General features: G+C 36.7%; 3 protein-coding genes and 2 pseudogenes across 3 annotated transcripts; 1 reads left to right on the forward strand and 4 right to left on the reverse strand.

Annotated features, from left to right (window-relative positions):
- Window positions 1-10,361: 10,361 nt before the first annotated feature.
- On the reverse strand, window positions 10,362-10,991 carry LOC120182647 (very-long-chain 3-oxoacyl-CoA reductase 1-like). The gene has a single exon (XM_039187563.1). It carries the CDS (start codon window positions 10,989-10,991, stop codon window positions 10,362-10,364), a length of 630 nt encoding a protein of 209 aa, XP_039043494.1.
- Window positions 10,992-19,028: 8,037 nt separating this feature from the next.
- On the reverse strand, window positions 19,029-21,537 carry LOC120182626 (protein NOI4-like). The gene is made up of 4 exons (XM_039187549.1): window positions 21,533-21,537; window positions 19,470-19,499; window positions 19,182-19,373; window positions 19,029-19,087 (listed from the first exon to the last, which is right to left on the reverse strand). The coding sequence occupies exons 2-4, from the start codon at window positions 19,476-19,478 to the stop codon at window positions 19,064-19,066; spliced, it is 225 nt and encodes a 74-aa protein (XP_039043480.1). The 5' UTR covers window positions 19,479-19,499; window positions 21,533-21,537; the 3' UTR covers window positions 19,029-19,063.
- Window positions 20,213-21,503, forward strand: LOC120182625 (annotated as a pseudogene).
- A 16,888-nt stretch (window positions 21,538-38,425) lies between the features above and the next one.
- Window positions 38,426-41,341, reverse strand: LOC120182648 (annotated as a pseudogene).
- An 806-nt stretch (window positions 41,342-42,147) lies between these two features.
- On the reverse strand, window positions 42,148-46,208 carry LOC120182631 (protein WVD2-like 4). The gene is made up of 9 exons (XM_039187555.1): window positions 45,803-46,208; window positions 44,905-45,429; window positions 44,206-44,817; window positions 43,972-44,030; window positions 43,824-43,886; window positions 43,468-43,567; window positions 43,308-43,379; window positions 42,907-43,017; window positions 42,148-42,543 (listed from the first exon to the last, which is right to left on the reverse strand). The coding sequence occupies exons 1-9, from the start codon at window positions 45,869-45,871 to the stop codon at window positions 42,286-42,288; spliced, it is 1,869 nt and encodes a 622-aa protein (XP_039043486.1). The 5' UTR covers window positions 45,872-46,208; the 3' UTR covers window positions 42,148-42,285.
- Between the last annotated feature and the right edge of the window lie 25,881 nt (window positions 46,209-72,089).

Here is a 72,089-nt window from a genome sequence, read left to right on the forward strand (position 1 = left end):
GATTATATTTTCGAAGTAAATAGTTGTACTGACCGTTTTTTAATGATTTCAGCCCTTAAAGATTTTTCATCTAAAGGCTCTATACCCGAGCTCTGAACCCTATTTAAGTGGGGGTGAAAGCGACGCCTTCGTGTGAATTTATTTTCCGTATGGGCCTAGCAAGTAACCTTCGGGATTCATATACCTTATGCCTTCGTGTGAATTTATTCTCCGTATGGGCATAAGGGGAATGTTTCCTCTCGAGTTTAACTTAGTCCACAAGCCTGTGATGGGTTTAGGACTAAGGGTCTGGCAAGCCCAAGGGGGCACCAGCAAGGAGAACTCGGGTACCATTTTTTAGCACCTAAACCGGGAGACCATGGAGAATTAGAGCCCACCCCAAAATCTCATTCCAAACCCTAGGCTGCTTTGTTTCCTGCTTTACTTTATGTTCAAAGCATGCGAACTAGAAATTTATGCGGTTAGGACTTGTTCAAAATCAACTTGCGGGATAGAGATCATGTTCGGGTAGGAATAATAAGCATGTGAGGTAGATATCATGTGGGGTAGGACTTTCATTTTTATGATCTTTTTTTATTATTTTTTTCACCTCACTAACTCTTTTCATCTTTATTTTATTTTATTTTATTTTCATCACTTGCATCATAAAAGAGGTCATTGATCCACTAAAACGTGTTTGTTAAAACTCGAATAATCTGAATCCATGGACAAAGGTGTTGTAATACAAGAGATTAAAAACCCCGAGGTACGACTATGGTCCGAGAAGACTCAGAAGGAAAATGGAGATAGTCTTCAAGGAAGCTATGTGTCAGAGCTTGTTAGCTACGCCTCTATCAGTTTAAAACAGAATAATGTGCAAGAACTTCGAGACATATGAGATAGTTGGAAGAATGATCGGAAACAGAAGTTCAATCAACGTATGGTGACATTGCACTTTTGCTTCATGTTAAGACCAATGAGCCCTTAATCAGAGTCTTGGTTCAATTTTGGAACCTGGGATACAGTTGCTTCACTTTTAACCAGGAGGACATGGTACCTACCATCGAGGAGTATACTACACTATTGCACTGTGAAAGCATTAAACTGGAGCGAGCCTACATCAAACACATCAAGAGTCAGCCTTTCAAGAACGGACTGGTAAGATTGCAGGAGTTGATGAAAATGGGTGACTGACCGACTCCGAAACAAAGGTAACGGGCAAGACTATAGACCTTTTTTCACTAGGTCTGTATGGCTTGATCATCTTTCCGAAGGTTTTAGGATGCATTGACGCAGCCGTGGTGGAACTGTTTGACTTCCGAAACGAGTCAACCCATCACTGACCATCTCAGCCGAGACCTTTTGGTCTCTCAACCATTGTCGAAGAGCTGGCGGAGGTAGATTCATTGGATGTGTTCAGTTCCTTCAAGTCTGGATTCACATCCACTTCTAGAAGACTAATGGGGTTGCCTACTGTAGATTTAACACTACGTATTCACCTTTGAGAGAGTTCATCACCATGACAGGATATGAAGGCGCTTCAAAGAGAAATGGATGAAAGTCTTCACTCATCTACAGGACCGGGATATTACCTGGAGAGCCCCCTGGTTGTTCCTCAGTGATGTTCTTTTCAAGTGTGGGAATTCTGACACTATGACCCTATTTGGACTTTGAGGTGCAGTTGGGTATGCTCCGTTGTTGGCACTTAGACAGTATGGGGCACATCAGTTTGTCCCAGCAACATATGGATTATCTATATCAGAGTTTATGTATCACGGTGACAGTTATAAGAAGATGATCAAAGAAGCAGTCGAGTCATGGAAGAAAGTATCTCGGATGGATGTCTAGAAGATTTAGTCCGAACATACCTTTTATTGTTTTTATGTCTCTTACAAGATAAAACATTTTTGTCTGAATAAGGATTATTTATGATAATGGACACTTTTCTGGATCAATGCCTCGAACATTTCATGCATTCTTGTATTTTGCATTTTTGCCTTTTTGCATTTTCATCTACATTTTAAGCATTTTCACAAACATGAAATTAAGTCGTGAAGGGCTCGATGAAGTGAATTTAACCACATGGAAGCAAGATTGTAACAGTAGGAGCCTGATCTGATTGTAGGACAAAGCTTGCCAGGATGATCTTAAGAAAGAATCCCCATATCCTAAGGGCCACGATGTTGAAGCTGCTAGCTGTTACCACATAAGAAGCCCCAAACATTCCTCTGAAACCTGTAAGGCGCTTGCCGAAGAAGGGGGAAAGGCATATACCATTTACACTTAGAGGATTGTTTTGTTTGAACACGTCTTTGATCTTTCGCTTAATCTGTTAAATGATTGAATTTATGCTACTTTCTAAGGTAGAGCAATTGAACAAATTTTAATCTTTAGTTCTTCGAATATTAAATGAATTAAGGATTCTTTTAATTCTTCAAGAATTATTGACATTACCTTTATCATGATACAAATTCTTGAACTTTTACCTTTATCTTTTGATACACCCATACCTTTCTTTGAGTCAATAAGATCACACAACTGTCTTTTTAGACTCAAATTAACCTTTTTACCATTAAAACCCAAGGCATTGAGTTGTTCATTTGAACATAAGCATTCTTCTAAGATACAATTTGGGGCATCTCGCCGGGAGCCTGAACATTGAGACATGATGGGAGCAAGGAGCAGAAAAAACAATTCATTCGAAATAATTCTATCATGCATTAATTGCATTGTTTTCATGTGAATAGAATTAATCCTGAAAATCTATCCCCCTGGGGATACCTCTTCTGTGAAGACTTACATGTATGAAATGATGAACGACTTTCTTTCTTTATCCCTTCACAACAGGAGAAAATATATATCCCTTGCATCCCCTTTTGAGCCTATAGTATTTTTTTTCTTCTGATTCAACCCTAACCAAGGATCACCCTCCACACTAGGGGGCAAGGTGGAGAAAATCTGCTCACATGAGTGAAGACATTGATTCAGATGAGATACCGAAAGGTGAACCAAATGCCAAGTGTGATGATTCAATCAGAACAAAAAGGGAAAAAAGAAAAAAGAAAAGAAGGAAAAAAGGAAAAAACAAGAACAAAAAAGAAAGAACAAAAATAAAAAAAAAGGGACAAAAAGCACATGCAAAATTCCCTAAAGACAAATGGTGCATCAAGCTTCAATGAGATTGATCAAGCATAATCATTCCCGAATCACTGAATCCCTTCACTCAAAGATCATAGAGCATCAAGAGAAAGAGACATTTTGAGCAAGACAAGATTGATGGCATCAGAATGAATTGATCCTTGGTTCAATACCCTGAAACACTTATTTGGGCCTATTTATCATTTTCTTTCATAACCACGAACCCTGGCCTACATTACGTGCCTTAAAAGTCCCTTCTAATCATACATGGATTTCTAAACAGAAGAGACTATCTTCAGATTTCATCCCGCCCATCAGGATTAATCTTTGTTTGCAAAAAAACAATGTAATTAATGTATGGTAGAGAAAAATAACAAAGGGGGGTTCAAGACATAAATCCTGAATAACGTCTTGAAACCAAAGGAGGATTCGAGTTGAAAACCTGAAAAGGCGGCTCGAATATAAAAATTGTGCAACTGAGGCGATCACACAAATTCATCGATAAGGCATCACACAATCCGAGTGTGACCATAAAAGCTGGGAGTCGGAAAACACTTCCAGTAGATGAGCATGTAAGCTACCCCATCAAACCTTTGAGCATCAAATGTCAAATCATTTAGCATCAAATGAACAAAAATGCCAAACCTTTGACCAAACACAATAACCTGAGACTTTTTATCCTTTCTTTGCTTGACCATTTCCCAGAAATAGCTTTGATCTGGGCGCATGTCAAATAGCTATAATTTATTGAAGGATTGACATTGTAATTAATTCTTTGATATCCGATGAACTCTAGTTTTATGATTCATCTCAATTGTAAAACCATAAAAGTGACAATATTTTCAAAACTTTGGATTAAACATTTTTCAAAACTCTTTATTGATATTTTTAAAAACTTTGAAAATAAATGAGAAAGAAAAACATTTTTTTTTCAAACAAGACAGTCTCTCTAGAGTGGATCTTGGTAAATGACATGTGACTCTTAGACACAAAACTCATGCTCAGAATCAATGCTGAAGCAAGAAATGAGGAACATTTGGGGCATCTTTGAAGATTCAACATCAAATATTGGGGCATTTTTGGATATTGGGGCATCTTTGGGGATTCAACATCCTAATGCAAATTATCAGACCTTTTTCAGGAGATAAAACATAACCAATTCATGTTACATGCATCTTATGCATACATTTTATAACATCATATTTGTCATTTTTTCCCACATACACAATTTTTGCAGCTTTTAGAGTCAAGTTTCGACTTCAAGACGAAGGATACTCGATTCAAAAGCACCTTTACAAATTGATATCGGTTGCTTAGCTCAGCAGCAAGAAGCTACACTTCAACCAACTTGACAGATAGAAAGATCGACATTCATTTTCAGATTCGACATTTCCAATATAAATTCTGTCTCGCTTGAGACAGTCTCATTTAATGCAGATGGTTATCTCACTTGAGATTGCTTTTTTAAAACAGACTTTGTCTCACTTGGGACTGTTTTACTCGAAAGAAGATTTATTTCACTCATGATTGTTTTTCTTAAAACAAGATTTGTCTCGCTTGAGACCGTTTTCACTAGAAGAGTTTTGTCTCTCCTGAGACAGTTTCCCTTGAAACAAATTTTGTCTCCCTTGAGACAGTTTCTCTTGAAACATAAACATTGAAAACATTTCCCTTGAAATAAATTTTCGTCTCTCTTGAGATAATTTCCCTTGAAACAAAATTTTGTCTCTCTTGAGACAGTTTCCCTTGAAATAAATTTTGTCTCTCTTGAGACATTTTCCCTTGAAATAAATTTTGTCTCTCTTGAGACAGTTTCCCTTGAAACAAAATATTTAAATATGTTTTCTTTGAAACAAATTTCGTCCCCCTTGAGACAGTTTCTTTTGGAACTAAGTTTTGTCTCTCTCTTGAGACAGTTTCTGTTGAAACAAATTTTGTCTCCCTTGAGACAGTTATTCTTGAAACACAAAATCTTCAAATTTATTTCCCTTAAGACATAATTTTGTTTCCCTTGAGACCGTTTCTCATGAAACAACAGATATCTTTGAGATCGTTTCCCTTGAAACAAATTCTATCTCTTTCAAGACAACTTCTTTTGAAGCATCATCTGAACCGTTACACTCAGCTCAGGCACATACTTGAGATGGTCGAGAAGCATTTCTCAAATCAAAAATAGAATGTGCACATCAGATTTGAACATTTGAAGAATTCAAGATCAGGGATCAAAATTTGAAGATTCAAGAATCAAGATTCCAGACAGGCAACTGGAGATCGAGATTTCTCTCCAGAGCCCCAAGATAACATATGTTGCATATACATTTTAGGCACACCTAAGAGCATTGCATACATAGCATCACATATATGCATAACTTTTTCAGGTTTTAGCTAGAGTCAATTTCAACTTCGCGGCGAAGGATATTGAACTCAAAGCGACACAATTTGCTCGAGAGTGGATTTTAACTTCACGACGAAGGATATCTAGCTCGAAGCCAAACTTCACAATAAAGGGGTCTCCACGGTTTCAACTTCACGGCGAAGGGAATTGTGTCCACCCGCAACATAAAATACTTGGATTTCAACTTAACGACAAAAGGATATTCAAGTCAAGGTTCAACTTCACAACGAAGGGGCCATCCGCGATTTCAACTCCACGACGGAGGATATTGTGGCATTCAGACAACGCAAGCTCAACTTCACAGCGAAGGGGCGGCTGACTGTCGACAAGCAATTTCGGAGCCAATCTCAACTTCACAGCGAAGGATATTGGACTCGAGACAACACAAGTTCAACTTCACAGCGAAGGGATGACTGGTTGTCAACAAACAATTTCCCAATTCCATAGCCGATTTCAACTCCACGACGGAGGATATCGTGCTACCCGAGACAACACAAGTTCAACTTCACAACGAAGGGACGGCTGGTTGTCAACGAACAACTTTTCAGTTTCATCCGCGATTTCAACTCCACGACGGAGGATATCGTGCCACTCGAGACAACACAAGTTCAACTTCATAACGAAGGGACGGCTGGTTGTCAACAAACATTTTTCAAATTTCAGAGCAAATTTCAACTTCGTAGCGAAGGATATTGGACTCGAGACAACACAAGTTCAACTTCACAACGAAGGGACGGCTGATTGTCAACAAGATTTCGTTCAGAGTCAATTTCATCTTCACAGTGAAGGATATTAGACTCGAGACAGCACAAGCTCAACTTCACAACAAAGGGGCGACTGACTGTCAACAAACAATTTCCCAGTTCCAGAACCAATTTCAACTTCACAGCGGAGGATATTGGACTCGGAACAATATTTGGATTTCAACTTCATGGCGAAGGATATCCAATTCTTAGGCTCAACTTCACGACGAAGGGGCCCTATACGATTCCAATTTCACAAACAGATTGACCCAACTTCACGACGAATGAGTCATCTGTAACGCATCAACACCGAAGTCTTCAGGTCAAGTTTCACCTTCACGACGAAGTATCTTGATCCAGAAGACGATTCAAAGGCCACTCGCCAAAAGCTTTGAGTTCGATTCCAACTTCACGACGAATGATATAATGCTCAGAAGCTTCCAGATGAACTCGACTTCACGACGGAGGAGTCATCCGTAACTCAATTCGACAGGGAGTTATTGAAACATCAGAGTCAATTTTCAACTCCACCGAACGAAAAGTGTGTCTTTCAATCTTTGCCCTATCCCCGTTACACGACTATGGGCAAAGAGGGGCAGCTGTCAACACACCTTTTTCGTCCTACTAGGATTCAAACTCTCAAAAATAGGATAGAATTCTGCTAGGATTCAACTCCTAAAATAGGATAGAATTTTGCTATGTTTTAAACTCCTAAAGATAGGATCCACAAGCACTATAAATAGCCATTGTAACTCACGATTGACAGACACGATTTACACACAAAACACAGAGGAAAGCACGGAAAATACAAAGGCAAAGTTGTTGTAAACGATTCGAAAAGGAAATAAAAGGTAGCATCTTTTTTTACATTGGTTCGTTCATTTCTCGCATGTGCACGTTATTTTTCTTGAGATTTGGTTTGAATAACCCAAAACGTGGGTTGCGCCGATAACTAAAAAGGGGTGGGATTTCGAAGTTTCGAACCTAGATCCACCCCCGAGGCATGTTCATTTTTTTTAAATATTTAATTCTCCCCCCTAAATCATTTTTTCCTACTTTATTATTCTTGTTATATATGCATATTACTTTCTATTAATTTTATTATATATGTATATATGTTTTTTTATTAGTGTTATTATATATATATATATATATATATATATATATATATATTATATATTTCCTATTTTGCATGTATATATACGTATATTACTTTTGATTTTCTTTTTTTATTATTATTATTTTACTTATATATATATATGCTTTTACTTTTTTATATATTTTACTCATTTATTTATCTATTTTTATATTTATCCTATATTTTATGTTTTTATATTCTTTTACTTGTTTATTTATTTATTTGCATTATCATTTTATTTTATTTAGTTGTTTGTTGTGCATATATTAGTGTTATTGTTTTTTATTTTATATATTCTATTCATTTTATATTTACTTTATTTCTTACTTAATCTCCTTATTTTATTTGTTTTACTTTATTTATCATTTATTCATCTCTTCTAACCCATATTTTGACTTTTAAAGGGTATATTTGTAAATCCGTCAAAGGTAAGTAATTTTGGATCATTATTTTATCTTTTAATTTAACTTGTTATTTTTCTTAATTAAGACAACTGGAAATTACGTAGTACCGAAAGGGCGGTTCAAGGGTGCTAATCCTTCCTTGACCGTAACCGACTCCCGAGCCCGACATATTTCTGGTAAGACGCAGATCAGATAAGAAATAGGGTATCCGATTAACCCATTTATCTTTAAATAAATGATCGGTGGTGACTCCAATCCACATTTTTCAAGTCGAAGCCCAATTCCGGGGCCCAACCGAAAGACGGTTACGACACATGGTTTGGTTCTTTGCTTCAACCTGCCAGGAAATGATGGCTCTGAATACAATTGTTATGACCCTAGGAGATTAGAGAAGAAATTATACGAAGAATTGAGAGAATTAAGATTAAGAGAAAAGAAAAGATTCAAGAAGCTTAGAATTCATTCAATCAAAGCATGCCCTCTCCTCCTCTAGTACATGGTTTATATAATTACAGTGTACCCCTAGTTACCCTACAGCTGGCAGTCCCTGTTGTACTGAATATAACAACCTACACAGATAAGCAAGTTGTTTCCTATCCTTAGTGGGATGTAGAACGTGTCAGGTATATTCCCAATTCCAAATCCCTAACCCTCTCTCTGATTTCCCCAATTCTCTTGCTCTGATTCTTATCTCTTCTCCTTTGTGCATGACATAATACCCACCTCCCTCGATCTATATCTCAATTTGAGAGTATCGAATGATCCCTCAAGTGTATGTTTTCACGACACTAGTCATCTTTTTCTTTTTAGTAGCTCTCTTTCTGTTTTTTAAAATATATATTATTTAATACAAATATAAAAATAATAATAAGTATATATATTAAAATTATATTTTATATAAAACTATCATAATTTATAATTTTAATTATTATTTAATATGAAATTTATAGAGTGATTTCAAGATAAAAGTGAGTATTATTTTTCTTGGAGGTCTTGGTTCGAATAGTGTATACGTTGTCAATAATTAAATAAAAATCTTAACATATACAACATTCTAGTCACCCAATCATTAATATAAACATGATTTTAATATTTTTATTTTTAAACTAAATATATTACTTTTACAATTATTTCTATTTTTATCTCACATTCTACTTACAATGAAATCTAAATTAGGGGTGAATATTTATTTGAGTTGATTAGAGTAAAAAAATTTCAAGCTATTCAAGATGGTGAATTGACTTTTATGGCTCAAACTTGATTTGAAACTTTTTCGAGTCGAGTTTTTAAAATTAGAGTCGAGTAGAGTTATTTGTGTTTCTGTACAAATTTAATTGTAATAATGAATAGTATTATAGTACAAATTGATTATAATTTTTTGAGTTTCTCTAACCAAAATATATATATATATATATATATATATATATATATATATATATATATATATATATATATTCCAGATTATAATGTTATTTGATATATCAAATACAAACTAAAATTATAAAATATATTTATAATATTATATTTAAAAGGGAGTGTTACTATCCTTAGAAATCTTAGGTTCGAGCAGTTGCATCTGCATGTGTGCATTGTCAGTGGTTAAGAAAGATTATGAACAAATACACCTTACAATCACCCTAGACTATTAATATAATTTAAGAATAAAATATTGATGAGAGCATGAAAGAGTCAATGAATTGATGAAAAGAAAGAATTTGTAAACAATTGCAGTCAAAAGATCAAATTGAGTGAAATACAAAGTTAATAGAATAAATTAAAAATAGTATATTTTTAGTAAAAAAAAAGTAGGAATTGAAGTTACATAGGTATTTTATAGTGATATGAAATCATGTAGTTCAAATTTGGTAAAAAATGAACTTAAAATGAAGGATGAATTGAATAAGTAAAGAATCGTGCAAAATTGAGAGACTAAATTAGAAAAAAAATAGAAAACTTGTTATCAATAAGAGGAATTGAAAGTACATAGGTATTTTAAGATAGTTTAGGAGCACATGGTTAAAATTTGGTGAAAATGGACTTAAAATAAATGAGGAATTGAAGGAATAATGAAATTAAAGACTAAATCTTAATACTTATCAAAATACTCAATCAAAATTTTGATTTTTTGAGTGACTCAATTTTTTCGAAATTCAACTCAATTTGAACTCGAAAATAAACTCATTAGCTCAAATTGACTCGAATAATTTGAATAATTCAACTCGAGTAACTTAAAATTAAAAAAATCAAATTTTTTTAATAGAGTTAAGTTTGACTTACCCCTAATCTAAACATATAGAAAAATATTTGATAAATTTATGTAAATATATTTGTTTTAATATCATGTGTAGTATTTAATGTGTAGAATTTAAAATTTTAGATCCTAATATTTAGGATTTAATATTAAATTTTAAAACCTTAAAATTTCAAACATATATATCATCTTAATTTTAGTAGTTAATAATATTTTCATCTGCATCGTTTTTTCAATCTTAAGTAACACTTTATTCGAGCCATGCAAAACTGATGAATAAAACCCTAAAATTAGTGGAAGAGGGAGGAGAAACTTACGCTTTAGAAGCAGCATAAACGGTGTATAAAGGGTATGAAAGAAAGCCACCGTAAGAACCAGAGCCGATGTTGACGATTGCCCCTTTCTTTTTCTTCGCCATGACCGGAACCACCGCTTTAGTAATCCAAGTCGCCGCCTCCACATTCACCTTTATAATACTCTCCACCACCTCCGGCTCCACCTCGTGGAAAAACGTTGCACCTTCGTAGGCCACGCCGGCGTTGTTGACAAGCACGCCGATGTCTAGCCCTTCAATAACACCCTCCATCGTCTTCGACATCTCTTCGCCGCTGGTTTTGGAAAAGTCAACGACAACTTTTCTGGTTTTGACTTGTGTGCCGAATCTTTCACGTATGGCGTCGGCTGTGGCTTGGAGTTTCAAAGGGTTTCGGCCCACCAAGAGTAGGTTAAGACCGTGGGACGCCAGTTGAAACACCAGGGCTTTCCCGATCCCATCGGTGCAGCCGGTGACAATAGCCCATGAACCGTAGTGATCTTTGAGGTTCTTTGGTGGCCTCAAGAACATGACCCACACCCATTTGATGAAACCAGTAACTACTTTACAAAGGGAGATGAAACCTAGAAAACTAACGAAGAAGATCACCGTGAAATCCAGCGTTGCCATTTGAATCTGGAACCACCAAGTGATTATTGCGGTCCCTGTTTTCCAAAATATATTAGGATACTTGTTTAAACATTAATCTCGATCTGTTCACTCTCAATAGGGATATTATATTTCTTTTAGAATAATTACATATTCAGTCACTCGATTATCATTTTAATTTATTTTTAGTTTTCTAGTTATATTTTTCTAAAACATTATTAACGCTATTTTTTTTACTTCATTTTGATCTGTCGTTAAAAAAATTAATTGAACTATTGACATGTCATTTTTATTAATTTTTTCAGCGATGAAGTGGTACCATGTTATGATAACACGTTAGCGTGAGATTTAATTTTTTAACAATTGATGATTAAAATAAAACTAAAATTAAATCGTAATGTTAGTGATAACTTAAAATATAATTTGATAACCAAAATGATAAATGAGAGACTAAATATATAGTTTACCCTTTTGTGCACTGGTTTGAAATGAATGAAATTGTGATTGGGTAATGGAATTTGACTAGTCAGAATTTAAGAATGGTCATGCAAATTTAAGATTTCTGACTAATCAGAATAAGACAAGGCTTTCATGTCATAAACCATGATGGGAATAAGTCAAATGGAATATTTTGTCTTAAACTAAATGCTACTTGGTCATCTATCATGCCATAAAATTGCAATAATCAGAATTCTAATATTTAATTAAAATATTAAAGGTAGATAAGGCTTTTAATAAATTTTAATTAAAAAATACTTTTAGATTTATAATATTTGTTAACAAAAAGTTAGATTTTCACTAATTAAAAAGATAAGATTAGGGGTGCTTATTGAGCGAGTCGATCGGGAGTTAAATAGTGTTCGACTCGTGCTTGTTAAAAAAAATTGTTGCTCGAATCGGTTCGTTCTCGTTAAGCTCATTAAAATTTTGCTCGACTCGTGCTCGTTAAGAAAACTCGTTAAGCTCGTTACTCGTTTCGTTGCTCGTTAAGCTCACCAAAATTTTTATCTTATTTTTTAACTATAGCAAAAAACTGCTAATACTCAGGGCCGTGGCTAGACTATAAGGGGCCATGTGCAAATTCTTATAAAGGGGCCCTTATTTTTCTAGGCCCTATTCTAATGGCTATGTTATCTGTTTGGTTGCTTGCACATTCTTATCAGGGAAAACTAAAGGCCGTAGATCAACATCTTTATCTGAAACCGAGCGCCCCAATGCTAACATCAAAATGTCTTGATCGAATACCCATCAGTAGGCGCACTCTGAACCTCATGCAATTTGCCTTCCAACACAACACACAAGTTCACTTTAAAACCCACGTGCGTCCTACTTAATTCCTCCAAAGTATTATAATACCCACTTGGCTGAAAAGTATTAGCATGCGCATGGACCCCATGACGCAATGTAATGGAATCAAACATGAGGCTGAAAACTATCCCTGAACATATACAAAGAGATTTTGGGGCCCTATTTTTATGCAACAACTTATTAGTGGCTGAGAGGCCCTGTGCGGTCGCGTACTTTGCGCCCCCTCAGCCACGCCCCTGCTAATACTATATAGAACATAATATAATCGTAAATTGATAAATATAACCAAAAAGTTATCAAAAGAGTGTATGAAACAAATTCAAAGTCTAAACTCCAAAATAAAAATCCACAAATGCATTAAAATAATAATTATGGTTTAATTTTGGGTGTAATAAAATAATAATTATTAATTAATAAGAAAATTGATAGATTAGTAATTTATCATCTATTAGTAAATTAGTAATTTTTTAATGAAATAATTTTTTAAAGATAACTAGTAAAAGATTATAAAAAAAAATAACAAGCTGCTCGCGAACTTATCGAGTCGAGTTAGACTTTGCTTGACTTAGCTCGTTAAGGTCTCGAGTCGAGCTTGAGTTCGAATCGAGTCAATTCGAGTCAAACTTTTACCGAATTTTGACCAAGTCGAGTTTTAGCTCCTCGCAAACTACTTAACTCATTAAGCATCCCTAGATAAGATATATAAAGGAAATATAATCCCAACAAAAAATAACTCATAGAATGTAGAACCAACTGATTTAGAGGGTGGTTATCTATGATAGTTGATGTTATATATTTGTATATATTTATTTATGTTTTACATCTTTTACATAAATCATATAGTTTATATAGTATATTATATAATAGATATTATATAATATTTAGATAGCATTTATGTACTATATTACATAATATCAATATATTATATTGTATTATATAGTATTTATATATAGTAGTATATTATATTCCCTTTGTCCTATGGAAAATGTCCTTTATAGACTTTTAAAAGTTAAATTTTTAAAGTTTTTACTATAATTATTTTAAATATTTTAAATAATTAAATTTTATAAAATATATATTTGAAAAATACTTCATTAGAGGTTTTAAAATATATTTTTACATATTTTTATCAATAATAAATTTAAATAATAATTACTCAAAATTTAAAAATTTGATAAAAATCAGTAATTGACATATTTTATGGGACATAGTGAATATATATTTATATTTATATTATATATATTATAGTATATTATGCTACATTATATAGTAATTATATATATTATGGTACAAGATTGGTTACTTTCGTTAAATTTTTGTAAATTTTTTTATTGAGTTCAAAAAATATAATATTTGATTACTTTTATTTTTATTTAATTAAAATGTGGTTGGTAAGAGTTTAGATTTCGTTAGTTTAATGACGTGTCATTTTAGAAAAAGGGTTTAACTTTTATTTTAATTCTTAAACTTTATATAAAACACTAGTTAGTGACCTTTTAATAAATCAAAGTAATTTAGAGGTAAAGTTATAATTTACCCATTTTTAATATACTTCTATTCTCACCAATCAGTTTCATCCGCGACTGCTTTGATGGCTAGTCTTGCTCCCAAAACCACAAATGGTGATTGATGAATTCCCGATACGGCCTGCCCAACCTGAGTGCAGTTACTTACTGAAAACTAGAGACTGTATATTTAAATCTAATTGCAAATAAATACACTCAGGAAGGAGCTGCACTCAGGTTGGCCAGGCCGTACTGGGAATTCATCAACCACCATCTGTGGTTTTGGGACCATGACCAGCCATCGAAGCAGTCGTGGCATTACCGGCGTTGTTTTCCTGGATGAAACTGAAGAGTGAGAAGAAAACTATATTAAAAATGGGTAAATTATAACTTTGTTCCTAAACTAATTTGAATTTATAAAAAGGTTACTAACTAATATTTTATACAAAGTTTAAGGGTTAAAATAAAAATTAAACTCTTTTCTTAATGTGGCACGCCATCAAACTAATGAAAGTTCACATCCTTGTGACCACATCTTAATTAAACAAAAACTAAAATGACCAATCCTATAATTTATCTTTTTATATATATAGTATATATAATATATTTAGTATATTATATAGTTATATATTTATATATATATATATATATATATATATATATATATATATATATATATATATATATATATATTAATGAGATTCCTGACGTGACAATACCAATTTATGCCATTAATATGATATGTCAATGTGTCTCACGTTCTACAAAGCACGAGACTCTATCCATATATAAAAACCGTAATCATGTTGGATAGCTTTATCAAAAAAAAAAAAACTTCCGACCCTTACCAAAATATGGCAAGATTTTCTACAATATTGTTTTATTCCAGAACTTATTTCTACATTTTTTCAAGAGCAAGATCAAAAAAGATGGATTATATGATTTTATTCCAACGTAGCTTAGAAAATCTAAAACACACCAAATGTCTTCGTTGCAAGCGAAAATGCCCATGTTTTCTCTTTATTATTTTTATATATTTTATTCTTTATTTTTCTCTTTCTTTGAGTTTTTTTTTTAATTTTGAATAAAAATATTTGTCATCCTTATGATTTTTATGCTTTTGTGACACGGTTGTATTGATACTCACACAAACACCCTCATCACTTTATTTTATGATTGGTTTATCGATTGTCACATTTAATCAGATCTCTTTATTAAATGTTTGTTTGTCTATATAATCAGAATTATATAACGAAGCAACCTATTAGATAGTTTGATTAGCTTACTATTCCTTGAATTTTTTATGAAGATTACTGAATTTTTTTATACTGATTGTCGTTCTTAAAGATAGAATTCATTTTTCTTCATATATTTGTGTTTAATATTTTTATTTTTATATTTTTATATTATTTTCTTCATTTTTTATGTTCGAGTGAGTTGTAATTTTTTTTGTTTTTATTAATAAAATTAAGCTGTTATTATTGAAAAAAATTCATAAAGTCTCTCTACTATCCTTAAATTCCCGATTTAACCCTTGGCAATCATTATATGAATATAATTTTTTTATTTTTTTATAATTTCATCAGTGGTTTAAATCATTGCTAGATCATTATATATATATATATATATATATATATTTGCTAAAATCGTTAAATTTAATTGTTTTTACCTTTGAGTACAAAATGAAGTTCTTGGGAACATACATACAACCTGACAAATGTTGCCACTTCCAGGAAAGACAGCTGATTCCCAAGGATGCTTTGATTAATTTAATATGTATTATAATCAATAAATTAACATCAGTTAAACCAGGATAGCTTGTCTCATTTGCTAAAATTAATAACTACTTTTATTTTATATTTTCCGATATTCAATGATTAATTTATTTATATTAAATATTATCAAAGTTTTTATTATGAGAATAGTTTATTTAACTTAATTTATTTCATTTGCAGTGAAAGATAATTTAAGGAAGTTAGCATCCTACCTCGTTATAGTTTTATACTAATTAATAGTTGATATGAAGGCGATTTTCCTGATATATCATCGGTGAATAGTGTATTTTTTGATCTAACATCGGTCTTATTATATTTCTCGATCTAACACCCTTAGCAGTAAAACGCGTCCCCTGTATCGCGCTATATGATGATTTGGCGCCACGTGGGGTATAGCGCGCCTCCTGCACCGCGCTATACGGTGATCTAGCATACACGTGGGTATAGCGCGACCCCTGCAGCACGCTATACGCCACGTAGGGGTATAGCGCGGGGCAGGTACCGCGACATACATTTACTCCTGACATAATTTTATATAACGCGGGACAGGTACCGTGACATACCTTTACACATAATTTTATATAGCGCGGGGCAGGTACCGCGTTTTGTATAACTTTCCTCGCTATAAATATCATTATCCGCCGGTTAAGTTTCTCACATCTCTCCTCTCAACTTATAAATTAATACAACAATTCCGTCAACGAATCAATAATTCTGGCAATCTTCTCATATTTTATTTAGAAGTTCGTGCGATTTTTCGTTATAATGTAATTTTGTTATAATTTTTTATTATATTTATTGTTTATTATGATTATTTGAAAAAAAATATTATACTAATTATTTTCAATTAATTTTTGTGTTTGTAAAATTAGAAAGCGGGAGCATACGTCGAAATAGTTTTGCGGTGCAGGTAATAATATTAAATTATATTATTTAATTTATTTACGTTGATGTGTAAAAATTTTATTGTGTTATATGTTCGTTCATATATAATTTATTAAATCAGGTTTGTTTCATTTATTTTTTTTGCAGATATAATAGTTCATCACGTTCTTGTTCTCCTATTGTACATCTTAAGGATGTAAGCTGGGAAAATAAAATGTTCAACATGTTTAAGTGCTCCGTCACTGAAGTAGATTCTGACATCCGGAGAGTGTACAATTTTTTCTTAAGGAAAATTTTATTGTGCAACGATGTGCCCTCGTACAATTTGGTGAGATGATCCCATATCTCCTTAGTTGTCTTCTTCTCCTCGATGCTTGACAATACTTCATATGCTAATGCTAGATGAAAGTTTGTCATAGCATTCCCGTCCATTTCGATCCATTTGTTTAAAAATAAATTTAATATTTTATTAATATTTTTAATTAGATATAAATAAAATATTATATTTTTAATTATTTATATGTTCTTTTTTTATAATTTTTCTAGGTTCTAATTTTAATTTCTTTTTCTTTTACCCTTAACAAGTTTTTAAAAGGTAAATACATTTTTTTTTGTAGTTATAAACCAGCTGGGATTTTTGGTGCAGTCGTAAGGCGCTTCTATATTGTCCCTTTGGACGTTGGTTTGAACCTGTTCAAGAGCAATTTCTTGTCCCATTATATTCTATCCAATCGGGTAATAACACGTTTTACCTTTTGATTGGATAGAAAAATATCTAATTAAATAAATAAAATCCTCCAATTATGTATTAATATGTGTCCTATATTGACATATTTTAGATCATGATTGAATGATTAATTTATTAAATTAAATTCAAATTAGAACCAAAATTAGATAATGTACAAATATTAGAGACTAAATTTATAATTATACTAATTTTTTCAATGGTATCTTCAGTATTTCGGTGAATTGTTAACGGTTAGTGGTCTAATTGATAACAATTAAATAGTTATATGATCTGATTGACAAAATTAAAAGATTGGTGATAAAAGTAAAATGACTAAATAATTAAGTGATTTAATATAATTTTTTGTTACACTACACTAGTGGCCACTAATCTATTTATTTTAATTAATTTTAATTCAAAAATTTATTTTTCCCCAACCAAAGGGTGAATTTAACGCACAATGGAGCAAGCGGAATGGAACCAAGGACCTCCTAAATGATGTAGCAAGCACTAAACTAGTGAGGTAAGATTATTTTTTAGAATAATTTGGATAACAAATAATATATATCTTGTATCTTAATATATAAACACTTTACTTACATTCATAATATTTTTATATATATCTTAAATTTTAAAAATATATTTTGATTTTGTCTTTAACTTATTCAATATTTTTTTTGTCTTAACTTATTAAATATTTTTATTTTTATTTTAATTGAATTAAAAATAAATTTAATGCTTTGATCGAATGATGACATGTTGATGAAACCTTTCACCAATAACACATTGCACCACCTGATTCGAGGGTTAAATTTATTTTAATTAGAACCAAATTGAAAGAATATATAAGTAACAAGGACAAATTGTATAATTACAAAATGTTTTAAGTGTCATGTCACCTATTTCGTTAAATATTAACAACAAGTGACTTGATTAAACCATTTAAATAATTAGATAATATGATTGATTAAATTGAAACATCGGTAGTCAAAGTAAAATCTGACAATAGTTAAATGATCGTCAATGTAGTTCACTCTTTCTATTTTCATATATTTTTAAAAGTAAAAAAAAAAACAACCCTAACGTTTGGCAACTATATCCTTCGGTTCTTATCTTATATATAGTACATTACCCTCTAACGCTTCTAAGATTATGCTTTTTTTAAAAAAAATCTTAATGTTTGATTAAATATTATTTTAGTCCTTATTTTTTAAAATATTTTAATATAAATATTTTATTTTAAGATTAATAAATTTTTATGATAAAAAATATTATTTAATAAACTATTAACACTTCAAACTAATTTTTTTTATGTTTACGAGTCAAAATAATTAATTAAATGTAAATTATATAAATAAATTAATATTATGGAAAAATAAATTTTGATTTTCAATCATAGCATGTTTATATTGTGTAATTTATATCATTTCTTCATATTTTAACTATTTTCGTATCATATTTTGTATGATTTATTATAATCATTTGATTTTAATTCTAAATTCAATTACTTAAAAAACCAGATCATTTTATTATGTATTAATATATGTTCAATACTTAGGCTAATTTTTCAAGACATAGGGCATCATCTAGTAAATATAGAAGTTTAAATTCCTCATCATAACATAGATAAATGACATTAAAAAAATGTGCAAAATTATAGCTATAATCACTTCCCTATAATAGGAAGATACATGTACTCTAATATTAGTACACAATGAGAAAGTGCATAGAAAATTTCCATGAAAAACATGGACACACTATAAGCACTAAAAAAACAATCAAAATTAGAAAAAAATGGCAACAAATAATGACACCATTAAGTGTAAAGTAGTATGAATTCAACTATGGCTTCCTCCCCCCAAGCAAGTAGACTGAATGTGATCTCCAGATTTTTCAAGCAAAACAAAACCATTTTCTCTGCATTTGGGATTGAAACAAAACAAGTTAGTAATGGAAGATGATCGAGTAAACCCCAAACGAATCATTGAATTCATGGAGAGCTTAAGCCAACCTTAATGGAATGTTTATGTTTTCTCTTCTCCTTGTTCTGTGATTTTAGACTTTCAGTGGCGACGACTGTAACCCTGCCGCCGCTTCTCTTCTCATCTCTTGCTATGTTAAAAATGGCAGTAAACCCTTCTGCTGAAGCCGGATCGTTTACATCCCATTCCCCGAATTTCGGCAGAGGCTGAGTCTTATAATGCTGCAAACATGGAACAAAGAAGATCAAAGAAATCAGCATACAACAGAAAAACCCAGAAAGAAAAGAAGATTCTAGGGAAGAGAATGAGAATCTTACGGACGCCATGATTGAAGAGTGAGTGGGGAGCTGTGAGGAAATGAAAAAGGATGAATTGATGGATGATGAAGATGGTGACGGGATTATTCAAAGGTGGGTGAATTTATATGATCTGACTCGATTTTGCACGCGGATCAAACTCGTCTGAGACACGGGATATTCTTATTTAATTCGACTCTGTTTCAAGGTGGTGGGTAATCATGAGTGGCAGACCCACCAGTTTTACGCGGTAGGAAATGGTGGGTCTATAAAAATATTTTATTATATTATTTATTTTATTATTATTATTATTAATATTTTTTTGTAGGTCCCAAATACTATCCTATCATTACGTCACTCACTCACTTAATACCCAACAAATATGTTTAACCCCCACGTATCACAACTATAGCACTACAACAACAACAACAATAAAACTCAATTTCCATATATATGGGATAGGGGAGGTAGGGTAGTAGGCTGCTCCCAACGCCAGGTTGAGAGTAGCTTCCGTGGAATGACCTCCGACAGTCAGAAAATTAAAAATATAGATAAAATGCAGTGCATATATAAAAAATACATAGCTAAACAATATTCATATGCAGTCATTAAAATCATATGTGCGTCTGTAACGGGAATTAATCCCTGCATATAGCACTACACCCCTCAAAATCTGACCATAATATCTGGCCATTACATACCAGTTCATTTCCTCTATATATTCAACAAACATGCTACTTTAAGGGGGAGGGGGAAAGCAAAGAAAAAAAAGGAATGCAGAAAAGGAATTGAAGGGAAGAGAGAGAGAGAGAGAGAGAGGTGCTATTGCCTCTCGGCCATGACACGAAATCCCCAGCATTTTGTTTATTTATTTAATATCCAGATTTTTCTTTAGCTTGATCCACCTTCTCCAGCGCCAAATCCAAACACTAATTTCCAACAATATTCTTCAAAATTAATTCATTTTTCCTGGTTGTGATCCGTGAGTATTTTTGAAGATGGAAATCGAGGAAAAGCAAGCATAGTTAATTGATCAATTCGTAAAGCAAGCATCGGCTCATAAAGGTTCAACTGTTGGCCCTATAATCGTTGAAGCGACATCGCATCCTTCACTTTTCGCCTTCTCTGAGATTCTTGCAGTGCCCGCTGTCGTTGAGCTTGAAGGAACTGACAACTCAATGCACCTTGAGGTGCTCCGATTGTTTGCTCATGGCACGTGGAGTGATTACAAGAGGAATAACGGTAGGCTTCCTCAACTGGTTCCGGATCAAGTCCTCGAGTTAAAGCAACTTACTGTCCTTACACTTGCGGAGACGAACAAGGTACTATCATATGACCATGCGAAAGGAGGAAAGTGTATTGCTTTCACTCAAACAAAGCGTGATGCTGATCGACTGACATATGCCATGTCAAGAAACTTTAAATGTGAGGCTTTGCATGGTGATATAACTCAGGCTCGGAGGGAAGCGACTCTCTCAGGATTCCGAAATGGGCATTTTAATATTTTAGTTGCTACTAATGTTGCTGCTCGTGGCCTTGATATACCTAGTGTTGACCTGGTAATACATTATCCAAACACATCTGAAACTTTTGTTCATCGAACTGGCCGAGTTGAATGTATAAGATGGGTAACTGAAAGTGTTGACACAAAGGAAATGGATGCCTCAGATAGGGAAGGAAATTATGTCTGTGTCGTTGGACACCTGAAAAGCTTTCAAGGCAAAGTGCAATTAAACGTCTTCAGTGTGAGGTACAGTTTAAATTTTCCATTTTCTTCAATGTTCTGATTGTGTTACCTCTGTCCATAATCTAATCATATTAATGTTTATGATTCCCTCTGATCCATATCACGTGACATTGTTTCTATTAACTCATTTATATGTGTTTGTTAAGTTAGCTCTCTCTAAATTCCCAATGAAGCAAGCAGTGGAGGCAAAACAAGGGTGAATGTTGTTGTTTTATGCCTCTTAGAACGTTTTAGTGCTTTTTAGTTGGTGTTTAATTATTTGATGGCTCTGGTTTGACACTGCAATGTGAAATTGATGCCAAAAGAGCCTATTGTCTGAGAATCTATCGTTGTTCACCTGGGTTTCCGTTTAATGTGTGCTAATGGTACCATTTATCTATTATTTTATTTAACACCATGTCTTCACTTCTACCATTTTCCATGTAATTGTTCAACCTTTAATTGTTATATATATGTCTATTTGACTTCTCTTCAATACACTACTGTAACAACTTTTAGGTATATTTTGAATCGATTAAAGGTAATTATTCGAATTGAATTTTTAAATTTGAATTTGAATTTTTATTTTTCGCAATTAAAGATAACCAACAAATTAATTGGTACCGAAAGGGCAGTTCAAGGTTGCTAATCCTTCCTTGACTGTAACCGACTCCCAAACCCAACTTTACTCTGGTGAAACGTGAATCAGGTAAGATGGTGTCCGATCTACCTAAATTTTGTTTTAAAATGATCGGTGGCGACTCCCAATTCATTTAATCCATGTCGAAGCCCAATTTCGGGTCCAACCGAAAGACAGTTCCGACAGCTTGGCGACTCTGCTGGGGACAAATAAGTGAGTCAGGCCGAAATTAATTTTCGGTTGTCTTTTTTAGCGAAAATTACAAGTTTAAATTTTTATTTATTTATTCGATTCTAATTATTTACCTATGATTATTTTTTTCCAAATAAATAGTTGTACTGACGTGTTTTAATGATTTCAGATTTTTCAAATTTTTACTTAAGGCTCTAAACCCGAACTCCGAACCTTATTTAAGTGGGGGTGAAAGCGACACATTCGTGTGAATTTATTCACCGCACAAACCTAGCAAGTAGCCTTCGGGATTCATATACCTTATGTCTTCGTGTGAATTTATTCACCGCATATACATAAGAGAGTGTGTCATCTCGAGTTTAACTTAGTCCACACAAGCTTGTAATAGGCTTAGGACTAAGGGTCTGGCAAGCCCAAGGGGGCACCAGCAAGGAGAACTCGAGTACCGTTTTTTAGAACCAAAACAGGAGACCATGGAGAATTAGAGCCCACCCAAAACCTCATTTCAAACCCTAGGCTACTTCGAGATTATTTCTTGCTTTATTTTATGTTCAAAGCATGCGAACTAGACAAATATGCGGTTAGGATTTGTTTGAAATTAGCATGCCGGATAGAGATCATGCACAGGTAGGAATTAAAACATGTGGGGTAGATATCATGTGGGGTATGACTTTTATCTTCATGATTGTTTTTTATTATTTTCATCTCACTAACTCTTTTCATTTTTTCTTTTCTTTTATTTTATTTTCATCACTTGCATCATTTAAAAGAGGTGTTGATCCACCAAAAACGTGTTTGTTAAACATTAATAATCCGCATTAATGGACAAAGGGGTTGTAATACAAGAGATGAAAATACAGAGGACAGTTTACAAGGCGACTTTGTGTCACATTCAATCCAGAAGACGTGGTGCCCACAATTGAAGAGTATATCACTCTGATGCATTATAAAGGACTCAGAATGAACCGGGTCTACATCAAGCACAATGAAAGTCTATCTTTGAAGAACTGACTGGCAAAGGTTGCAGGGGCAAGACGAGGAAAAGGTTATTGACCCGGATGCTCCTTTCGAAAACCACGGAACAAGATGGCAAAACCCTAACTGAGTTGAATGCCATTGCTGACAAATTTAAGAAGCAAGCTTCGGATAGTTTCTATCGATGGAGGGCTCCAATGGTGTTGTCGTTAGGGAACAGACTCAGCAGAGAGTGGAAGCCGGAGGTGCAGTCCTTCGAGACTTTTTTTGGGGCAAACAATTTGTCATTTGCACAGTTCATCCAGAGAAGCCAGAACGGTTCGACAGGTTATTCAACCGGTGACAGACAAAGGCAGAATACTAGTCAACATATCAGAAGCTGTCAGGATATTTTTGTCTCTTAAAAGATAAAACACTTTTTTCCCCAATAAGGAATATTCCTAATAACAGACACATTTTTGGATCAATGCCTCGAACATTGTATGCATCATGCATTCCTGCATATTTTGCATTACTTTTCTATTTTTTTATTACATTCACATATCTAATAAAATATGGGAACATTTCGATCATGTTCTTATGACCTACAAAAGAGCTTCACCAACAACTTTTTGACACCCACGTAATGTCACCATATCTGGTGGAACCCATGAAGCCCCCATACTCCAAGTGGTATGATGAGAGTGCCTATTGTGAATATCACGACAGTGTCCCGGGGCACACAAATGAGAACTGCTACGTATTCAAGAGGATCGTGCAGAAGGTACGTAACAAGAATTGGATCGACTTCAACAACTCGGGGGCATCCAAATAAGGAAAAAGATCATTTCATTTCTTCATTTGTTGTATCCTGTTTGAATTCATTTTTGAACTTTCTCATATTTTGGGTGTAACTTGTTTTTGAACTTTTCTTTTTGAACCTTTAAATAAATTTTTGTTACTTTAAAGACGACGAGCAATGAATCAAATTTGCAGACTTGAAATTCTTTGAATATCAACTGAATTAAAAACTCTGTAAATGATTAGATTTATAGATCTTTGACAAAGTAACACGATTAAAAGTGAGAAAACAAGGACTTTACCCTGAAAAGCTCGAACACCATACCTTTTGCAAGAACTGATATAGTCTTCTCCTCCCATCAGGGTATAAACAAGAGGCTTGGCAATTAGGTGTGTATAGGTGCGGACAACATGAGACATCTTTTGCATATGACATTATTATACTTTTTGTTTAAGACGTTCAGTGATGATAATGATCTTTACAGATGAAATAGTCGAGTAAGCGAATCTAGTTTAGGTCAGTTGCTTGAAAATTGAACTCTAAAGATGAGATTCCTTGACTTTCAAAAACTATAACAGGTTCTTCTTGATAATCTTAAGAAATTAAATCTGTAAAGCTGAGCTATTCCACTAAGGCAATTAGTTATAGAGGAAACTTGAAAGCCCTGGCCTTATGAATAGATTACGTTCAAACCATGACATTGCTCGAACACTTGGCAATTCGGTGTTTGTTGCACTGCTATTGTCCGGCTGAAGACTTTGTGATGATATGAACCCTTCAGTTAACTTGATAAAAATGATTATAATGTTAAGTTGTCTCTCTAAAGCAATAGGTTAAACGCCCCAGCTTTATGGATTCAGCTAACCAGATAACGACAAATTAAATCAAATTTATCTAAGCAAGAAATTTTCGGTAAAAATGGACTAAGGGAGTTAAGGAACATCTGTTATAGTCAATTTCACACGAGCACTCAAGAATTTCATTTTTAGACCGATATTTCTGCACTACCTTTGTTAGAGGAGCTTACAAAACTTGAACAAATGGAAGATTTTAGAGAACCGAAATAGAAGGTCTAGTAATTGATAATGCTAGTTGCGTCATTTTGTCCGCATCCAATTAAAATGCCAAGCCAAAGAAAAACATGTCGCAATAACAAAAAAAATGCTCTTTTCATGGATGAAACCTTAGGTCAACCTGAAGACAACTCATCAGTTTGAACATTTGTTAAAGATATATAACTCTGAAATCATTAAAAAGAGCTATTGATTCCTTTGTTATACTTTGAACTCATGTTTACAGTTTGATTCAATATTTTACAACATTTTTATCATTTTCCCTCCTAAAACAAGAAAAAGAAGAAAAACAGTTTCAAACAGGACAATCTCATATATGAAAGGCCTGTAAAGCCAAAACTTAAAAAGAGAATGGGGCACGATAGATTCCAATGACCAGATTGGCAGACAAAGCACGAGGCTCCATCCAAGATATAACACATAATTCATTCATGTTGCATGCATCTTAGACATACTTAGGTGCATCACATTCATCATTTTAGCATACAAGATTTTTTCAGCTTTTAGAGTCAAGTTTCGACTTCAAGACGAAGAATACTCGATTCGAAAGAACCTCTAAAGAGCAATAGTGGTTGTTTAACTCAGCAGTGAGAAGCTACACCTCAACTGACTTAACATATCTACAGATATCAGAATCGGTTTCAGATGGGTTCGAGAACCAATTCAGATCAAATCCAGTTTAGCTCAACTCAACAATGAGCAGCATTCATCTCCAGATTTGAATTTCAACTTCACGACGAAGGATATCCAACTCAAAGAATGAGTGTCTGTCAATAAACTTTCCAGTTTCAGATCCAATTTCAACTTCACGGTGAAGGATATTGGACTCGAAACGACACAATTTGCTCGAGAGTAGATTTCAACTTCACGACGAAGGATATCTAGCTCGAAGAAAAACTTCACAATAAAGGGGTCATCCACAGTTTCAACTTCACGACGAAGGGAATCGTGTCCACCCGCAACATACAATACTTGGATTTCAACTTCACGACGAAGGATATTCAAGTCAAGGCTCAACTTCACGATGAAAAGGCCATCCACGATTTCAACTCCATGATGGAGGATATCGTACCCACACATCCACGATTTCAACTCCACGACGAAGGATATCATTCCATTTGAGGCTCAACTTCACGACGAAAGGGCTTCCCAGTTTCATAGCCAAGTTCAACTTCACAGCGAAGGATATTGAACTCAAGACAACACAAGCTCAACTTCACAACGAAGGGGAGATTGATTGTCAACAAAAAACTTTTCAATTTCATTCAGAGTCAATTTCAACTTCACAGCGAAGGATATTAGACTCGAGACAGCACAATCTCAACTTCACAGCGAAGGGGCGGTTGGCTGTCAACAAACAATTTCCCAGTTTCAGAGCCAATTTCAATTTCACGACGAAGGATATTGGACTCAAAACAACACAAGCTTGGATTTCAACTTCACGACGAATGATATTCAAGTCAAGGCTCAACTTCACGACGAAGGGGCCACTTGCGGTTTCAACTTCACAGCGAAGGGAATCGTGCACACAAGCAACATCCGTCTTTAGATTGGATTTCAACTTCACGACGAAGGATATTCAACTCAAAGAAGGAGTATCTGTCAATAAACTTTCCAGTTTCAGAGTCAATTTCAACTTCACATAGAAGGATATTGGCCTCAAAACATCACAACTTACATTGGATTTCAACTTCACGACGAATGACATCCAACTCCAGGCTCAACTTTATGACGAAGGGGCCATCCACGATTTCAACTTCACGACAAAGGATATTGTGTTCATTTGCAACATAGCTCAAGGCAAGAAGGGTTATTTTCCAACCAAAGGCCATCGAGTTCGACTACGCTCAGCTCCAAGGCACATCATTTGCAACATAGCTCAAGGCAAAAAAGGCTATCTGCTAACCAAAGATCTTCGAGTTCGATTACATTCAACTCAGAGGCAAATCAAATTTACAGCATAGCTCAAGGCGATAAGGTTTATATGTCAACTGACGAGTTTGATTTCATTCAGCTCGATGACAGCGAGGAACTACTTTCTGGAAGAATTTTCAAGCCGAAATCTTTAAAACGAGAAGAAGACAAAGACCCAATTCCAGGAAGCCCAATCACATTTGAGAGAACCATACAAAAACTGATTTTAAGTCTTTATTTTCAATAAGTCATTAAACTATTTAACTATTTTACTTTTATCACCAAATATCAAAAATTCTCATTTTAGTCACTGACCGGGATTTCGGGATGTTACATTGATAGTCGGGTTATTAGCCCCTTCCTTTACTTTCCTCAAGTCTTATTCAGTTTGTGTCTTGGCTGCCAGAAAATCTTCAATATACCCAGCAAGAAAGTTCAACTTCTCCACAGGTTCTTGAAATGTGGAACCAACTGGAATGACAACTCGATCAATCGATTCAAATACTCTCTGCAATATACTATTGTTCTCAAATAAGAACTTCTCAAGTTGATCATTTCCTGCAAGGTCACTCTCCAACTTCGGGATGCGCTCTAAATCAGTAGACAAACTGCTGATCTGATCCCTGCAATTAACAACTGTAGATACTTCATATTGTAACTCAAGCCTCAGCTTTTCAATTTCTGAGTTCTTTTATTCGATAAGAAGTTTAAAGTTTTCCCGATCTTGAACCAAGCCCTTTCCTTTCTTAACCGCCATTGATAATTTTTCCCTCAGCAGACCAGATTTCTCCTCTGATCGTTCAAGATCTTTTTGCAGAACATCTTTCTCCTCCTTTAGTGCATAAAGTTCTTGAGAAGTTACTCTGAACTGATTTGACAGAGCATTTAGCTATGACCTCACCAGTGCATCTTCTTCTAGTACTTCCTCACAAAGTGTAAACTTCAGTCCCTAACATAGAACAGACTTTGAAGCTTTTTCAAATAGTTTTCCTTCTACAAAAGTAGTCCTTAAACATACACTCATTTGTTCTTTCATCATCCTAAAGCACCTATATATTATCATGGGAAGATAAGAAGCTTCTTCAATCATTTCTTGATCCTCCATTGTTATTCCAGAAGCCTCTACAATTAACGTGATCATCTGACCTTTCTCTGATGAAAGTTAATGGACCTTCTCAATTAATTTTTCATATTCAGTTGAGAGGTTGTCCAACTCCTTTTTAATATAATCTTGTAGGCTATGCAATAGATAAGTTAGTATTTTAATATAACACTAACTCTTAGAAAGTTAGATAGATAAGGATAACTACTAAGTAGTTTACTTTTAATAGAAAACTTACTCCTAACTTTTCCTATAAAAAGATGTATTTTCACCATTCACAATATATAATAAAAAGAGTTCCTTTTCTTCTCCACTATGTTGTTTACTCTTTATCAACATGGTATCAGCTAGGTGACCGATCATTCATCTAAATCTAACCGATTTTTTTTTCTCTTTTTTACCCTAAATCTAGCCGTCAATCATGAATTCCACCACTTCTTCATCGGAGGTCACTTCGTAATTCCTCATTAATTCACCCCATTCTGATGTTTCTCCAACCTCTATCACCTGTCACCGATTGAATGGTGACAATTATATCCTTCACTATCAAACTACTACTCGACCAAAGAAGGGGAGATCTTGGTGTGACTATTGTAAGAAAGTTGTCCATCTGCGGGATTCCTGTTGGAAATTACATGGCAAGCCTAATGATGGGAAGTCTTTAAAACAACATCAACAACGTGATACTCAAGAAAACTGTGCTGTGAATACTGATTTACAAGGAAGCTCATTTACTAAAAAACAAATGGAAGAGTTGTAGCAGTGTTTTAGTCAGTTAAACACTCATTCCCAATCAGTACATGCAGGTAGAATTCCTTTTACTACTTTGGCTAATACATCCACCACTCCTACTTGGGTTGTGGATTCTGGTGCAAGTGATCATATGACAGGCGATCTTCGTCTCTTTCACACTTTTCATGCCGACTCGTCTATCTCTCATATTCGAACAGCTGATGGTTATCTATCAGGTGTTGTCGGTCATGGGTCTATTCGAATAAATAAGGACATTTTGTTATCTCATGTTCTTTATGCTCCCAATCTCACTTGCAATCTTATCTCCATTAGAAGTTGTCTGCCGATTTATGCTGTATCGCGAAATTTAACTCTGATTTTTGTGAATTTCAGGATTCTAGCTCGGGGAAAGTGATTGGCAGTGCTAGGCTTTGTGGGGGTCTTTACCTACTTCCAGTAACTTTATTTTCCCACCCATCTACTTCCTACCAAGTTATACAACAATTTCCTTTACTTGAACCTTCAACCGATGTTATGTTATTGCATTTTCGTTTAGGACATCCCAGTTTCTTTTATCTTGCAAAATTGTTTCCACATTTGTTTTTCAATAAGAGTCCAAAATCTTTTTCTTGTGATATTTTTCCATTTGCTAAACAAACTAGGAGTGTTTATCTACCTTCTCCATATAAACCGTCCAAACCATTTACCATTATCCATAGTGATATTTGGGGACCATCTCGGGTCGCATCTTTACATGGGTTTCGGTGGTTTATTTCATTTATTAATGATCACACTCGTACTACCTGGACATTTCTCATGAAAACCAAATCTGAAGCTTGTGAAATATTTAAACGGTTCCATAAGATGGTTGAAACCCAATTTCAGTGTTCAGTCCAAATGTTTCATTCTGACAATGGTAGTGAGTATTTTGCCAATGTTTTGGGTTCTTTCTTTAAGGAAACCGGGATTATTCATCTTACTTTGTGTGTCAATTCTCCTGAACAAAATGGGATTATTGAGCGAAAAACATGCATCTTCTTGAGGTTACTCGGTCTCTACTTTTTTCCACAAATGTTCCTAACTATTTTTGGGGGAAGCCCTTTTAACTGCCACTTATTTGATTAACAATATCCCTAGTAAACCGTTACAATTTAAGTCTCCGAGAGATGTTTTTCTTCAGTTTTTTCCCAATTTTAAACCGATGACTTCATTGTTACCTTTTAGAGTTTTTGGTTGTATTGTGTTCGTTCATAACAATATTTCTTTCAGGTCCAAATTAGATCCTCGAGCATTTCGGTGTGTGTTTCTGGGTTATTCATCGACTCAAAAGGGCTTTCGGTGTTATTATCCTCGTACAAAGAAATTCTTTATTACTATGGACGTTACTTTCTTTAAAAAAACACCTTTTTTCCTTAAAATTGCTATTCAGGGGGAGTCATATAATGAATATCAGTTTATTGACTCACAACAATTGTCACTTGATTTGCAGCCAGCTCTTTTTGATCAACCAGCACCGTCAAACCAGTTAAACCAGTCGAATAAGCCTACAAAATCGCTACAGCCAGACCAAACAACACTACCGAACCCAGAAAACGTATCCTTGCCAAACCAGTCCACCGAAACACATTTACCTCGGCATGATTAACATATCACTTCTCCTCAAATACCTCAATTCGAGTTGCAGATTTACAAGAGACGATAAAAAACAATTTCTAAATCAATCCCTGAACCTAATGACGAGTCTCTCACACAGCATGGACACTGTCATGAACCAAAACCGAACGAGAATCCTTTGGAGAATGAAGAAGGTAATCAGAGTTCTTCTACTGAATTAAATGCTTTAATTGATGATAATGACTTGTCGATTGCTCAAAGGAAATGAGTAAGAAAATGAAGAAATTATCCAATTGATAGATTTGTTGCATATGGAAAGCTAACGACTTGTTTTAAGAACTTTACAGCAAGTGTAGATAGCATTACTATTCCAGAAACGGTGGAAGAAGCATTGAAAGATCCCAAGTGGAAAAAGGCAGTAGAAGAGGAATTAAAAGCACTGGAAAACAACAATACTTGTATTATAGTTGATCTTACAAAAGATAAAAAACCAGTCGGATGCAAATGAGTATTCACAGTAAAATACAAAGCTGATGGTAGCATTGAAAGATATAAGGCGAGATTAGTGGCGAAAGGATTCACTCAATATTTTGGAGTTGATTATCATGAAACGTTTGCTCCTGTAGCAAAACTAAACACAAGGAGAGTGTTATTGTCATTAGCAGTTAATGAGATTGGGTGCTTCATCAGTTAGACATCAAAAATGCATTTCTAAACGGAAACTTGAAGGAGGAAATATATATGCGAATTACATCAGGTGTGAAGAGTAATACATGAAAAGCATGTAGATTACTAAAGTCCTTGTATAGACTTAAGCAATCTCTAAGAGCCTGGTTTGACAGATTTACAAAGGTGATTATTCAGGATGGTTACAAGCAATGTCAATCAGATCACACTTTATTTGTCAAAACATCTTCAAACAACAAAAAGACAATTTTGATTGTCTATGTGGATGATATCATTCTAACAGGTGATGATTGTATGGAGATAGAAAGATTGAAAAAGCTACTGGTGAAGGAGTTCGAAACCAAAGACTTGGGAACTTTACGGTATTTTTTAGGCATGGAGGTTGCAAGGTCAAAAGAAGGAATAGTGATCAACCAAAGGAAATATATCCTTGATCTACTATCAGAAACTGGAATGAAGGGATGTAAGCCGGCTGAAACACCCATGGAAGCAAATCTGAAGCTAAGGAGAGAAGAATTGGGAAGTCCTCTTAACAAAGAACAGTATCAAAGGCTAGTAGGTAAACTAATTTATTTATCACTTACTAGACCTGATATTGCGTTCTCTGTCAGTATAGTGAGTCAATATATGAATGATCCAAGAGAAGAACATTTAGAGGCTGTGAATAGAATTCTAAGATACTTGAAAATGACACTAGGACATGGATTAATTTTTAGAAAGAGTGATGATAGAACAATAAGAATTTTTTCGGATTCAAGCTGGGCAGGTGAATTAAGGGATAGAAGATCTACAACTGGTTATTGTTCATTTGTTTGAGGAAATCTGGTTACTTGGAGAAGTAAAAAACAGGCGGTGGTGTCTCGAAGTAGTGCAGAAGCAGAATTTAGAGCAATGACACTTGGAATTTGCGAAGGAATTTGGCTTCAAAGAATGTTAATTGAGCTGGGGTTATGTGCTAACAAATGGTTTGAACTTCAAAGTGACAGTAAATCTGCAATAAGTATTGCAAAGAATCCAGTTCATCATGACCGAACGAAGCATGTGGAGATTGACAGACATTTCATCTCTGAAAAGATGAATGGTGGAACGGTGAAGCTCAATTATGTTTCAACGAAGAATCAATTAGCAGATATTCTCACCAAAGCACTTCTAAGAATTACCTTTGATGAGATTATATCCAAGTTAGGTCTTTTCAACATTTACTCCCTAACTTGAGGGGGAGTGTAGGTTATGCAATAGATAAGTTAGTATTTTAATATAACACTAACTCTTAGAAAGTTAGACAGATAAGGATAACTACTAAGTAGTTTACTTCTAATAAAAAAACTTCTAACTTTTCCTATAAAAAGATGTATTTTCACCATTCACAATATATAATAAAAAGAGTTCATTTCTTCTCCACTATGTTGTTTACTCTTTATTAACAAATCTTTATCTCCTAGTTCTGCTGCAAGTGAAGCACCTAGATGATCCATTTCCAATAACATCTGATGTGCATTTTTTACAATTTCCTCGTATTTATTTCTCAGGTTATCTAACTCCTCCTTGATGTAATGCTTCTCTTATTGTACAATCGAAAGTGAAGCAGCCAAATGATCTATCTCATCACGTGTAGCTTCCTTTGTTCTGGAAATTTCAGTTTGCAACATGTTTATGTCATCTTTAGCCTGGTAAAAGGATTCCTTGAGCCAAGCCAAACGAGAATCTAAATCAGAAAAGATGACATTTTCAGGTAAACCAATTGTAGAAAATGCATCTTTCAATCTGTAGTAGTCCATCGAAACTCTCTTCAGTTCATTTCTTTCATTAACAAGCCATCTAGCTTTTCCAACAATATCCACTAATTGGAGTTCCTCAGGTACATCAGTCTGGGATAAGATGTGTTCAAATGTCTTAATAATCAAGGTCATTTCCTAGAGTGATTCTTGCAATGACATAACCAAGCTTTCACTTTTCACCAACTATTGTGTAGTTTAGCAGCTTCTAAAGCACTGAACTTCTCGTATAGTTCAGCTACACATTTCTCAAACTCACTAGTTTTATCAGCAAGAAACTCCTTGAGGGAATCTCGTTGCTGAATCAATCTCTTCCCTTTTGACACAACCATGCTCAGCTTTTCCTTGGTATTAGCACACCTCATCTTTTCCTGCTCAACCTCTGTCTTTGTTTTCTCAAGCTCGGATTTTAGCATCTCCACCGTTGCTTTCTTACTTTCAACTTGCTCAAGAAATTTCCTATTTTGATCTTCTAGAGAAGCTATGTTTTCAACCAGCAGTGCTTACTTTCCCCCCAACTCACTTATCGCGGTCAGCAACAAGTACAATCCCATTTTAGAAATTTTGATTTATAATATTGATTCATAGAATTTAGTAATTGATAATTGTTGTTGTTGTACACACGATATCGAGGAGGCAATTATCGAATATAAATCCCTCCGTCCCATATTGTGAAAATATAAGTTTGAATGGTCTTATGTGTAATTGAAAAGTAAAATGGTCTTTTGGTTATTTTGTGATTTAAAAACATAGTGAAATCAGTTTTTTAAAACTCACGTTTTTTTCAAGGTTTTCTCTTTTTCTCTCTTAAAAGAAAATAAGAACATTCTCTATTTTGGGTTATTGAATAACATTTATTTATTATTTCTTGCTTTTGAGATATTCAACTATCATAATGGAATGATCAAGTAAGTTTTATTGTAATTCTTAATAATTATGTCATGAGCTTGATTTAGCCTCCTCCAACATTTGTGAGGTGGGTGACCCTTCTTTCCACAATGTTGACATGATGGATAATATTGCTTATCACTTCCTTCTCCCTTGCTGTAAGCTTGATCGACTGTACTCTTCTTTCCATTTCTCTTCTTCCCCTTATTATTGTGGCTAATGTGCAACTTTACAGCAAGAGCTCCTTCAACGGTGCCTTCAAGTCTCATCAGCCTTCTTTGCTCTTGAGCTTGCAAAGCATTTAATAATTCTGCCAACGTAATGCTTGACATATCCTTAGAGTTTTCCAACGAAGAAATCATGGATTCAAATCTTTCTGGAATAGTAACCAAAATCTTTTGAACAATCCTAGAATCAGAAAAATCTTTGCTAAGTAATCTTACCTGATTTACAATGCTCAGAAGTCTATCGGAGTATTCTTTGATAGTCTCTGATTCCTTCATTCTTTGCATTTCATATTCCCTGATCAGATTCAGCACACGCATCCCTTTGATCTTCTCATTGCCTTCGTACTCCGTCTTGAGAAAATCCTAGATTTCCTTGGCTGATTTCAAGGTCATAGTTCTGGTAAAAATTGTTGCAGAAACAGCGTTGAACAAGCAGGACTTAGCCTTTGATTTTCTTTGCCTATTCTACTTGTGGTTCTTTATTTGAGCAACCGTTGGATTTGCTGGAAGAGGAGTAATTTCATAATCCTCCTCAACAGCTTCCCAAAGGTCATTTGCTTCCAAATAGGACTACATTCTAATTGCCCAAACTTGGTAGTTTTCACCTTCAAACACTGTAGGTGCTACAGCTGAAAAAGAAATTTCAGATTGCATTTTGTGAAGTTTGGTTTGATGGTAGTCTCTCAATTCTCACACAGGTCCCTCAAGAAGATTTACTTTGGTACCAATCTGTAGTAAAAACAGAAAGTGATGAAAGACATAATTTTCATTCAAGTAAAAACCTGCTTAAATACATCACAAATAACTAATAAGCTGAAACTTCTACCCATGTTTCCATGTACTGCCACTAACATAAAACATGGCAACTACTTAGCTAAAAAACAGCAACTAAACTTGATTAAGTAAAATGCATAACAAACTCCTAAAAACTAGGATAAGTTGCAGCCACTAGAGACACCTCACAAATGTTGGAGGAGACCAGATGTTAGATGCAACAAGTGAAAACTCTTGGGACACGTTGCAAAGATATGTAAGTCCAAAGAGCAATATCAGCAAAGTGAGGCTCAAGTTGTCGAGCAAAAGGAGGATCAACTATTTGTTGCTTCTTGTTTTGCAACTAGCATTACAAATGAGAGTTGGCTTATTGATAGCGGCTGCACCAATCATATGACACATGATATTGAGCTTTTCAAAGAGCTTAATAAGGAGGTTGTGTCACAAGTCAAAATTGGAAATGGAGATTTTATTGCTGTTAAAGGTAAAGGTACGATTGTCATTGAAAGTAGTCTTGGTACTAAGTTAATTCAAGATGTTCTTTATGTTTCTGAAATTAATCAGAACCTGTTAAGTGTGGGTCAGCTGCTTGAATAAGGCTACAAAGTTGTGTTTGAAGACAGGATGTGTTCGATAATAGATTCAAGTGGGTCTGACATGTTCAAGGTCAATATGAAGAGAAAAAGCTTCTCTTTAAATACGATGGAGACAGAGCAGGATTCTATGATGAGTTCGGTTACTACAACTGAGCTTTGGCACAAGAGGATGGGACATTTCAACCACGCTGCTCTATTGTATATGAGGAGAAAGAATCTTGCAAGAGGAATTCCTCCTCTGGATGATCACTTAATAAGTTGTAAAGCATGCAGATTTGGAAAGCAAACTAGGCTCCCATTTTCGAATGCAACGAGCAGGGCTAGAACAAAGCTACAACTAATACATACAGATATTGGAGGGGCTATACCTGAATTATCTTTAAAGGGAAGTAAATATTATATTCTCTTTATTGATGATTTTAGTAGAATGTGTTGGATTTATTTCTTGAAATTCAAGTCTGAAATAGCAGGAGTTTTTTGGAAATTTAAAGCTTGGGTTGAGAACCAAAGTGGCTGCAAAATTCAGGTCATAAGATCTGATAATGGCAAGGAATACACCTCAGAACAGTTCAATATGTTCTACAAAGATGCTGGAATTGAGCACCAACTCACTGCTCCGTATACTCCGCAACAAAATGGAGTGAGTGAGAGGAATAACATAACTTTAATGGAGATGGTACGGTGTACGCTACATGAGAAAGGGTTGCCAAAGAAGTTTTGGGCAGAAGCTGCGAGTACAGCTGTGTTCCTGTTGAATAGGCTTCCCACGAAGGCAGTGCAAGGGAAAACTCCATTTGAAGCATGAAATGGTTATAAACCTTTTATCCAGAATCTTACAGTTTTTGGTTGTGTTTGTTTCACTTATGTACCTCGTGTGAAATGAGATAAATTGGATAAAAAGGCAAATTATGGAATTTTTATTGGTTATAGCACAGCTTCAAAGGCTTATAGAGTCTACCAGCCCGAAACTGGTAATATTCTAATAAGTCGAGATGTTCATTTTGTTGAAGATCAACAGTGGAATTGAGAAGATGAAGAAGTGAATCTAGTTTCTAATATTGAATCATTTGAGGATGAGAATATTGATGATCCTCCAGTTAGGGGAACTAAATTTCTTTCTGACACCTATGAAAGATGTAATGTTGGTGTTTTAGAACCGGAAGATTTTTATATAGCTAAAGATGATCCAAGATGGATATCAGCAATAGAAGAGGAGCTCCGTAAGATTTAAGGGAATCAAACATGGGAGTTGGTTCCTAGGCCTTGTCACAAGAATGTCATCGGAGTAAAGTGGGTGTTTAGAACCAAGTTAAATACAGATGGTTCTATTAACAAGCACAAAGCCAGACTCGTAGTGAAAGGATTTGCTCAAGTGTTTGGGGTAGATTTTTCAGAGACTTTTGCTCCTGTTGCTCGACTTGATACAGACAGATTGCTTCTTGCATGGGCTGCATAAAAGGGATGGAAGGTATTTCAACTAGATGTGAAATCATCATTTCTTAATGGCTCTTTGCAGGAGGAAATTTACGTTGAACAACCTGAAGGTTTTGTGGTGGATGGAGAGGAGAATAAGGTGTACTTGCTTAAAAAGGCCTTGTACGGCTTAAAGCAGGCTCCACGGGCATGGTACACTAGAATCGATGAGCATCTCCTTAGTCTTGGTTTCGAAAAAGGTCCAAGTGAGCCAACACTATATGTCAAGCATTCAACTGTTGATATTTTAATCATTTTCGTTTATGTATATGATATCTTAGTAACTGGAAATAATGATGTGTTTGTTCGAAACTTTAAGGAAGAAATGATGAAAGTATTTGAAATGATAGACTTGAGGATCATGGCATATTTTCTTAGGATGGAGGTAAGACAAGATCATCAAGGAGTCTTTATTTGTCAAAGAAAGTATACTAAAGAGATCTTGAAGAAGTTTCACATGGAGAATTGCAAGTCAGTAAGTACTCCAATGAATCAAAAAGAGAGACTTTGCAAAGAAGATGGTGGAAAAAAGGTTGAAGAGGTTGTCTATCGGAGTCTTATAGGTTGTCTAATGTATCTCACAACAATAAGACCTGACATTTTCATGCTGTAAGTGTCCTCGCCAGATTCTCCCAAGCTGCTAGTGAAGAACATTTTATTGTTGTAAACGACTGCTGAGATATGTCAAAGGAACTATTGACTATGGTGTCATGTTCAAACATGGTCAAGAATTCAATTTTCATGGATTCTCTGATAGTGATTGGGGAGGATCCTTAGATGACATGAAAAGCACTTCAGGATATTGTTTCATGATTGGTTTAGGAGTGTTCTCTTGGAGTTCAAAGAAGCAAGATATAGTGGCTCAATCCACTGCTGAAGCGGAGTTTATAGCTACTACAGTAGCTGTAAATCAAGCCTTATGGTTGAGGAAGATTTTGAATGATTTATGCTTGGAGCAAAAGAGGAGCACAGAAGTGTTTGTGGATAACCAAGCTGCCATTGCAATCTCCAATAATCCAGTCTTTCATGGAAAGACCAAACACTTCAACATTAAACTTTATTTTCTTAGAGAAGTCCAGAAGAATGGTGAAGTTTTTTTGCTCTACTGCAGCACAAATGACCAGCTGACTGATATATTTACTAAGGCTCTTCCAAGGAGCATGTTTGAATCATTGAGAAAAGCTTTAGGAGTTTGTAGCTACTGATTCAAGGAGGAGTGTTGAAAATATCTCTAGTGGCTGCAACTTATCCTAGTTTTTAGGAGTATGTTATGCATTTTACTTAATCAAGTTTAGTTGTTGTTTTTTAGCTAAGTAGTTGCCATGTTTTATGTTAGTGGCAGTACATGGAAACATGGGTAGAAGTTTCAGCTTATTAGTTATTTGTGATGTATTTAAGCAGGTTTTTACTTGAATGAAAATTATGTCTTTCATCTCTTTCTGTTTTTACTACAATCCTTATATGTTAATTGTTTTCGCATGCAAGATTAATTGATTTTAACATTTGGCCTCATAGCCAGATTTGATAGGAATTAAATTACCAATTTAGGTTTCATAAGAAATTTGAATATTTTTTCTTATTAAAAGTTTCATAAGAAATTTGGATGAGCTCACTAAACTGACTGATACTAGTCCGGAGGCAGACAAGAAACTGTGGGAGAACTAGGAGAGATCGAATAGTCTTATGATGAGTTTTCTTAAGCTTAGCATAGCGTCTAATATTAAGCCTAAACTATCTGCTTCTAACAGCATTTTTGTTAAAAACAAAGCATCTAATTCTTTTGAATGATATGGAAATAGGAGATACGAAATCGAGAATTCTACTTACAACGCTTGTAAGATAGGCAAACGACCGAGGTACGAAGGTAGTGAGCCATTAAGTTTATTGTTCTCCACATGTCTGCAAGCACCGGTAAAGGATGTGAGTCGGGACAAGCTCACTAGAGAACAAGCACCAAAATGAAATGCCAATTCTGAATTCCTAAACAAAATTATTGCGTATACATGTATTGCACATAGTGAAGACTGGAGAGCTTACACAATTTTCAGATTAATAAGGCTACTCATATCAGGTAATGGCCCTATTAAGGAGTTGGAATCCAACCACCTACAGAAGATGGGAGCTTTTCAGTAGAAGCTAATCGGACAAATTCGTGAAGATCAAAACCGAGATGTTGAAGAATAGGACTTACAACTCAATCAATCCCCCCATTTGATTAATCTCGGATGGAATTTGGCCCTTCAGATTCTGTCCTGACAGTGCACTGTTTAAGGTTTAAAAAATCCATCAAATTCTATGAACAATAGAGTAACTGGTCTAAAAAGAACTTAACAAGGTTGTTTTAATAATTAAAGGTAATGCGGTTTAAAAAATCCATCAAATTCTATGAACAATAGAGTAACTGGTCTAAAAAGAACTTAACAAGGTTGTTTTAATAATCAAAGGTAATGCGGTGAAGTGTGACGTAGTTATGAAGTGAACAGGAACTTTACCGAGTTCTAGTGCATTACATTTTATTTATTCTTGGTGGTGTTGTTGGACTGCAATTTACCCATGTCCAAACGCTTCATTTTAATACACAAGGATCACCCCCTTCATTTGCCCAAACGCTTCTGGCAGCGATATTCCGAATGGCATCGAGAGCAGTCACTAGCAAATCGAGAAAATGATGAGTTATTAGCTCACTGAATAAAGCAAATTCTTTTAACGTACACGCTAATATGCAATACGATCAAAAGTTAAAATGAAATCAAAACACCCCAAGGCCATCTTACCATCTCGCCTGTCAGTTTTTGCAGCAATCTGCTGGTATTTACTTATCTCAATTGCATTAAGGAGCGGTCCTTGAGTAGCATCATTGGTCTTGGAGAAAGTGAGTGACAGAACAAAATCGAGCGTGACATTCATGTAACTCGGTTCATAAAGCGTGTAGCTCCCGTTGCTATTCTCAGCTATATTTACCACAGCATTGCTATAATCAGGGATGTAAGGCTCTCGCAATCTGAATTTCCCAGTTTCATTCGGAGCCAAATCTTCAATTTCAGCAAAGTATGCATAGGCTCGAGCATTGGCAGGGAAGCCTTCGAGGTTCAATCTGTAGCTAAGATTTCCTTCGGTGCCAACAACAGCCGTTTTCATCACTTTAACAGGCGGATATTCTCTGGTTCTTATATCAATGTTCTTCGACGTCTTGATTCGTTCTGTTCCACGAGCCTCTCCTACAAGAAAATTATGCCTCTATCGAGATCAGACTCCCAAAATCTGTCATATGGATCATCAGGGTACCTATAAATGCAAATTCGATTTTCATAAATCAACACAGATATCGATCAAATGCCTTGCGATTTGCAAATGAAGCAAAACGTCAAACAGTTATCAGATACCCTAGCAGATCATAATTTACCTCACTAAACCTTTGTCAAAGCACCAAAGTTCACTCTAGCTGCCACATTCAAGAAGAAATCATTCTCAAAATCAGTAGCATACATGGAAAGATTCAAGGGGCGAAGCTCGAGTGTCGAAATGAAGGGAAAACCGGTTGTTGCACAACATAAGCAAACATCAATTGAATCTGAAGGTGCCCTTATGACCATTTCATTCACATATGTTCTGGAGCCATCTTGAATTGTCAGTCCCCCACAAGGTTGCATCTAAGTAGAGCTCGAATTTAGGGTATGCATCGACATCTCCAGGGCTTACGTACTAAAACGTTGCACGAACAAGGTACCTTCTTCTCTCCCTGGTCCTCAAATTGTAACAATACTTCTTGTTGTCCGAAGGAAAGTCTCTTCGATTTCGATACTGAACCGAGTTTCCCGAAGTGTTTTCGACCGACACTTGGCTCCCGTGTTTCATGGTATCAATGTCTGAACTCCATGAAAGCCCAGTACTTGGATCAGTGTAATCACTTGTGCTTCCGCAATCTATACTGATAAACTCTGCAGGCCACAATCAAAATATTCTAAAGTTTAGGGATTAATTAAGAATGAAACCATGATTTGAGGATTGATATAAAACATTTTAAAATTTAAAGATTAATTTAAAATGAATGTCATAATTCGAGGATATCATATGTAATTTATAAGGAAAGAATAAAAAGGTACTAATTACAAATACCGAATACGCATATAAAGTGTATCGTACTAATCGTGTTTAGAAAGAATTGATAACACACTATTATTTTATTTTATTAAACAAGTATAATATTTGTATGTGGTCCCTAGAATTACCATACCATCGGAGAAAGTTAACTGTTGCGTTTTATTACCATCTAATGTTGGCCATGAAAAAATCATCCACAAAGAAGGTAAGAGAACGCAATAATGATTTCCTTTTAACAAAAACGACCTCGTTATAAACCTCTTTTATACGGACAGAATCAGGATTTCAACTTAAAAGAGGTCAAACATAATAAAAATGAAGGAGAAATATAGTCAACTATAGAAAATGAGGGGAGCAAAATGAAAATAAATTAAAATTTGGAGTTCTAATTTAATAGTTTTCTATATATTTTTTAATAGTAAAAAATGGAGTAGTTACCCCCAAGACAAAGGGTAGTTTCGTCTTTTCCCTTTTAGGCTTATAAGGAGAAAAGAGTGCTAAGAACTTGTATTACCATAACCATAATCATTGAATACAACACATGATATAAGCTCATGACAAATCGAGTCAAAGTACATAGTATTATCAGACCTAAGAGTCCACGTAGCTAGAATATGGGCCATAGAATTACAAGATCTCATAACGTAACAAACCTTGAAGTGGAACATAGAATATTAGCAGTAACAATTAAATATCATGATTATATTCGAATTTATAATACAAAGGATTAACTTATTGAAATTTATATAAATATAAAATTTAAAATATATGATTATAATAATAAAAAAAGAGCACAAACATGGCATTATTTAAATAAACCATTAATAACTTTGTATTTTGCTTTTGAGTTTTGACCCAACTTGATTTTCTGTCTTTACTTGAATTTAATGCTTCTTTTTCGATAAGCATCCCCACCATCTTTTGCTAATTTTTAGTAGATTTAGTTACCTAAATAATTTTAAACAAAACCTTAAGTTCTAAATAGCTATCATAAACTGTTATGGGCAATTGATAGTTGAAAAAAAAGAGAGAAATTTACAAATTATGTGTATATTGTCTATGATTAAGAAAGATTTAAACAGATACCATCTTGTAATCACGTCATATTATTAAGCAATCGATCAAGGGCCGTTCACGTAGCTTGAAGTCATTTCCATAAACAGTGCGGACTTGGATGTTGAAAATCATGTATAATACAAATGGCGATAAAACGTTAAACATGATACTTCTACTGCAATACTGTTATAAGTTTTCTGACCTGGAATATGCAACTGATGTATTAACGTGCACGTATAATCGACGTGAACAGTTCAAGAATGGATATAAACTCCTCTAAGAATTAGCGTAAACAGCTAACATAATCCAAACCACAATACCACATAACCAGCCAGCAAACTTTTTATGTGCGGAATGATTGCTAAGGTTCCAAACAAAATTGTACCTAGGACTTGTGTGAAATTTGGCACTAAAGAAAAATTACAAACTACACTTTGATATCTATCCCATTCTATCTCACAACATTATTTTCAGTTTCTATAACTGTTTGTCACTAAAAGAACTTAAAAGGTCATTGGCTGCCCCCACCGGTTATTGATCCTCCAGTTTCTATAACTTTGCCAACTGAAACCTGGATATTGGGGGAAGCATTTTCATGCCTTTTCTTCGGCAATGAGGTCCCCGATGTCCTATTATTTTTCATCAGTCCATTCTTAGAGCTTTCAGTATTAATGGAAGGCCATCTTGGAGGTCTCGGGTTTGCATTCTGCACTGTGCTGTGAGATGGCTTCCTTTCTTGTTTTGGTGATTGAGGCCAACTTGAAGTTATCTGCATGGCATAAAATTTACTGTCAGATCGACAGCACAAACGCTGTAGGCATGGTAGAAAACATATAACATCATCCTTTTGCAGTTACACAAACTCAATTAATTTAAAACTCGGGGAAAATCAGGACAGAGTTAAGTATGCCTCTGCACCTACTGACCATCAAGAGAATAAAGGATTTCAAAGTATATGAGTGTTCAACTGACAATGTAACTTGAGGCTAACTTTAATTCTTTTCAATGTATAGAGACCAAAAATCAAAACCAATGGTTAAGCTGTTCAAGAAAATAAAAAGGCAAGCAGCACATTCCATTGTATCATTGTCAGTGTCAAATGAAAGTCGGTTAAGAGTTAAGCAATAAGAACCTTCTTAACGTAATTGTGTGGGATATGTGATCCATGGCATGAACCTTCATTTGATCTAGCTTTTACGTCAGTGCTTTGCCTGAATTTATTCAAGTCATTCTTTGCTTTCTCCTGGATATCAGGCCATAAATCAGTTTCACATGCAAAGCAAAAACAATTATAAGCACACACACTGAGTATACATCTAAAATGATTCTCCGATTGGTTCACTTCTTTGCAATTTATGAGCTTCGACTTAGGAACCACAGGGTTTCACCAATTACACTTTTGTATTAACATTAAAATGATTCTCCGATTGGTTCACTTCTTTGCAATTTATGAGCTTCGACTTAGGAACCACAGGGTTTCACCAATTACACTTTTGTATTAACATCCTAATAAGGTTGTCTGATTTGTAGTACCTTTGATTTTACTTGCATGTGTGATTTTTCTGCCTCCTTTGAATTCTTTTTCTCTTCTAGCTTCTTAAAGAACTGGAATGGAGCACGGGAAACACCAAGCTTGGTATGATTTGAAAGTATAGCAACAAAAGCATGAGAAAGATGTAATGGTAAGACTTGCCTCTTTCCGTTTTTCAGCCCTTTCTTCGCTCCTGAAACTAAATGGACACGAACTAATAAATTTTGCCCTGGTTCCACTTGCATTGGAAGATTTCGAGCAGCTGCCACACATTGAATACAGAATAATTATTAGGTTCATATAAGACATGGATTTCAGTAATTAGTTCAATGGTATCTGCAACCCAGTCTATAAAGTAATATCGGGGAAATAACACACTGAAGCCATTGCACTTTGAAATTAGATTTTGCATATGTATCGCACAATGCACTTTTGGTAGCTTCCGATAATAACTTTGATTAGTTTTCAGACCACCAGTATGCAAAACACGTAAAAGATTAAGTAGTAAAAACTCTTACTTGGAGATGGGTGGCCATCTCTTGTCTCCTGCGGCTGAAACATACTTATTTACTGATATAGTTCTGTAGATATAGGTCTAATCATGTAAGCAAAAGGGATATCGATTAGACGAAGTGTCAACAAAGACATTTTGGGAGTGAAGATTACCTTTTATCCCGTGATTGAATAACTTTGGAAGCATGCTTTGAATCCGCATCAACAGTTGCCTGCAGTTTGTGAATGAAACTGTCTAAATCATTTGAAATGTCTAAATTACTTCATGTTTATTTCCTAAATATTTGGTACCCTCGAAAAAATTCTAAATAAAACAATGTCAAACAATATTTTAATTTTTCACTTGTGAACATAAATATGTTACTTTGTCACCCTCAAAAAAATTACCCTGGATGAAGTTCGTAGCCGATTAGAACTTTCTCTGGATATCTTGGGTGATGTTTTAGTGGCTTCACCAGCTGGTGTAGAGAAATTCATCGACATGTGAAGGGAATTTTGAGTTATTCTTCTCTGCTCATTTGAGTCTAATGCAGGCTTCTTATTAATAAAAGTATGGTTATTTGACTCATTTCCGATTCTAGGCATTGCTAGTTTGGATACTCCACCATGATTAGTTAACTTCAAAGTGGAATTTGATTGTCTTTTTTCACTTGATGAAGCTAAATTCTTTTGGTCAGCAGCTTTCTTCAATACCCTCGTTCGTGTTTGTGGAGGAGTTGCACTCTCTCTCGACATTCTTAATGAAGTCTTTTCACTTTTACCGGAACTGGAAGCAAAATTAATTGACGTGTGGAGCGGGCTCAGCATTGTTTTCTTCTTCTCATTTGAGTTTCCAGTGGACGTAACAACATCAGCATCATTCCTGGTTAGTCCTGGAACCTTTCGTTTAGAAGGATGTAATGGAGATTTAGATGCTCTGCTAGGAAGAGATGCCTTTGATGAAGAATTTGTTCGTCTTTTCTTGCTTGATGAAGTCGAGTTCTTTGGCTCATCACGTTTCTGTAGTGTTCCATAATGAGGATAAACATAAATAAAAACCCGATTTAAAGGAAGAATGAAACAGAAACTTGTTTAAATAAACATTACCTTCGGGGTATTCGTTGGGGTTCCCATAATCTTGTCTTGGATTTCAACATTTTCGAAAGCATTCAAATTCTCAACCTGCTGACATACCTCCATATTCACATCTTCTTCCATCACCTTCGGACCTTGTTCCACGTTGGTAACATCATTTTCTCTCAAAACATTATGTTTGCCTGCATCTACATAAGCAGTATTAGTTATCTCAGCATCGAAAATATCTTTCTCGCGTTGATTCGCAGCTGAAGGCATGTTCGAATTGGCTAAATCCATTTGAGAGGCATCATTAGTGACAATATTTGTTTGCTCGAGCAAAGCCGCAGCTCTCATTGCAGCTCGTCTCTTGTAATGAGCTTCAAAAAAAGCCTTCTTTTGAGCAACAGATCCCGGTTTCGAAAACTTTTCGACTTCTTCCAAGTAACGATTGTGAGAAAATGTTGACCATTTCTCCCATGCCAATGATTCCGACATAAATCTGCCGAAAGATATCGATTCTGTGAGTGCACGAATCTGGCCATGAGCCGGGTCACCCTGCGATTCAAAATCGACCATCAGTTTCCTTACTCAAACAGGAAGAATAAAAAGAAGGCTTCAAGCTCAAAGATTGATGGAGAAAAAACACCATAATTAGACAATTTTCTTAGGGTAATCATTGGAATCTCAAGTATGCTGCGTTTGGTCACTGAGAAAATGATAGCAAGCGACCATTAAAATCCCTAATCTTTTTTCCTCCAGATTTTCCATGAGTAATCATTTCACCATAGTCCCATTAACAAAACAAGTCCAAATAAAAAAAACTGAATCAAGAAAATCCATTTAAGCAAAAAAAGAAAAAGGAAATAGTAAACCTAAAAGAACCATCTTTGTATCCGTAAATTTTTCAGGCTTTGTTCTCAAAACCAACCTCTTTAACTTCACGAGAAACATCTTCAGGATTGGAAAACGATCTAACGAGACAAGCAGATTCATCCATTTCTAAAACCAACAAAAAAAACCCGGAATTTTTTTCTTTTCTTCTGTAGTTTCCTTCTCACTTGCTCTGCTCTTCTCGGTCACAGTCACTCTGCAAGTAAAAAAAAAGGACCAAAGACAAGCTCCTCCTCTTCGAATCTAACCGTTGTTTGAAAAGATTAGCCTCATGGTAATGGGTCCATTTCAATCTCCAGAAAAGAAAGCACCTTTTTATTTCCTGTTTGCCTTTTTTTTTTTTTTTTGAGATCATTACGGCTAGTTCATGCTGATTAATGACAAGAGTGAGAGAAAACAAAGAATAGAAAAGGAGCAAATGTGGGGACTTGATGGATTTAGAGTATCTGGAAAGCCTTTCTATTAAATTACTTGAATTTGAATTTTGAAGCCATTAACAGAAAAGGAAATAAAGAATTGGTGGACGCAGGCAAATAATTAAGGGCTTTAAGAGAAAATAGGTTTTGCAACGGTTGTTGTCTGCAATTATGCATGAAAATGTGGGCTACCCCGTTTACATTTTTCTTTCCATTTGCCTTTGATTGAGATTGGTCAACTACTTCCCCAATCAATATGCGTTTGGTTGGTCAGGAAAAAAACTCTATATTGAAATTCAAATTTATATAAAATGAAATATGTATGATTGATAAGAATATTTATTTAATGGAAAATTTTATCTATTTTGATAATTTTTTGGCAGTCTTTTTTAACTTAATTTTTCTCTCAATATTATTATGTTGTCTTCTTCTTTTCCTTTGTTTTTATTTAGCCGGTGGTGATGTCAATCTTAATATTAGTTATCGTGTAACACCCCAACCTGTATTCGATCCGGATACGAGTCCGAGATGTCACATTGACTTTTAAAACCATATTCTTACAAAATATCAAAACGTTTGAGCTTATATTAAGGAAATACAATAAATACTATTAAATTATGTTTCATTATAAAATTTTGAAAAAAAATATGTATTTATGAACAGCATTATACGATATGAACAGTACCGTGAACATTAATAAACAGTACCGTGAACAGTAATGAACATTACTATGAACAGTGAAAAAATTCGAATATCAATTACATATACGCATTTAAAAAATTACAAAACTCAATCGTATGACTTTTCAAAACCGATTAAAACATATCGGATTTAATATTTTATTTACATGTCAACCACTGATCTTATTACAAATACATACTATACATTTCTTTTCTGATCTGATCTTCGGAAAGGAGCAACTGACCTGTCTTGCATAACTTTTATCAATCTTCCTCTTCTCGGAACCTACGTGTGAAACAATCACACGCTAAGTAGTTGACTTAGTGAGACATATAAAACATATAATAAAAATCATAAAACATTTCAAATATTAAATTACATACATGCACATATACTATCATATTTCTATTAATATATCAAATCACATATGCATATCACCTTCAGTATATTTGTTTAGTCTCTTTATTAGCCCATGTATACCAGTGAGAACTTAAGGTATGTGAGTACATTGAGGTTGTGCACAATTATGCTGTCACCACAGCTCGTATAAATGTCCCGAAGGACCAGTCCATAGATTCCGAAGAACCTAGGTAAAAAGTCCATATGTCCCGAAGAACATAGGTAAACAGTCCATATGTCCCGAAGAACATAGGTAAACAGTCCATATGTCCCGAAGAACATAGGTAAACCCTCGACCCTTGGCATGTCAACTATACCCCTAGCTCTCATATCACATAACATGGACATGATAATTTATAACAGTTCACATCACTTATTCATATCATTTCTTTTTATAAACACATATCTTTCTTTTCTGTCACGTATCACATGTACGTGTAATCATTGATCTTATAATCACATATTTCTTTTCTTCTGTCACATACCATATGTATGTGTAAACATTTATTTCATATCATATAACATATATCACATGTGCATATAATAAACATATATAACATATAAACTTATACATGTATTCATGTACATACTTACATATATTTCATGTATCAATGCTAGATAACTTATGTCATATTTTCATTTATTCATGTAATTCACTTATATTGAATTCACGTATCTAATATTACATGTTCCTATAATCACTTATGAAATCATGCATTCAAACATTCATAAATAATGTTATGATTGCATCACAAATCAAATAACATTTTAGTAGTCACTTCTTACCATAGTAACTCCATCATTGGCTCATCGTAAGCCAATGTTCGTTCAATAGTATAAGTACCATTTAAATTGCACTCACCTTAGCCTTGATTTGATTCGATCCTAACTCTTTGATTGTTCTGGAACTTGTTTAGGCTCAATATCTACATAAACATAATTTATGAAACAATTATCAAAAGCCTAAACCTTATAACTTGGTATTAACAACTTAGGCTAATTTAATGAACCAAAATTCCATTTTTCCTATAGGGGTGTATCGATGCACTATGGGTACATCGGTACACAAAATAGCTTTGAAATTCCCATGCATCGATGCGCCCCTTAATGCATCGATGCACCTTCAAAATTGTCTTAGTGCATCGATACATACTCATAGTGTATCGATACACCTGTCCAAAATAGGCTATTTTCACTCGAAATTCATCAATACTTCACCCAAATTTTCAAGTATAAAATCCTTATTATGCTATTAAACTCATCTATAACAACTTTAACTAATTTCTATCATTCCAACACTTTATAATCTCCCATATTTCATCCAAATTCTTAAGGTTAAGAATCATACCAAATTTTCCATGTTATCCAAACTTAATTCTAACACTTCTAACTTCTTATTCTCATGGATGACAAGTCAAATTCATTTAAACCTTCTTATTCAAAATTCCACCTAAAAACCTATTTTCTTTAATCTATCATAACTCTTTTATCTTTTGATTTTAAGATAACTTAAGCTTTCCTTAAGCTTAGTTATCATCTAATGATCAAAACTCAAACTTTAAATAAATAATTAATCAACAAATTCGAAAACATTTTGATATTTCGATATAACAAATTAAGTTAAATGCATTTTAAGATTGTGCAATAAGGTTTTCTAAGTATATTCGATATAATTATTCGAATATCAAAACATTACTCTAAATCTTTCAAAAATCATTTTTAATCCTTACTCAAGTGTAAAATTAATTTTTAATCTTAAAACAATTTCAAAATAATTTTACAAAGTATTTCGAACCATTTCAAAGCCAAAAATTCCAGATTGCTCAGAGGGAACCGATTCCCCCCTGAATGGTTTGGCTCCGAGAATTCCAGTATGCTCGGAGGGAACCGATTCCCCCCTGTGTAACGGTCGAAATATTTGAATTTTACACTTAGGGAACCGATTCCCCCCACGCTCCAAGCTGTTTTATTAATTATTTTCACACTAAAACGGCTATATTATATTCTCTAATCATCCCCAACATTTAGAAGTGATTCAAGGTGTATTTAAGCAAGCTTAGAAGCCATTGATCAACAACAAGAAAACATCAAGCAACTAGAATCAAGAGAGAATCAAAGAGAAATAATCAAACCTCAAGTTTGAGAATTTCAAGCCTATTTTTCATTCAATATTCATTTTGCTTTCAAGAACACTTATTGTGCTCAATTGTATTCATTTTTTAGTGTTCTTTTCTTTGTTCTAGAATTGTGCAAACAATCTACGTTGTGAGGATTTCCTTGTAAGTTTGCAAATTTGTATTGTTCTCTTTGGGGGAAAGTGTTCTCAAGAATTTGGGGTATAATTCTTGAGGGTTTGTAAGGTTACTCTTTTTCCTCAAAAGAAAGACAAATTAGTGAATTTGTGAAAAATCCTTAGTGTGGATAGCTAAGGTAGTGGACGTAGACTTTGGTTGAGAAATTCGAACCACTCTAAATCGATGTGCAATTATTTTCAATTTTCTACAAAAGCTTCTACCAAAATTTTATTGCCAATTCACCCCCTCTTGGCCAATTCCATCAATCGATTAACTTAACAATTGGTATCAGAGCCTAACTCATTTGAAGGTTTAATCTCCTCTTGATTCGATTCGGGAAGAGTTATATCGATAATCAAAGTCGTCAATGGCCTCCGCTTCAAACTTCGACTCCGGTCTCGATTCGATGCCCGTCAACAAGCCTCCTTTCTTATATGGGGCTAACTATGCCTATTGGAAGAATAGAATGATTTACTTCATTCGAGCAAGTGACATGGGAGCATGAAATGTCGTAGAAGAATGATACTTCAAGCCTCTCACTCATCCAAGATTATGGAGTCAATGAGAGATAAAAATGTTCCAGCTCAACTCCAAAGCCATCTATATCATATTTTGTACTCTTGGACCAGATGAATACAGAAGAGTTTCATCTTGTACAACCGCCAAAGAAATATGGGACAAACTTCAAGTCACTCATGAAGGTACCGATGAGGTAAAGAAATCTAAAATTAGTATTCTAACGCATAGCTATGAAAATTTCAGGATGAAACCAAATGAAGATATCAAAGCTATGACGGATAGATTTTCAATGATTATCAATGGTCTCAAATCATATGGATAGATCATTTCAAATGAAAAGCTTGTGAGGAAGTTAGTCTACTCCCTCCCAAATTTGTGACAATCAAAGAAGACGGCAATCATCGAGTCTAAGGATCTAACATCCTTAACTCTTGAAGAGCTAATCGGTTCACTCCTCACTCATGAAATGATGCTTGAAGATGAGGTGGACCTTGATAAGATTGAAGAGACACCAAAGGAGAAGAAGAAAAACATTGAAGTTGCTCTCAAATCCACAAAAATTTAGAGTGATTCGGATGACGATGACGAGGAAATGGCATTGTTTGCCAAACGGTTCAGAAAAATGATGAGACCTTACCGAGGAAGAAAATTCAAACGAAATGAAGGCCTCAAAAATGAACCAAAAGAAAAGGACCCGATTATTTGCTATGAATGCAAAAAGCCAGGGCATGTCAAATATGATTGCCCACAATTAAAGAGGAAGGGTCAATCAAAGAATAAGCACAAGGCTCATGTGGCTATATGGAGCGATGAAGAAGGTTTCGATGAAGAGGAACAAGAAGTAGCAAACTTGTGCTTGATGGCATTCGAGGAAGATTCTAAGGTAACCTCTAACTCATCTGATTTTGATGATTTATCCTATGATGAGCTATTAGAAGAATATAATGGGTTGGCTTCGGATTATGAGAAATTGTTTTTAAAATATAAAAATGATGTTTCAAAATTGAAAAATGAAAATAAACTCATATCCAAAACCAACAACGATCTTGAAAGTAAAATCAAAGATTTGCAAATCAAACTAGAAGAGTTTGAAAAGAAAAATTTAGATTTGTAAAATTTACTTTCAAAGGTCAATGATGATCATCAAAATAAAATTGATGATCTTAAAGCTTCTTTTGATAAAGTTAGAACAAAATGTTTTGAAAGTGGAGAAAATTCAAAATCCAACTTTGTTAGAAAAAGTTTGAAAAACTACAATCATAGAGGTCCCCAAAGAACCTCTAATAGAAAAATCGTTAGAAGTATATGGGTTCCTAAGGAGCTCATTACTACTAAAAATAAGGATATCCTACACAAATGGATACCGAAGAGGACTAGGATTTTGGAAACTAATGAATATGGACCCAAAAGAATTTGGGTACCAAAAATTAGAAATTAATCTATGTTTGTAGGAAAATGAGCATTGTTACAAGGCACGGGAAACAAATTCAAACTCATGGTACCTTGATAGTGGATGCTCAAGACACATGACCAGAGACAAAAGTCGGTTCATTAAGCTTAACGCCAAAAGTGGAGGAGAAGTGACTTTTGGTGATGATTCAAAAGGTCACATTGAAGGTATTGGTACTATCGATAATAACTCTTCCATACAAATTAAGAATGTTTTATATGTGAATGGATTAAAGCATAATCTATTGAGTATTAGTCAATTTTGTGATAAAGGATTCAATGTCATGTTTGATATTAATGGTTGTAAAGTCATTGACATTGCATCTAATCAGATTATGTTTGTTGGTCATAGAATAGGAAACATATACATGGTGCATTTAGATTCTACTGATATGACTAATTTGTGCCTAGTGGCTAAGGATGAACATGATAGTTGGTTATGGCATAGGAGACTAGGGACATGCTAGTATGAGTATTTTGCAACGGCTAATTCAAGGTGATTTAGTTCGAGGGTTGCCTAAGCTTAAATTTGATAATAATAAAATCTGTGATGCTTGTGCTAAAGAAAAACAAAAGCGAGTTTCTTTTAAATCCATTAATGACGTATCAACTAGTATAGTATTACAATTGATCCATATAGATCTTTTTGGGCCAACTAGGACTACTAGCTTGGGTGGAAAACAATATGCATTTGTCTTGGTAGATGACTATTCTAGATATACTTGGGTTCTATTTTTAAGTACTAAAGATGAAGCATTAGAACACTTCATCACATTTTCAAAAATAATCCAAAATGAAAAAGGTTACTCTATAACTAGTGTTAGGAGTGATCATGGCACTGAATTTGAAAATCTTGGATTTATTGAGTTTTGTAATTCTAATGGTATTAGCCATAATTTTTCAGCACCTAAAACCCTTCAACAAAATGAAGTTGTTGAGAGGAAAAATCGAACTTTAGAAGAAATGGCTAGAACCATGCTTTGTGAAAATAATTTGCCAAAATATTTTTGGGCGGAAGCCACAAATACCGCTTGTTATGTTATAAATCGAGTAATGATTAGGCCAATTTTAAAGAAAACTCCATATGAAATTTTCAAAAATAAAAAGCCTAACATTAACTATTTTCATCCTTTTGGATGTAAATGTTTTGTTTTAAACAACGGAAAAGAGAACCTTGGAAAATTTGATGCTAAAAGTGATGAAGGAATTTTTCTGGGTTATTCCTTAAATTCTAAAGCTTATCGAGTATTTAATAAAAGAACTTTAGTTGTAGAAGAGTCTATACATGTTGTTTTTGATGATAATCCCATTCCGAGGAAGGATTCTTGTGTGAATGATGATGTAGGTGTTATAAATACAAATGACGTTAGACATGACGTTGGAGAACCATCATCAAAGGAAGAAACGAAAAAAATGAGGAAACTCATGATCCTCTTGAGAATCCAACCATTGAAGAAAGGGAAGTATCTTATCCAGTAGAGTACAACTATGTCAAGGATGGTGAAATTATAGGTGATCCATCCAAAGGGGTAACAACTCGATCTTCTCTTAGAAATATTTGTAATTATGTTGCATTTATCTCATGCATAGAGCCTAACAATATTAAAGAAGCATTAAATGATGAACATTGGATTATGGCTATGCAAGAAGAGTTAAATCAATTTGAGAGAAGTAAAGTATGGACATTAGTTGAAAGGCCTAGTAATAAATCTACTGTAGGTACTAGATGGGTATTTAGGAATAAGCTTGATGAGAGTGGTAATATAGTGAGAAACAAGGCTAGACTTGTTTCACAAGAGTATACTCAAGAAGAGGACATAGACTATAATGAAACATACGCTCCCGTAGCTAGGATGGAAGCAATTAGAATGTTACTAGCATTTGCATGTTTTCATGAATTTAAATTATATCAAATGGATGTTAAAAGTGCATTTTTAAATGGTTTTATAAAAGAAGAAGTGTATGTGGAACAACCTCCAGGTTTTGAAGATTCAAAATTTCCGGATCATGTTCTTAAATTGACAAAAGCACTTTATGGTTTAAAACAAGCTCCAAGAGCTTGGTATGAAAGATTGTCAAATTTTTTAATTGAAAAAAGTTTTTCAAAAGGGAATGTTGACACTACATTGTTTTTAAAGCATAAAGGTAAAGATTTATTAGTAGTTCAAATTTATGTTGATGATATAATATTTGGTTCTACTAATGATGTTATTTGCCAAGAATTTTCCAAGCTAATGCAAAGTGAATTCGAAATGAGTATGATGGGGGAGCTCTCATTTTTCTTGGGACTCCAAATCAAGCAAAGAACAGATGGCATCTTCATCAATCAAGCTAAGTACGTCAAAGATATGCTCAAGAAGTTTGGACTGGAAAATGGCAAACCTCATGGCACTCCAATGAGCTCTTCAACAAAGCTTGACTTAGATGAAGGAGGTAAATGTGTAGATGTTAAATTATATAGGTCAATGATTGGATCTCTACTTTATCTAACTGCAAGTAGACCGAACATTATGTTTAGTGTTTGCTTATGTGCTAGATTTCAATCATGCCCTAAGGAATCACATTTACTAGCTGTTAAAAGAATCTTTAGATACCTTAAGGACACTACTTGTTTAGGTCTTTGGTATCCTAGAGACTCTAGCTTTAGCTTGCATGCTTTTTCTGATGCAGATTATGGAGGAAGCAAATTATATAGGAAAAGCACCTCCGGTACTTGCCAATTCCTTGGAAATATGTTGATTTCTTGGTTTTCAAAGAAACAAAATTGTGTTGCATTATCTACAACTGAAGTCGAATACATTTCAGCTGGTAGTTGTTGTGCACAAGTTTTATGGATGAAACAACAACTTTTTGATTATGGAATTGAAATTAGTACCATTCCTATCAAGTGTGACAATACTAGTGCTATTTGTCTCACTAAAAATCCCATCCAACACTCTAGAACTAAGCACATTGAAACAAGACATCACTTCATTAGAGACCATGTCACTAAGAAAGATGTAGTTCTAGAATTTGTTGATACTTTGCACCAATTAGCGGATATCTTTACAAAACCTTTAGACAAGGAAAGATTTTGGACACTTAGGAGAGAATTAGGTTTAACCAACCTATCTTCACTTAGTGTTTAAAATAATTTTAGCACTTTTAAGACTAAATGAAAAATGCTAATTTTTAATTGCATTCATTGCTATTAGTTAGGGGGAGTTTATGATTCTTGATGAAAAATTAATTTTATGTTCAAATATCGTTTAAAGAATAATTTGATATGATTAATTTTCAATATATGAGTTGCCAATACCACTAGAGAAAATTAATTTAGCATTTTGTGTGTTTAAAATAGGATTTTAGCATATTAGTTCAGAGGGAATCGATACCCCCATGAGGGAATCGATTCCCCCTTTGAAGGGGAACCGATACCCCCCACAGGGGAATCGATACCCCCCTGGGTTCTGGTTTTATCGGACAAAACCTCATTTTCTTTGCTCAAACTCTCTTCTCTTCATGCTGTTTCTTCCCTCTACTCTCTCAAATCTCTATTCTTGCCTCAAATCAACGTTTTTAATCGGAATTCACTTCAAATATCATCTTCTAAACCTGATGGAATCATAAAAAAACGTGCAAACTTCATCTAATCTCACTCAAATCCGAAATCCTTCAAGGTATTTTTTCCAAAACTTCTATTTCATCAATTTATGAACATAGAACTAGTTTTAATTAGTTCTAGGTTGAACTTTAGATCGGGCATTGATTGTTTAGTGATTAGAAACTAGGTATTACAACTAATTTCATCAAAAACACAAGAATTTTTTAATAATTTTGAAATTTTTGAAATTAAAAAAAATGTTTTTCAAATTATTGTGTTTTGATTGAATTATGTTGTTGTTATGAAAACTATACATATATTGTTTCTCAAAATCGTATTTTTCAAAAGTTTTCAAAAACCTTGCCCATTAGGATTGATTTAGAGAACCTTGAAATATTGAGGACTCAATTGAGTTTTGGGATTGATTGAATTGCATACATGTATTTTCTAAATTGCAGGTTATCCATTTTATTCCGATTTCCTAAACCATGTCCAATCCTAAACGTGCTAGGTCGTCATCTAGTCGCTCACACAGTCAACCAAATCCACATCCAAATCCTCCTCATATTCCTGAAAATCCAATTCCTAATCCTAATCCCATTGATCCTAATTTGACTATCCAAAATTCGTGCTTTAATCATCCTGGTCCTAGAAATCATCGTTTTTGGTATTATCAATATTTCGACTCTTACAAAATTAGAAAAGAACGTATTCCTTCTCGTCAAGCTATGTTAGATATTAATTTTAAATATCTTCCTCTTTTACAAGAGTGGAAATTTGACAAACTTTTTGATCTTGAACCCATTGTCTACCATCAACTTGTTCGTATTTTCTATTCTAATGCCGCTTGTGTTAAAAACCGAATTCGTTCCTACCTCCTAGGACAATTCTTATATATTGATTCGGCTTACATAGCCAATGCATTCGGATTAGATAATAATGGTATTTCAAATGAAAAACAAATCTTAGGATCTCGTTATAAAAGAAGAGATAGTGCAAGTGTCTTAGACCTTCATGAACGTTTTCTTCATCTAATGATTTCTTGGTGGTTTCGACCATCCGGAGGTCGTTATTATACTCTTAGAGCCTTGGATCGTTGGTGGTTACATTGTTTTGAAAACGGTATTAAAATAAATCTACCTCAGATCATTTTTGCTGAAATTGTTAAAATCGTAAACCTTGTACCTAACAAGAAACTCTGTTCATCTCTAGTTTATGGTTGCATTTTGAGTAACCTATTTTCTAAAGTCGGGCTTAGAGTAGGTCTAGATGCCTCCTTTCCTCTAAAGAAACAAATTAATCTTCTTTCCTTAACGAGAGCAGGATGGATTAAGGATAAGGAAACTGGTGAATGGATTCGATCGTCTGAAAGTACTCCGGGAGCAAGTTCTTCACGAGCACAACCAGAAGCTGACGACGATCCCGAGCTTGAACAATTAATGCAAGACATCTATGAAGCCGAAGATGAGCCTGAGCAGCCCGAGGAGCAGTCCGAGGAGCAAGCACAACAAACGCATCAAATGCCTCCATATTTTCAATCCTTTATGGAGACATTCGATTTCCGATATGCTACCATGGATTCGCGCTTTACTTCTATAGAGTCTCATTTATCCACAATGGGAGCTCAACAATTAGAAATTCTTCGGGAGATGCGTGCAAACAACGAAGCAACCAACGCGCGTATTAATGAACTCACTCACGAAATGGCCGCTATGCGAGCTCGTTTTCCTCCTCCCGATCCGAATGTTTGATTCTATGCTTAGTTTTTAAAAACCTTTGAACTAAAAGATTATTGTTTTAACATTTTGAATTTTTTGGAATGTTTGAATTTGTGGATTGATTGATTTTGAATTTGTTTGGATTTATGAGAACTTATATATTTGGTGTGGTTAAATTTATTCATTACTGCATCATTTACATCATTTTAGCAATATGACCAATTTTGCCATGTCACATTAATTATGAATATTTATTATGAAACTAATGGCTAACGTTTCTCTTGATTGTGATTTTATCAGCTTAATCTATATACTCAATTGGCTAAATGATTTCAAAACCTTGTTTAAATTCTTTACAAATGTCTTTTTAATTTAACAAAAAGGGGGAGAAGTGTTAAATGTTTTAAAAGAGGAGTAAGTGTTAAAGTAAGGGGAGTAATTTTCAAAAACGTCGGTTTTTGATTTCAAAATCTTAAAATTACTAAAATGTTTTGTTATATCAAAAAAGGGGAGATTGTTGAAAACATTTTGATATTTCGATATAACAAATTAAGTTAAATGAATTTTAAGATTGTGCAATAAGGTTTTCTAAGTATATTCGATATAATTATTCGAATATCAAAACATTACTCTAAATCTTTCAAAAATCATGTTTAATCCTTTATCGAGTGTAAAATTAAGTTTTAATCTTAAAACAATTTCAAAATAATTTTACAAAGTATTTCGAACCATTTCAAAGCCAAAAATTCCATATTGCTCAGAGGGAACTGATTCCCCCCCAAGGGGGTACCGATTCTCCCCTGAATGGTTTGGCTCCGAGAATTCCAGTATGCTCGGAGGGAACCGATTCCCCCCCAGGGGGTACCGATTCCCCCCTGTGTAACGGTCGAAATATTTGAATTTTACACTTAGGGAATCGATTCCCCATAGGGGGTACCGATTCCCCCCACGCTCCAAGCTGTTTTATTAATTGTTTTCACACTAAAACGGCTATATTATCTTCTCTAATCATCCCCAACATTTAGAAGTGATTCAAGGTGTATTTAAGCAAGCTTAGAAGCCATTGATCAACAAAAAGAAAACATCAAGCAACTAGAATCAAGAGAGAATCAAAGAGAAAGCATCAAACCTCAAGTTTGAGCATTTCAAGCCTATTTTTTATTCAATATTCATTTTGCTTTCAAGAACACTTATTGTGCTCAATTATATTCATTTTTGAGTGTTCTTTTCTTTGTTCTAGAATTGTGCAAATAATCTACCTTGTGAGGATTTCCTTGTAAGTTTGCAAATTTGTATTGTTCTCTTCGGGAGAGAGTGTTCTCAAGAATTTGGGGTATAATTCTTGAGGGTTTGTAAGGTTACTCTTTGTCCTTAAAAGAAAGACAAATTAGTGAATTTGTGAAAAATCCTTAGTGTGGATAGCTAAGGTAATGGACATAGACTTTGGTTGAGAAAGTCAAACCACTCTAAATCGATGTGCAATTATTTTAATTTTCTGCAAAAGCTTCCACCAAAATTTTATTGCCAATTCACCCCCTCTTGGCCGATTCCGTCAATCGATTAACTCAACAAAGTGGAGAAAATATCTCCTCATCCTTATCCCCCACATGCCTATATATCATTTTATTATAATTTCCAAGTCAAATGACCATTTTTTCCTTTAATTCTTTTAATAATTACTAACAACTTTCAGGAAATATCTCCACATAAATCATTGAACTATTCAACTATTCTACTTTAATCACCAAATTCTGAAATTTTACAATTTGGTCACTAACCCGTAGTTTGGGATGTTACATGTCCACTGTCAGTGATTATTATTTTTCTTGTTCTTTTTCTATTATGTTTTTGTTTTTTTTTCTTTGACTTTTTTCACTTTTAACTAAGAATCTATGTTTTTTGTTAAATGTTTTTCTCTATTCTTGTGGCACACTTTTTCCTGCTCTTTTAACACGTTCCTTATGGTTTTGGTAAGTTTTTCACATACTTCTACGGTCGTGTTTGTGTTTCCACAAATATCTTCACGTCATTTATTTTTTTATTGGCTCGTCGGTGGGCACGTATCGTTAGATCTCCTCTTTTGTAAATGGTCGTTTGTCGATATAATCATAATTATGTGGCGAAGCATTCTGCGAAATTCACTCTCCACTCTTTTATCATATTATAAAGTGTCTCGTTTGACAGAGACAATGAGTTTTATGAAGGTTACTGAATTGTTTTGATGTTTGAAATGTTTCATTCTCTTTGTATCTTTAGGTTTAATATTTTATTTTATGAATGAGTTTTTGACGACTATTGTCTCCAATTTTCTCTTTAGATACGTTGTAATTTTGATTTTTTTTCATTTTTTTAATAAAATTCAATTATCATTGTTAAAAAAATAACATAAACATGATTAATCATTTGGTCAATTATTGAGTCTTAAAGTTATAATTCCTTTGTATTTCTTAAACAATATATATTTTTAATATACTCTTCTTTTTTAAGGTATAATTCGTTACATGAATCATGATAACTTATTAAACTTTTTTTTTGGTAACAAAAGAAACACTGTGTTAGCAGTGTGAATGCCTTCCTCTCAGTGAAGACAAGTATTTATCGATAAAGTTTTGGGCTGCTAGGGGAGGTCGGTGAAACACCCTCATGCCGTGAGAAGCATTCCTTCCAAGGCTGGCCATATAATCTGCAAGTTTATTCGGAATGTGAAAAATCTGAATGTTCCACTCTCGGCGAAGCAGATCTCGAATTCGTCTAATGAGAGTCGATTCATACGGTTGATGCTGATCTTGAGTGCATCGTACTGCTTCGATGCTATCCATTTCCACAATCAGATGATTGATGTTACTTTCCCAAGCCACCTGCAGACCATCCAAGAGGGCCCACAGTTCGGCTTGAAAAATTGAGCAGTGTCCGATTCTTATCGTGTATCCGCAGAGCCAATTACCGTTCTCGTCTCTAACAACGCCTACACTGGAGGCCATGCATGTTTAGGGTATTACTGCGCTGTCAGTGTTGAGCTTAAGCGCGCCATGAGGTGGAGCCTGCCAGTAAGCAATTTTGTTGATGGTCGTAGGGGGCCATGGTTATGTTGCTGATTTGTTTGATTAATTCTCGCCCGGGCTTAAGCTGATTGGATAGCCTTCAACGCACTTCAAACTTTTCCTTTGAAAACGAATTCGTCTCTATTCTTCCAAATTCGCCAGAGCAATATGCCGTAGAGGTGACGCCAGTGCCAGCCATCTCCGATTATCCCTCCTTTAGAAATCAGATTAGCTTGTAGCCAAGAAATTAGAGAGGAGGAGAAGAAGTCTTGGACTGCTCTAGACGGTAGAACAGTTTCCCAAATCGCTCGGGCTTGGTGACAATCGCGAAGGACATGGAGGATTGTTTCTTCGCTTGCGTTACCTACCGGCCTCGATGGATAAGCCGTAATTTCTCTCCTCGAACGCTCCCAGTTTGTCACGATTCGAATATGAAGAACAAACCAAAGGAATTGACGAACACGATGAGGCCCATCAAACCCCCAAGCCAAATTCTATTGTTTGTTATTCTGGCCCCAATCCGCCTCATGAATGACCTTGAAAGCTGTCTTAACCGAGCAAGCACCATGATGTTCCCATCTCCACGATGGCCTGTCATCGCTGCTTCCATCAATTGGGGCTGGTATGCCTGTAACTTTGCGAAGAAAGTCTTTGCCAATCATCTATTCAAGCTCCCTGAGATTCTACTCCCCGACTCCCCGTTACTATTGGCGAAATCACGAACCACGGCTTAAGGTTGTGATATTTGGCTTGTGGTGAAGTGTTCGGCTAGAGGACCCAAATCCGGAATCCAGGAATCTTGCCAGAAATTGATACTCCTTCCATCTCTAATGGACCAAGATATATTATCTGGGACATGGTTCCAAACATGGCCAAGAGATTTCCAAACAAACGAGCTGTATCTAGTCTCCAGATGATGGGGACAGTTTGCGACATTTTGTATTTGGCTCTCACAATGCGAGACCACAAGGACTCAGGTCGCATCATCAGGTTGTACCCCAATTTCATAAGAAAAACAATATTCTGATTGCTAAGGGGACGAATCCCCAGACCTCCATGTTGATAAGGCTGACAACATGTCTTCCAATTAACCATAGCAGTCTTTGGAACATCTTGTTAGCCACCCCAAATAAATCGGCGGGTGATTTGCTCTATCTGGCTACAGATTCCTTTTGGGATAGCGGCAGTTTGCATGAAGTAGTTGGGGATGGCTAGAAGGGTAGACTTTGCAAGCGTTATCCGACCAACCATAGACAACTTAGTAGCGACCCAGTGATTGAGCTTCTTCCGGACTTTGTCGTTAATGAATTGAAATGTGTTCTTCGTGATCCGGCTGTGAAAAAGTGGCATGCCCAAATATTTGCCAAGATCAGTAGCACGATGGAAGCCTAGGTTAAGACACCACCGATTAGCCTCCAAATCTTCAATATTAGCCGAAAAGAACACCTTGGTTTCGCTGGCCTTGACCTTGTGCCCGGAAATCTGCTAAATCGGTCAAGGATAGCTCAGAGCAGCCTACTTCGATTTGGGTTCGCCCTGTAAAATAAAACTAAGTCATCAACGAAAAAAGATGAGAGAGGGGAAGGCCACCTCGGGATAGATACATAGGTTCCTAGAGGCCGGTGTCCATCACATACTTCACGCTATGACCAAATCTCTCCATACAGTGTACAAACAGATAAGGGGAGAGGGGACATCCTCGTCAAATTCTTCTCGTAGATTTGAACTCGTATGTGAGAACGCCATTCCAAAGAATCTTCATAGAGGAAGAAGAAACAGAGTCCATAATGATCCGTCGGATATTCCCTGGACAGCCCATGTCAATTAGGGAATCCGACAGAAAATCCCAACTAACCCAGTCGTAGGCCTTCTCAAGGTCGACCGTGACCACCATCCATTTGGTTTTGCCCTTTTTCTTCCTCATTGAGTGCATCGCTTCTTGGGCAACAAGAATATTATGTGTAATACATCGCCCTGCAATAAAACTAGCTTGATTTACAGCAATAAATTTAGGAAAGATTGCTTTAAATCGGTTAGCTATAATCTTCAAGATAAACTTATGTAAAACTGAGCAGAGTCTGATCGGACGGAAATATGCAAAAGATTCTGGGTTGTCAATTTTAGGGATGAGCACAATAAGCGTTTTACTGAATTCGGATTCAATGTTATTGCCACCGAAAATACCTTTGACCCAAGAGCATATCGAATACCTCACCGTTTCTCGTTGGCTCTGAAAGAAGAGTGCATGGACGCCGTCTTAGCCTGGGGCTTTGAGTGGATTCATGTCGAAGAGAGCTCACTTTATCTCCTCGTTGGTTACCTCAGCTTCCAGATTTTGGATATCAGCTATTTCAAATTTGGGGGACATGCCTTTAAGCGTATAGCTCCCATAATGAGTTACGTCGTCTTTATAAAGCTTGGCAAAAAACTTGGTTGCTTCTTTCCGAAGGCTATCGTTATCATAACACCAATCTCTGTTATCTATCTTCAACGCTTGGATACAGTTTGTTTTCCTCCTGTTCAAAGCCTGGTTATGGAAAAACTTAGTATTTCAGTCTCCTAGCAAGACCCAATCACCCCTAGCTTTTTTTCCAAAGCAACTCCTCGTGGTCAAGGATCTGTTCCAGCTTGGTGCGAATTTCCAACTCTTTTCCAATGAGAAAGTCATTACAATTCCTATCAAGCTCGCCTAGAATAGAGGAAAGTTGCTGCTTTAATTTGCGCTTCTCTTGGAAAATATGGTCATAAACCTCCCTATTCCAAGTATTCAAAGAGTCAGTTAATTTATTCACAGAGTTTATAATGTTACCTTCGGTGCTTCAATTTTGACGGATAAAATTATTGAAATCAAGATGTTTCGTCCAGCCTGTAAGAAAGCGGAATGACCAGTTGCCCCTGGGAGGACCGCAGGTCAAAAAGAAGGAGCAAGGGGCGATGGTCTTATTTAAGCCGGGTAAGATGAAACACAGAGGAGCTTGGAGCAAGATCATGCCAATCCGAATTAGCTATCATCCTGTCAAGGTGCTCGGAGACCCCCCTCGAGTCCACGTGAATTTGGGTCCATTGAATCCTAGATCCGAGAGGTTTCGTTCATCCATAAGACCCTGAAACTGCTTGCATGTACACCCCTAATTGAACCACCTGCTTTATCATTCTCGAATAAAATGGCATTGACGTCACCGGTGATGAGCCAAGGGGCCTCCTTAGCAACTTGAATATCATAAAGATCCTTCCACAAAAGCTTTGAGTTTCTTTTTATCCAGGCTTCCATAAACAATCGTAACATAAAAGACCTTCGGAGGATTACTGTAGATAACCTTTGCTAGAATATATATTGGGGATGGGCTGCTATAACGGTCACCGAAATGAGATTGTTCCACAGCAGCCAAATGCCATCGAAAAAGCCAGTAGCCTCAACTATGAAAGAATTAGCAAAACCCGTACTAGCGATAACTTTATCCGCTTTAGGACCGCTGATACGAGGCTGCATAAGTGCCACCATATGAGGTTTATGATCCTGAGTATATTATCACGCCCCCAGAACTTCGACACCTCAAACCGTCAGAATATCAGAGTCAAGGTCTGATGGGCCGTGCGACCTTAGACACTTTAGATGCTCCTCGGTCTTCTCGGCGACTAAGTAAGCCTTACCCAAGCTAAGTGAGTGTGCAAACTCACAAAGGTTGGAACCAAGCCCTCAAGGCTTCGGATTGCGGAAGCTTTAAACACCAACGTGGCTACTCCGAGCCACAAGGTCGGACTATCGTGTGGAAGTGCTAACACGAAGGTGGCTACTCCTGACCACCAAGATAGGCAACAAGAACAAAGAAACTAAGAACTCAGAAAGAATAGAGCAAATGCCTCAGAGCTTTATTACTCTCTCACAAAGAGAATAATGAAATTGGGTGATTACAAATGGGGAGGAGAGCTCTCTATTTATAGGGGAGCTCCCTCTCAATCGATGGCTAAGATCGTTTTACATGAAGGACTAGGATTGATTCCCACCTAACCCACCTCCCTTAATTTAAGGCAATCCCATCTAACCTTATCCTTCTAGAATCCTCCAAGGAACGGGCCAAATCTGATGGTTCTGGGCAAGCCCAATAGTTTGTATAATTCTCTTACAGATATCTGCTCGCATGTCTCGGTACGAATCCACGAGCCTCGACAACACTGCCCCCATCGCCCTTGTCGCTTATCTCGAACGCCTCGGAATAGATCTTTCACGGACTTGTTAAGCATTCTCCAAGAATTGACTAAGTCTGGTGGTCACGGTAAGTCCGATTCTCCATATTGAACCTCTTGGTCGGATGCTTACACCAATGTCTCGGACCCAAGTTTCTAGCCCGTGACATTCTCCCCCACCGACCTAGCGACGCCCTCGTCGCTGCACTCGACGATCCTGGACAACACCATCTTGGAAACTCTTAAGTGCCTTGGCTTGTCGCGGTTCTGCCATACGAACTGCTTGCCTTGGCTTTTGTCCCATGTAACTTCACGATCTTTCACGCCATAGTTCACATCAACTTGGTTGCCTTTCGACGCCTCCGCTTGCTCATATCCCCCCATAAGGACTCGGCCTCCCATAATGGTTGTGCTCGCTTCGGCTCTTGCCGCCAAGTGATGAAATGGGCTAATATGCCCACAAGTGCATCTCTAACGTAGGAACTCCTTCCTACAAGTCTTGATTTGCCCGTAGGAACTCCTTCCTACAAGTCTTGATTTGCCTCGGTTTGGACCCTCATGTCCCTTGCGGCAAAGTCTTGGATCCCATCCAAACTTTGTTTCCTCCGCTTTAAAGGTTAGGTCTTGCTTGACCTACACCCACTTAAAACGGCAAATCAAACTCAAAAGAACACTAGAATTGTGTTGAGATGTACCTTCCCCTCTGATTAGTTGGCATTTACTCAAATTTTTGCGTCAGTCCTTCTTACTCAATGAAGTCTGACACTCCCCGCATTGAACCCTTGTCATTGGAGTTCTTTGCGCCGTCATGCATCGGTACTTTCTCACGGCAAAGTCCAATGCTCCTTCTCGCATCCTCCCTTCTAACACGAAGGTTGGAGCTCGCTTCCCACCTTTGAAATGGATGGTGTTTCTTGCACTTGGCTTCTACTCGCCTTGGCAGAGATGAACTGTATTGAGCCAAGTCGCAATGCCCCCCTCGATCTTTGGTGTTTCCTCTTCTCCGGACAACTCGATCCTGGGCTCATCCGTCATCTTGGATGACTCGGCTCCCCTCGGGTAATCTCGCAACATTGTTGGCACCTCAAGTTTGCGCCCCTTCGCTTGCTCGACTCTTACGCTTGCTCGACTCTTACCCTCGGCTTATCATTTGTGTCACTTGAACTAGTGCACACATCATCACCAGATCCACCGTCTGGTTCATTGTTGAGTGGACTTGCTCCTCCACTCGAGGAACAACATTCCTCATCCTTTGACTTGCCTTCATTGCGGAATCTCTTGCCGCTACCCTCGACTTTTGGCTTTGGTTTGGAAGTCTTGTTCTTCTTGACTCCAAACTCTTTGATGGACTCCGCGGTTGTCAAGGCTTTAGACAGCTCCTTGACTTCCCTTCGCTCTAACGTCTTCTTTGCCCACGGCTTTAATCTGAACATGAAGGTGAAGAATCCCTCTTCTTCAGTCAAACTTGGGACCTTGAGAATGAGTCTTCGGAATCGGCTTACATACTCCTTTAGTGTCCCCTTATGCCTAAGGCGCCTCAATTTGGACCACGCCTCCATCTTGGCATACTGTGAGCGAACCTGCTCACTTTGCACCCTCGGCTTGACGGCATTATCACTTGCTATCGCACCAGGTCCTTTCTTGTGCTTGACTGCTTTGATATCCCCAGTCTTGGCACGTCTCGATCCTGGGCGAACTACTTGACAGCTTGTAGTCGCACCATGATTGTCCCTCGATTCGGCTACTTTAGAACATGTAGCCTCGTCAAGTCTTTCCCTTGACTTGATTGCTCGATCATTCGCAATCGCATCTGGCTTCCTTCTCGGTTCGACCGCCTCATCATCGACAGCCTTGCCTTGTCTTGATCTTTGCTTAGCCGCATTGATCCCATCAATCCGACCAAGTCTTTCCCTTGACTTGGCAGCTTTACTCGTGCCTCCGCCAACTCTCGCTACTTCTCCTTCTCCCATCATCCTCATGATGGTTATAAGGCGACGCTTCTCGGGACATCCTCTTATCAAGTGAGGACCATCACAGAAGTAGTATTTCAGCTTTTCCTTGCTCGCCTTCTTCTTTTTCCCAGACTTGAACTTGCCATTCTTTCCCAATGGCTTTCCTTGGCCGCGAACAGTCGATGGCTCAACTTGGCCACTCGAAGAGCTTTCTATACCATCTCCCCGCTGCACCTTTTCCCTGTCTCCCCCATTATTGCCACTATCCCTGGGCATGGGCCTGGACGACACATCGCTCATTGGCTTGACATCTGCAAGCACAGTCGGCATTCCGGCTACAACTATGGCTCCCGAAAGTCTCTGGGCATCACCTTTCTCTTCGCCGAGCATCACCCCTGGTCTAAGTCATTCCAAGAAGGTCTTGAGCACTCCCCATTCACCTCGGCTTCTTGGGCATTTCTCCCTCGAATCGTCTCCAACTCGTCGAGAACTCGTTACGTCTCGACCTTGAATCTGCCCTCCATGGACTCTAATCGATCAAGGCGGGACTCTACAACACCCTGGATCTGCTTGGCCTCATCCTCGGTTTGTTCAAGTCTATCGACCCTTTGTTCCCACGAAGTTGAGTTATGCTCTAGATTAATGAGCCTCTCTATGTGGTCAGCAATACATTCCATCCAGTAGGCCCATTTCTCGTACAATGAGAGTTCTTCTCCTTGTTCCTCATGAAGACTCTCCTTGTCTTCATGAGAGAACATGTCGTCTCGCTCGGACATGCCTTCGGCGTCACCCTTGAGCCTCTCTACCTCGAGAACCGGCTCCCCTTGGTGTGCTTTTGTTGCCTCGAGCATTCCTTGCGAACTCATCACGGAATCCTCATGCTTGGACACCGATGATGCTCTTGAGCCCCTCGGACTCTCATCTTGTTTCCCACCATGGCACTCCTTGCCTTTGCGTGCGGAAACTCATCTTTTATTGTGCCCCATTTCAATTATCAAATTAAATTGAATGAAGAGTAGGTAAACAGAACTTACCCGGTTTCGCACCTTCCACCAAATACGTTTCGACCGTGATCTACTCACAACGAAATGCTCTGATACCACTTGTCACGCCCCCAGAACTTCGACGCCTCAAACCGTCGGAATATCAGAGTCAAGGTCTGATGGGTCGTGCGGCCTTAGACGCTTTAGACGCTCCTCGGTCTTCTAAGTAAGCCTTACCCAAGCTAAGTGAGTGTGCAAACTCACAAAGGTTGGAACCAAGCCCTCAAGGCTTCGGATTGCGGAAGCTTTAAACACCAACGTGGCTACTCCGAGCCACAAGGTCGGACTATCGTGTGGAAGTGTTAACACGAAGGTGGCTACTCCTAGCCACCAAGATAGGCAACAAGAACAAAGAAACTAAGAACTCAGAAAGAATAGAGCAAATGCCTCAGAGCTTTGTTACTCTCTCAAAAAGAGAAGAATGAAATTGGGTGATTACAAATGGGGAGGAGAGCTCTCTATTTATAGGGGAGCTCCCTCTCAATCGATGGCTAAGATCGTTTTACATGAAGGGCTAGGATTGATTCCCACCTAACCCACCTCCCTTAATTTAAGGCAATCCCATCTAACCTTATCCTTCTAGAATCCTCCAAGGAACGGGCCAAATCTGATGGTTCTGGGCAAGCCCAATAGTTTGTATAATTCTCTTACAGATATCTGCTCGCATGTCTCGGTACGAATCCACGAGCCTCGACAACACTGCCCCCATCGCCCTTGTCGCTTATCTCGAACGCCTCGGAATAGATCTTTCACGGACTTGTTAAGCATTCTCCAAGAATTGACTAAGTCTGGTGGTCACGGTAAGTCCGATTCTCCATATTGAACCTCTTGGTCGGATGCTTACACCAATGTCTCGGACCCAAGTTTCTAGCCCGTGACATTCTCCCCCACCGACCTAGCGACGCCCTCGTCGCTGCACTCGACGATCCTGGACAACACCATCTTGGAAACTCTTAAGTGCCTTGGCTTGTCGCGGTTCTGCCATACGAACTGCTTGCCTTGGCTTTTGTCCCATGTAACTTCACGATCTTTCACGCCATAGTTCACATCAACTTGGTTGCCTTTCGACGCCTCCGCTTGCTCATATCCCCCCATAAGGACTCGGCCTCCCATAATGGTTGTGCTCGCTTCGGCTCTTGCCGCCAAGTGATGAAATGGGCTAATATGCCCACAAGTGCATCTCTAACGTAGGAACTCCTTCCTACAAGTCTTGATTTGCCCGTAGGAACTCCTTCCTACAAGTCTTGATTTGCCTCGGTTTGGACCCTCATGTCCCTTGCGGCAAAGTCTTGGATCCCATCCAAACTTTGTTTCCTCCGCTTTAAAGGTTAGGTCTTGCTTGACCTACACCCACTTAAAACGGCAAATCAAACTCAAAAGAACACTAGAATTGTGTTGAGATGTACCTTCCCCTCTGATTAGTTGGCATTTACTCAAATTTTTGCGTCAGTCCTTCTTACTCAATGAAGTCTGACACTCCCCGCATTGAACCCTTGTCATTGGAGTTCTTTGCGCCGTCATGCATCGGTACTTTCTCACGGCAAAGTCCAATGCTCCTTCTCGCATCCTCCCTTCTAACACGAAGGTTGGAGCTCGCTTCCCACCTTTGAAATGGATGGTGTTTCTTGCACTTGGCTTCTACTCGCCTTGGCAGAGATGAACTGTATTGAGCCAAGTCGCAATGCCCCCTCGATCTTTGGTGTTTCCTCTTCTCCGGACAACTCGATCCTGGGCTCATCCGTCATCTTGGATGACTCGGCTCCCCTCGGGTAATCTCGCAACATTGTTGGCACCTCAAGTTTGCGCCCCTTCGCTTGCTCGACTCTTACGCTTGCTCGACTCTTACCCTCGGCTTATCATTTGTGTCACTTGAACTAGTGCACACATCATCACCAGATCCACCGTCTGGTTCATTGTTGAGTGGACTTGCTCCTCCACTCGAGGAACAACATTCCTCATCCTTTGACTTGCCTTCATTGCGGAATCTCTTGCCGCTACCCTCGACTTTTGGCTTTGGTTTGGAAGTCTTGTTCTTCTTGACTCCAAACTCTTTGATGGACTCCGCGGTTGTCAAGGCTTTAGACAGCTCCTTGACTTCCCTTCGCTCTAACGTCTTCTTTGCCCACGGCTTTAATCTGAACATGAAGGTGAAGAATCCCTCTTCTTCAGTCAAACTTGGGACCTTGAGAATGAGTCTTCGGAATCGGCTTACATACTCCTTTAGTGTCCCCTTATGCCTAAGGCGCCTCAATTTGGACCACGCCTCCATCTTGGCATACTGTGAGCGAACCTGCTCACTTTGCACCCTCGGCTTGACGGCATTATCACTTGCTATCGCACCAGGTCCTTTCTTGTGCTTGACTGCTTTGATATCCCCAGTCTTGGCACGTCTCGATCCTGGGCGAACTACTTGACAGCTTGTAGTCGCACCATGATTGTCCCTCGATTCGGCTACTTTAGAACATGTAGCCTCGTCAAGTCTTTCCCTTGACTTGATTGCTCGATCATTCGCAATCGCATCTGGCTTCCTTCTCGGTTCGACCGCCTCATCATCGACAGCCTTGCCTTGTCTTGATCTTTGCTTAGCCGCATTGATCCCCATCAATCCGACCAAGTCTTTCCCTTGACTTGGCAGCTTTACTCGTGCCTCCGCCAACTCTCGCTACTTCTCCTTCTCCCATCATCCTCATGATGGTTATAAGGCGACGCTTCTCGGGACATCCTCTTATCAAGTGAGGACCATCACAGAAGTAGTATTTCAGCTTTTCCTTGCTCGCCTTCTTCTTTTTCCCAGACTTGAACTTGCCATTCTTTCCCAATGGCTTTCCTTGGCCGCGAACAGTCGATGGCTCAACTTGGCCACTCGAAGAGCTTTCTATACCATCTCCCCGCTGCACCTTTTCCCTGTCTCCCCCATTATTGCCACTATCCCTGGGCATGGGCCTGGACGACACATCGCTCATTGGCTTGACATCTGCAAGCACAGTCGGCATTCCGGCTACAACTATGGCTCCCGAAAGTCTCTGGGCATCACCTTTCTCTTCGCCGAGCATCACCCCTGGTCTAAGTCATTCCAAGAAGGTCTTGAGCACTCCCCATTCACCTCGGCTTCTTGGGCATTTCTCCCTCGAATCGTCTCCAACTCGTCGAGAACTCGTTACGTCTCGACCTTGAATCTGCCCTCCATGGACTCTAATCGATCAAGGCGGGACTCTACAACACCCTGGATCTGCTTGGCCTCATCCTCGGTTTGTTCAAGTCTATCGACCCTTTGTTCCCACGAAGTTGAGTTATGCTCTAGATTAATGAGCCTCTCTATGTGGTCAGCAATACATTCCATCCAGTAGGCCCATTTCTCGTACAATGAGAGTTCTTCTCCTTGTTCCTCATGAAGACTCTCCTTGTCTTCATGAGAGAACATGTCGTCTCGCTCGGACATGCCTTCGGCGTCACCCTTGAGCCTCTCTACCTCGAGAACCGGCTCCCCTTGGTGTGCTTTTGTTGCCTCGAGCATTCCTTGCGAACTCATCACGGAATCCTCATGCTTGGACACCGATGATGCTCTTGAGCCCCTCGGACTCTCATCTTGTTTCCCACCATGGCACTCCTTGCCTTTGCGTGCGGAAACTCCTCTTTTATTGTGCCCCATTTCAATTATCAAATTAAATTGAATGAAGAGTAGGTAAACAGAACTTACCCGGTTTCGCACCTTCCACCAAATACGTTTCGACCGTGATCTGCTCACAACGAAATGCTCTGATACCACTTGTCACGCCCCCAGAACTTCGACGCCTCAAACCGTCGGAATATCAGAGTCAAGGTCTGATGGGTCGTGCGGCCTTAGACGCTTTAGACGCTCCTCGGTCTTCTAAGTAAGCCTTACCCAAGCTAAGTGAGTGTGCAAACTCACAAAGGTTGGAACCAAGCCCTCAAGGCTTCGGATTGCGGAAGCTTTAAACACCAACGTGGCTACTCCGAGCCACAAGGTCGGACTATCGTGTGGAAGTGTTAACACGAAGGTGGCTACTCCTAGCCACCAAGATAGGCAACAAGAACAAAGAAACTAAGAACTCAGAAAGAATAGAGCAAATGCCTCAGAGCTTTGTTACTCTCTCAAAAAGAGAAGAATGAAATTGGGTGATTACAAATGGGGAGGAGAGCTCTCTATTTATAGGGGAGCTCCCTCTCAATCGATGGCTAAGATCGTTTTACATGAAGGGCTAGGATTGATTCCCACCTAACCCACCTCCCTTAATTTAAGGCAATCCCACCTAACCTTATCCTTCTAGAATCCTCCAAGGAACGGGCCAGATCTGATGGTTCTGGGCAAGCCCAATAGTCTGTATAATTCTCTTACAGATATCTGCTCGCATGTCTCGGTACGAATCCACGAGCCTCGACAACACTGCCCCCATCGCCCTCGTCACTTCTCTCGGACACCTCGGAATAGATCTTTCACGGACTTGTTAAGCATTCTCCAAGAATTGGCTAAGTCTGGTGGTCACGGTAAGTCCGATTCTCCATATTGAACCTCTTGGTCGGACGCTTACACCAATGCCTCGGACCCAAGTTTCTAACCCGTGACAATATTCTCTTAAGATTCTAGGAAAGCGAGGTCCGCCGCAACCCTGACAATTCCAAGAAAACAACTTAAAGTCCATGAAAAAGGAAAAGATTACCTTGTTTGATCATTGCCAAGAGCAGCGCCTGTTTGTCCTGCGTCGCCAGTGAACACATGGAGAGGGTCTTGAAGATTTTGCACCATGTTGTTAATAGCCTCTCGGATGGATGGACGAGCTGGAAAATTATCCTTAAATTTAATTCCTTTGCTTCTAACGGCATATGCATTTCTTTTCTCCTTTGTAGCTGCTGAGCGTCTATTCCCCTGGGAAGATTGGTTGCTAGGAGCAGACGCGTATGCCCTTTCTTTAAAGGAAATAGCTGCATGCATCGTGGGATCAAGAGAGGTTCTCGTCATTTTTCCCTCAAGACCGAGGGAATTGTCGAAGATTGGGTTAGTATTGGACGTGAATTTGCCACCGTT

This window comes from Hibiscus syriacus, unplaced genomic scaffold (assembly GCF_006381635.1).
Source record: "Hibiscus syriacus cultivar Baekdansim isolate YM2019G1 unplaced genomic scaffold, ASM638163v2 tig00112699_pilon, whole genome shotgun sequence".
Lineage (NCBI taxonomy): Eukaryota > Viridiplantae > Streptophyta > Magnoliopsida > Malvales > Malvaceae > Hibiscus > Hibiscus syriacus.

What these genes read in the sequence shown, in the direction of transcription:
- LOC120182647 (XM_039187563.1), bottom strand. Translation starts at nt 10,991, where the DNA reads ATGGCAACGCTGGATTTCACGGTGATCTTCTTCGTTAGTTTTCTAGGT.
- LOC120182626 (XM_039187549.1), bottom strand. An exon ending in AACATAAACATTCCATTAAG is followed by an intron (nt 19,088 to 19,181) that starts GTTGGCTTAAGC and finishes TCCCAAATGCAG; the next exon opens with AGAAAATGGTTTTGTTTTGC.
- LOC120182631 (XM_039187555.1), bottom strand. Translation starts at nt 45,871, where the DNA reads ATGGATGAATCTGCTTGTCTCGTTAGATCGTTTTCCAATCCTGAAGAT. An exon ending in TTTCTCGTGAAGTTAAAGAG is followed by an intron (nt 45,430 to 45,802) that starts GTTGGTTTTGAG and finishes TTTGAATCGCAG; the next exon opens with GGTGACCCGGCTCATGGCCA. An exon ending in CCCCAACGAATACCCCGAAG is followed by an intron (nt 44,818 to 44,904) that starts GTAATGTTTATT and finishes GGAACACTACAG; the next exon opens with AAACGTGATGAGCCAAAGAA.